Source organism: Hyperoodon ampullatus (genome assembly GCF_949752795.1).
Source record: "Hyperoodon ampullatus genome assembly, chromosome: 1".
Taxonomy (NCBI): domain Eukaryota; kingdom Metazoa; phylum Chordata; class Mammalia; order Artiodactyla; family Ziphiidae; genus Hyperoodon; species Hyperoodon ampullatus.
Window position 1 is genome coordinate 164,423,667 of NC_136914.1, and position 72,089 is coordinate 164,495,755.

Below are 72,089 nucleotides of genomic sequence, written 5' to 3' on the forward strand. Positions count from 1 at the left end.
TTGTTTTTAGTCACCAAGCAGGGAGTGATTTATTATGCAGCAAAGCTAACTGATACACTTGGCCTGCATTGGTGCTTACTCCTTACTTCTTCTATATATTGAAATCAATGTGTTCTTTTACAACTGCAAGTCTAGTTTTACTGCTGTACTCCTTATCATCCTTCAAAGGCTTCCCACTGTCCTCATAACAAAACGTAAACTTGTTAATATGAGTTCTAGGGTTCTTAATAATTCTTCCTTCCTTCAGCAGTCACATACTCTTTCCTTAATATTGAAGGCCATCTCAACCCCTATGACTTTCCATATCCTAATTTTAACTTACTTAACTACTACTTATTCTTCAAGTCTTAGCTTGAATCTGTTTATCTTTGGAAACTGTTGACTGACCACACCTTTCAGGCTGCAGAGTCCCCTCTTTCTGCTCTATGGAACCATTGAGTCACCCCTTTAGAAACTCTCATATTCTGCATTACAATCAATATTTTACTTGTCTTTCTCTCCCAGTATATTAATTACTTGAGGGAAAGACTGTGAGGGTAGTAATTCCTATTCTAGAAGAGTTTCTAAGATAGCAAGAGCATAACAAATTAGTTTTGAATAAATGAATTACCAAGTAAGTGTTAGAATTAGGGATGAAATTCTGGTAATTGGAATTTTGAGTTTAATATCCCTTCTAAATTGCAGTTATCTTGATCATGCCAAACTCAAGGCACGTTTGCAAGAAGACACACAGAGTTTTGAAACATTATATATTTTATAGCTGTTAGGCTACTTTTATTATTACTTGAATTGTACACACTGCATGGCATAGGTAAAGTTAACAGGGGTACAGAAAGAATTTAAGTTCTGGAATCAGCCAGTTAAGTGTCCTTGGCTACATTTTAAAATTAATTTGAAACTTGGCTTCTGCACCTGAAACAAGGACTCTTCATTTCTCTTTCAGAGCATCCATGTGAGGAAAAAGGAAAAATCACAAAATAAATTTCTTGGCTCTGTGCATGACAAACAACAGGTTACCAAGATATTTGTTTTTGCTGACTTTCTCCTTTTTGGCAGTGGTAAAATAAGATTTAATTTTCTTGTCTTTCTTATTTGTGTGCTCTGTTCCCAGAAATCACCAGTCTCTTGCCTGTTTCTGTTCAATATTACTTTTTCACTCAGAGCCAACTTTAAATATTTGGCCACAAATATTTAGACCTGTTAATAAATTAACACATAATATTTTTGGAAAAATGCAAAGTTCTGCAAAATGTTCCCCCAAGTTACCCTTAATGGTTTACAGTCCTATCTCTTCTCCCCTATTCACTACCATCATAGTGACACTCTTTTCATTCCTCTCTTTGTCCCACACAAGAATTCTCAAGTATAACACATGGTTTTGTCCTTTAGTACAAACATAATAATATAAATATTATTGTTTTTATTGTTTCAATTATAGGATATTTGTTGTCATTGTTAATCTTTAAGTAAAAATAGAATTTGGAGTCAATACACATGGGCATGATTTCTGGTTCTATGGTATGTTACCCCTTGGGTCAATTTTCAGTGCTTAGCATTTGAACTCCTGTTTTCTCATCTGCTACAGTGAAAATAATAATGTCTACCTTAGAGGTTTTTCTGATAGCCAAGTGAGAGGACATTCATGAAAATACTTAATATATTGCCAAGCACTTGGTAGACCATAAACATGAGTGGAATCTTGTTTATAGTGCGCTTACTGTGGACAGTGCACTGTGAACTAACTGCAGATATAATTCCATCCTTCACTCCATGCAAACACCTGAGCCTTGACATTTTGGAGAGATGTGAATCATTAGTGGACTCCATTACACATGTTCCAAGGAATCCAGAAATCTGGCTTAAATTTCACAACCTATGGGGATATGAATCGCCAACAAGAAATGACCAGAGGTGAAGTATTATCCCCCCATCATCTCCTAGTGTATGTGTGTTACATAATCATATGCTTATGCACTTATAGGTATAGATTAAAATACATGCATTAGACAACAACATCTTCTTTCCCACTCATGCACTGATACACTAGAGCAATGTATTTGAAAGTACATGGGCAGCTCTGGGGGTTCTTCTAAATTTTAACCCACAAGTTTATACTGTCTTTTCAATAAGCAGATTCTCTTTCAAATGGTAAGGAGCATTGAATTAGAAATGCAAACACTTGGGCTTAGCCTTGATTCTTCCCTTACCTAGCTGTTGGACTTGCATAAACCACATCAGCTTACTACCTGTTTGTAGGGAAACCCACCAGATTAAATTTACCCACTTCCTCCAGGTTCAACAGAAAGTGAGTGATATTCACTTTAGAGGAAAAACTGTACTCCTGTTTTCCTGTAAGTCATAATGCCTATTTCGTAGGCAACTCGCAACCCAGTCATTCATACTGAGGACTGCATCATCTACCCCTTGAAACAAATAAGCTTTTAGCCAGTAATAATCCAATGTCTGAAATCTATGACCTAGTAAGTGTTTGGAAAGCGTCAGGTATTATAATTTTGAGAAGATGGAGTCCAGATAGTTCCATGGCACCATACTGCAGCAGCACCTCTAAGATTGCTTAGATACTTATGGAGGAGGGTCAGGTTGTTCATCAGGACCACTGCTGTCTTTGTCTTTAGGGTTTTCTTTCTATCTTTCCAGTACAACCAGGCATTGTAGCCAATGCATCTTACTAACATTTGACTACCTTCCCTTTTGCTATCCTGTCTCCGGTTCTCCTGTCTCAAACCCAAAGAGTAGCAACAGGGAGTCTGACCCCATTGTATTTCTTACAATTCACTCCATAATCCAGAGTCAAACTCCCTTAAAGGAAGAGTTTGCCTTTGGAAACTTCTAATCTCTTGCTGTAGGAAGCAGTTTACTTTTAAACCATGGGGTGATCCTCAGCTAAAAGATACTTTATGCAGTAAATAGCATCCTTGATAGAGTCCTTTGTCTACACCATGAGAGTCAAGTTATTTTATTGTCCACTATGAACACTTAAGGTTTTATGCCATGTTTTTTTGTTGTTGTTGATTTTGTTCCTCCTGCTCAGAATGACCTTCTTCTCTTCTAACACCTTGATTCTAAAATAATATTTTTGTCTCTCTGCCCCAGTAGACTAAATTCCACAAGGAGCAGAAAAACATCTTAATTCTTTATTCCCAGTTCCTAGCATGCTGCTTAGCATATTCTAAATGTTCAATGAACAGAAGATATACTGAAATTAATGGAACTAAAGCATGTGTTTGCTTTGCTCACATATCAGCCTCCCTTCTTGGATTCTAAAAAAAACCTGAAGATGGTGATCCTATCACACTCATGGTACATCCTCTAGGCCTAACCTAATGCCTGTCATACATAGGGTTTCAATAAATATTTTTAAAAATATGAATAAAAGCACACATGAGAAAAATCTTATATCTACTCTAAAAGTTTAAAGAGCACAACAGTGGTATAATTTGAGTAACAGTTACCCTACAGGCCACTCCTCGATCATTATTTAAGTTCTGATGAAGATGGGACTGTAGGAAATCAGTTTAGTGTCAAAACACCTAATAAGTGTAAATTTTCCCAGGCAGCCATCTATTAAGAGTTCATCATCTTCCTCTTTACAGCCACTCTCTGTGAAGAGAACACTCTCTACTCTTCAAAGATATGAATATTTCCTTGTAACATGCAATCTCTAATCTCCACATAAAGGGAAAACTTTGTCTTTTTTAGGACAAATATTTGACAACTTGTTTGGATTGCAAATGAAGCTTGAGAAAGCTCTGAACAAAAATTTTACAGGGAACAGGGGGTCATTTTCCTAGTCAAGGAGTGAAGTAGGTCTATTATTTTCCTCAAATATATCCCTTAATGAGAAAAAAATAATCTTTGTTGGGTAAATTCCAGCCTGGAAAATAGTAGAGGATTTTTTTGGAGTTACTTAAAGACCTACAGCTCCTAGATCTTGGACATTCATGTCTAACCACTTTATTATCCACTTTTATTTTAATATATAATGTACTATGCTCTTCCTCAGACCTATCACACAACCTCTCATGAAATTATAAAATGAATTTTTGACTTTAAAATGTTTATACACATATATGTACATATACACGTACATATGTACTATATATATGCATATATATACATATATATATATACACATACACACACATACATACATACACATATACAAACATTTGGTGCCCAAATACTGTAGGATGTATGCAATCTTGAAACAAACAAGTTACTATCTCAGTTATTTCAGTGAGTTACCAGGATACTTCAAATATTATATTCAAGTGAATTTAGGTAAAGCAAGTTACTTTAAAAATAGCCAAAAGAAATTCAGATCGCCAACTCACTCTGATTTGTTTGGTTTAACAACATTTTCTCACACACCTTTACCTCAATAAACACGTAAATAAATAACTAAAATAAATAATGAAAAAGTAAAGGCATTTTAAAGGTTTGCTTGTATTGACAGACTATCTTCCTATGGACATATTGCCAACATGCTGAACAAATTATGTATTTGACCAAGGATAAGCAAAACAAGTAAAAATCAAAACACAAATTAAAGCAAACAACAATACCAAATGCATTATTGTGTACATAAGGTAGAATTTGTGGTAAATAAAAGATTAATTATTTTAAAATATTAACATTTCCTGTCCTCTTTACTTGTCATTCTTCAAATGATATAGTCTTGACACATAGGGCATTAGGCCAGAACAAATGGAGGAGATGGATTTGTTGCTGCAGAAATGACAGGATTAGACTTCTGTCCCTTAAGTGTCTCCCCAATTTCCCCTTCATCCCTCATACATCCACTGAGACACCTCCTGACAAACTCAGAGATGAACAGAGCACAACAAATAACCTATTTATGTATCCTACTTATAACTGGGTTGGCTTTTCTCTAACTTGTATGTTCATCACACAATGTCATCCAGTTTTATCCTGTACTATAGCTGTTTATATCTGAGTCTACCTCTGCCTGTGGAGAAGGGAGAATTCCTATGTGAATAATTTTCATATTCTAACCACACAACCCCAAACAAACAAAAATAATACATTATATAGAAGGTGAAACAATATTTACTTGCTAACTAAAGCTAGTGTGAATGAGAAACAGTCATACTGAATAAGGCATTTTTTGTTGGGATCCAATTGTAGAGGGTATTGTTAATGATATTAATATATCAAGGGTGAATTCCATAGGCAATGGAAATGGACTGGAGTGACATAAGATATCTATGCTTTAGGAAGGGATCTAAAAATAAGATCCTAAAAGAAGCAAAAGTAATTGAAAAGGAAAGACGAGTAAGATCACTAGATCTTCACTTTTAATCCATATACTAATAGCAGAGGTCATTAGGTTAAATATTCCCAAATCAAAATTGTATATGGTATATATTCAATACCATGAATTTCTTTATTCCTCAGTTTACCCATCTAGAATATAACAAATAAATTTTTCTACTACCTAGAGTAGTTCTGAGGTCAGTGTGATAATTCATGTGAAAGCTCTCTATAAATGGGAAAGCACTGTATGGTATAAGGCATTATTAATATTAGATTAAATATCTTTATTCTTACAGATTCATAAAACACTAATAAACATGAAGAGTTAAAATATTTTACAGACATGAAACATATCACAGGATCAGTTTTCTACAGATATCTTCTATAAAAATCACAGGCTATTTTGACTATTTGGGCAACAGGGTTAACTGCTCCCCAAAATGTACATTAGATCATGGAAGAAAATGTTACTTTAAGAAATCAAAATCAACCTATGATAAATATGACTAGCCAAGAGAAGTAAATATAATAATCAATAAAATATATACTAACTCGAATGAAGGGGTTTAATAAATCAAAATAAGAAGATTATTTTCAATCAAGGCAGGCGAGTATATCCCCAGAAAGATACAACTTGACTTTAACTTAATGAAAATAAAATGTTCTTTTTAATAGATTGAATTCTAACTTATTTGGTAGAAGGTCATGTCATTATTGAGGATAAATGCAGTTAGACTGTTAGAATTGGGCTCCATTTTGCCTGGCATATAGAAGAGGTGGTTTCACTTCAGATGACCTGCCTGGTTTCTTGGACAAAATTAACTAAAGTCTATATGAAGGGCAGACACTCAATCCATAAGACCTTAAATAAAATGCTTAAAATATACCCTCAATATTTGCATCTGTAAAATTAGGACAAGCAGTTCTTAATCCATTTCACAGAATTGCTGCTATAAATATGCAAAGATACAAATGACTATAAATAATTAATTATCTGAAATTCCTAACTCAATGTTTAACATATCAATGCAATCAGTGACTTTGATATTTTTATTATTGTTATTATTATTATCATTATCATTTTATTCAGTGTATGTCTTATCATGATCTGCCTTCGACATCTTCTTCCAGTTATTTCAACCTATGTGTTCAGATGTCAATAAAATGATATTGAACATACTTGATTCTTTAGAGTCTCAGGAGTTTTTCTCCTTATATTTGTCTGATGAAAATAATGCCCCACATGTCAAATATCCAAATTCTGCCCTTAATTTAAGGCTCAGTCAAATTCTAGGTCTTTCATGAAGTTATAATCTACTACTCCATCTGGAAATGATTACTTCCTACACTAGGCTCTTGCACACCTTTTCTAAACATCTCTTGCCATTTTTGCCTTGCATGAAGAAGAATTTTGGTGGTGTTAAAAGTAACACAGACCAACCTTTATAACTTGGCTCCATCACATGCCAATTATTTATTCCTGGACAAGCAACATAACCTCCTTGCACTTTTATTTCCCTATCTGTACAAACGTGGCCCAGGTATCTGTCTCACAGTTACATGGTATCACACATGCAAGGTGTCTGGAACATATTCTGATATTGATTTGGGGAAGTCCCCTGATAAAAGAGGCCAAATATTATGTCACTCATCCATGTGTGTTTCCCTGTGATATTTGTTAATTGCTCACTTTGTTCTTTTGCTCCAAACCAAAAACATACTAAAAATTCTAGTCTACATTGTGATTGGGGGAGCTCCTACTAAGGACCAAAGTTAACAAATTAGTTAAGTGCCCTCAATGTATTACTCTATAATTTATGTCAAATATAGTAATAATTTTAGTTATAATTAATATTTATTTAGTATTTATGGTATATCAGGCATTTTATTAAGTGCTTAGATATGTGGCATTATTTATCAGCAGTCTTATAAATGTATTGTTTTTCCATAATTAATAGGTAAAACAACTGAGGCTTGGAAGGATTCATGCCCTTGACCAAAGCTAATCTTAGTGCAGATATTTACACACAGGAGGTATGATTATGGAGAGCATGCCTTTGACTACTATAGTATGGAAAATTTATATATTATTTTTAAAAAATCTCTTGGTTTTACATTTTTGGAAACTGAGGGCATTTCTTTGTGCTTCTTTTTTTTTTTTTTTTAAATTTATTTATTTATTTTTTATTAGTTTCTGCTTTATAGCAAAGTGAATCAGTCATACATACACATCTGTTCCCACATCCCTTCCCTATTGCGTCTCCCTCCCTCCCACCCTCCCTATCCCACCCCTCCAGGCGGTCACAAAGCACCGAGCTGATCTCCCTGTGCTCTGCGGCTGCTTCCCACTATCTATCCACCTTACGTTTGGTAGTGTATATATGTCCATGCCTCTCTCTCACTTTGTCACAGCTTACCCTTCACCCTCCCCATATCCTCAAGTCCGTTCTCAAGTAGGTCTGTGTCTTTATTCCCGTTTTACCCCTAGGTTCTTTATGACATTTTTTTTTTTTAATTCCATATATATGTGTTAGCATACGGTATTTATCTTTCTCTTTCTGACTTACTTCACTCTGTATGACAGACTCTAGGTCTATCCACCTCATTACAAATAGCTCAGTTTCGTTCCTTTTTATGGCTGAGTAATATTCCATTGTATATATGTGCCACATCTTCTTTATCCATTCATCCGATGATGGACACTTAGGTTGTTTCCAGCTCCGGGCTATTGTGAATAGAGCTGCAATGAACATTTTGGTACATGTCTCTTTTTGAATTATGGTCTTCTCAGGGTATATGCCTAGTAGTGGGATTGCTGGGTCATATGGTAGTTCTATTTTTAGTTTTTTAAGGAACCTCCATACTGTTCTCCATAGTGGCTGTACCAATTCACATTCCCACCAGCAGTGCAAGAGTGTTCCCTTTTCTCCACACCCTCTCCAGCATTTATTGTTTGTAGATTTCTTGATGATGGCCATTCTGACTGGTGTGAGGTGATATCTCATTGTAGTTTTGATTTGCATTTCTCTAATGATTAATGATGTTGAGCATTCTTTCATGTGTTTGTTGGCAGTCTGTATATCTTCTTTGGAGAAATGCCTATTTAAGTCTTCTGCCCATTTTTGGATTGGGTTGTTTGTTTTTTTGCTATTGAGCCGCATGAGCTGTTTATAAATTTTAGAGATTAATCCTTTGTCAGTTGCTTCATTTGCAAATATTTTCTCCCATTCTGAGGGTTGTCTTTTGGTCTTGTTTATGGTTTCCTTTGCTGTGCAAAAGCTTTGAAGTTTCATTAGGTCCCATTTGTTTATCTTTGTTTTTAGTTCCATTTCTCTAGGAGGTGGGTCCAAAAGGATCTTGCTGTGATTTATGTCATAGAGTGTTCTACCTATGTTTTCCTCTAAGAGTTTGATAGTTTCTGGCCTTACATTTAGGTCTTTAATCCATTTTGAGCTTATTTTTGTGTATGGTGTTAGGGAATGATCTAATCTCAAACTTTTACATGTCCCTGTCCAGTTTTCCCAGCACCACTTATTGAAGAGGCTGTCCTTTCTCCACTGTACATTCCTGCCTCCTTTATCAAAGATAAGTTGGCCATATGTGCGTGGGTTTATCTCTGGGCTTTCTATCCTGATCCACTGATCTATCTTTCTGTTTTTATGCCAGTACCACACTGTCTTAATTACTGTAGCTTTGTAGTATAGTCTGAAGTCAGGGAGCCTGATTCCTCCAGCTCCATTTTTCGTTCTTAAGATTGCTTTGGCTATTCGGGGTCTTTTGTTTTTCCAAACAAATTTTGAAATTTTTTGTTCTAGTTCTGTGAAAAATGCCAGTGGTAGTTTGATAGGGATTGCATTGAATCTGTATATTGCTTTGGGTAGTAGAGTCATTTTCACAATATTGATTCTTCCAATCCAGGAGCATGGTATATCTCTCCATCTATTTGTATCCTCTTTAATTTCTTTCATCAGTGTCTTATAATTTTCTGCATAAAGGTCTTTTGTCTCCTTAGGTAGGTTTATTCCTAGATATTTTATTCTTTTTGTTGCAATGGTAAATGGGAGTGTTTTCTTGATTTCATTTTCAGATTTTTCATCATTAGTGTACAGGAATGCCAGAGATTTCTGTGCATTAATTTTGTATCCTGCTACTTTACCAAATTCATTGATTAGCTCTAGTAGTTTTCTGGTAGCATCTTTAGGATTCTCTATGTATAGTATCATGTCATCTGCAAACAGTGACAGCTTTACTTCTTCTTTTCCAATTTGGATTCCTTTTATTTCCTTTTCTTCTCTGATTGCTGTGGCTAAAACTTCCAAAACTAGGTTGAATAAGAGTGGTGAGAGTGGGCAGCCTTGTCTTGTTCCTGATCTTAGTGGAAATGGTTTCAGTTTTTCACCATTGAGGACAATGTTGGCTGTGGGTTTGTCATATATGGCCTTTATTATGTTGAGGAAAGTTCCCTCTATGCCTACTTTCTGCAGGGTTTTTATCATAAATGGGTGTTGAATTTTGTCGAAAGCTTTCTCTGCATCTATTGAGATGATCATATGGTTTTTCTCCTTCAACTTGTTAATATGGTGTATCACATTGATTGATTTGCGTATATTGAAGAATCCGTGCATTCCTGGAATAAACCCCACTTGATCATGGTGTATGATCCTTTTAATGTGCTGTTGGATTCTGTTTGCTAGTATTTTGTTGAGGATTTTTGCATCTATGTTCATCAGTGATATTGGCCTGTAGTTTTCTTTCTTTGTGACATCCTTGCCTGGTTTTGGTATCAAGGTGATGGTGGCCTCGTAGAATGAGTTTGGGAGTGTTCCTTCCTCTGATATTGTTTGGAAGAGTTTGAGAAGGATAGGTGTTAGCTCTTCTCTAAGTGTTTGATAGAATTCGCCTGTGAAGCCATCTGGTCCTGGGCTTTTGTTTGATGGAAGATTTTTAATCACAGTTTCAATTTCAGTGCTTGTGATTGGTCTATTCATATTTTCTATTTCTTCCTGTGTCAGTCTTGGTAGGTTGTGCATTTCTAAGAATTTGTCCATTTCTTCCAGGTTGTCCATTTTATTGGCATAGAGTTGCTTGTAGTAATCTCTCATGATCTTTTGTATTTCTGCAGTGTCAGTTGTTACTTCTCCTTTTTCATTTCTAATTCTGTTGATTTGAGTCTTCTCCCTTCTTTTCTTGATGAGTCTGGCTAATGGTTTGTCAATTTTGTTTATCTTCTCAAAGAACCAGCTTTTAGTTTGGTTGATCTTTGCTATTGTTTCCTTCATTTCTTTTTCATTTATTTCTGATCTGATCTTTATGATTTCTTTCCTTCTGCTAACTTTGGGGGTTTTTTGTTCTTCTTTCTCTAATTGCTTTAGGTGCAGGGTAAGGTTGTTTACTCGAAATGTTTCCTGTTTCTTAAGGTGGGATTGTATTGCTATAAACTTCCCCCTTAGAACTGCTTTTGCTGCGTCCCATAGGTTTTGGGTCGTCGTGTCTCCATTGTCATTTGTTTCTAGGTATTTTTTTAATTTCCTCTTTGATTTCTTCAGTGATCACTTCGTTATTGAGTAGTGTATTGTTTAGCCTCCATGTGTTTGTATTTTTTACAGATCTTTTCCTGTAATTGATGTCTAGTCTCATAGCATTGTGGTCGGAAAAGATACTTGATACAATTTCAATTTTCTCTAAATTTACCAAGGCTTGATTTGTGACCCAAGATATGATCTATCCTGGAGAATGTTCCATGAGCACTTGAGAAAAATGTGTATTCTGTTGTTTTTGGATGGAATGTCCTATAAATATCAACTAAATCCATCTTGTTTAATGTATCATTTAAAGCTTGTGTTTCCTTATTTATTTTCATTTTGGATGATCTGTCCATTGGTGTAAGTGGGGTGTTAAAGTCCCCTACTATGATTGTGTTACTGTCGATTTCCCCTTTTATGGCTGTTAGTATTTGCCTTATGTATTGAGGTGCTCCTATGTTGGGTGCATAAATATTTACAATTGTTATATCTTCTTCTTGGATCGATCCCTTTATCGTTATGTAGTGTCCTTCTTTGTCTCTTCTAATAGTCTTTATTTTAAAGTCTATTTTGTCTGATATAAGAATTGCTACTCCAGCTTTCTTTTGATTTCCATTTGCATGGAATATCTTTTTCCATCCCCTTACTTTCAATCTGTATGTGTCTCTAGGTCTGAAGTGGGTCTCTTGTAGACAGCATATATATGGGTCTTGTTTTTGTATCCATTCAGCCACTCTGTGTCTTTTGGTGGGAGCATTTAGTCCATTTACATTTAAGGTAATTATTGATATGTATGTTTCTATTCCCATTTCCTTAATTGCTTTGGGTTCGTTATTGTAGGTATATTCCTTCTGTTGTGTTTCTTGCCTAGAGAAGTTCCTTTAGCATTTGTTGTAAAGCTGGTTTGGTGGTGCTGAACTCTCTCAGCTTTTGCTTGTCTGTAAACGTTTTAATTTCTCCATCAAATCTGAATGAGATCCTTGCTGGGTAGAGTAATCTTGGTTGCAGGTTTCTCTCCTTCATCACTTTAATTATGTCCTGCCACTCCCTTCTGGCTTGTAGAGTTTCTGCTGAGAGATCAGCTGTTATCCTGATGGGGATTCCCTTGTGTGTTATTTGTTGTTTTTCCCTTGCTGCTTTTAATATGATTTCTTTGTGTTTAATTTTTGACAGTTTGATTAATATGTGTCTTGGCGTATTTCTCCTTGGATTTATTCTGTATGGGACTCTCTGTGCCTCCTGGACTTGATTAACTATTTCCTTTCCCATATTAGGGAAGTTTTCAACTATAATCTCTTCAAATATTTTCTCAGTCCCTTTCTTTTTCTCTTCTTCTTCTGGAACCCCTATAATTCGAATGTTGGTGCGTTTAATGTTGTCCCAGAGGTCTCTGAGACTGTCCTCTATTCTTTTCATTCTTTTTTCTTTATTTTGCTCTGCATCAGTTATTTCCACTATTTTATCTTCCACCTCACTTATCCGTTCTTCTGCCTCAGTTATTCTGCTATTGATCCCATCTAGAGTATTTTTCATTTCATTTATTGTGTTTTTAATCGATGCTTGATTCATCTTTAGTTCTTCTAGGTCCTTGTTAACTGTTTCTTGCATTTTGTCTATCCTATTTCCAATATTTTGGATCATCTTTACTATCATTATTCTGAATTCTTTTTCAGGTAGACTGCCTATTACCTCTTCATTTGTTAGGTCTGGTAGGTTTTTATCTTGCTCCTTCACCTGCTGTGTGTTTTTCTGCTTTCTCATTTTGCTTATGTTACTGTGTTTGGGGTCTCCTTTTTGCAGGCTGCAGATTCGTAGTTCCCGTTGTTTTTGGTATCTGTCCCCCGTGGCTAAGGTTGTTTCAGTAGGTTGTGTAGGCTTCCTGGTGGGGAGGACTAATGCCTGTGTTCTGGTGGTTGAGGCTCGATCTTGTCTTTCTGGTGGACAGGTCCACGTCTGGTGGTGTGTTTTGGGGTGCCTGTGGCCTTATTATGTTTTTAGGTAGCCTCTCTGCTAATGGGTGGGGTTGTGTTCCTGCCTTGCTAGTTGCTTGGCATAGGGTGACCAGCACTGTAGCTTGCTGGTCGTTGACTGAAGCTGGGTGCTGGTGTTGAGATGGAGATCCCTGGGAGATTTTCGCTGCTTGATATTATGTGGAGCTGGGACGTCTCTTGTGGACCCGTGTCCTGAGGTTGGCTCTCCCACTTCAGAGGCACAGCACTGACTCCTGGCTGCAGCACCAAGAGCCTTTCATCCAGCCGGCTCAGAATAACAGTGAGAAAAAGTAGAAAGAAAGAATTAGTAGAAGAAAGAAAGAGAGAGGGAAAGAAAGGAAGAAGGGAAGAAAGGGAGGAAGGAAGGACGAAAGAAAGAAAGGAGGGGGGGAGGGAGGAAGGATGGAAAGAAAGAAGGAAAGAAAGGAGGGAGGGAGGGAGGAATGAAAGCAAAAGGAAGAGTGAATGGAAGAAGGGAGGGAGGGAGGGAGGAAGGAAAGAAAGAAAGAAAGACAGGAGGGAGGGAGGGAGGAAGGAAAGAAAAAGAAAGTGGAAAGAAGAAGGGTGGGTGGGAGGGAGGGAGGAAAGAAAAAGAAGGAAAGGAGGAGCGGAGGGAGGGAGGGAGGAAGGGAAGGTAGGAAAAAAAGAAATAGCAGGTAAAGTAAAATAGAATAAAGTATGAAATATGGTAGCGTTATTAAAATTAAAAAGTAATTATTGAAAAAAAAAACACGGACCGATAGAACCCTGGGACATATGGTGGAAGCAAAGCTATACAGAGAGAATCTTACACAGAAGATTACACATACACATTCACAAAAAGAGAGCAGGGGGAAAAATCAAAAATCTTGCTCTCCAAGTCCACCTCCTCGATTTGGGATAATTCGTTGTAAAAAGAGGAAAAGGGCGAGAAGTCTGAAATCTTGCGAAGTCCACCTCCTTAATTTGGGATAATTCGTTGTAAAAAGGGGGGAAAGTCTTAAATCTTGTCCTCAAAGTCCACTTCCTCAATTTGGGATGATTCGCTGTCCATTCATACACTCCACAGACGCAGGGCACATCAAATGGACCGTGGAGCTTTAATCCACTGCCTCCGAGGCTGCCCAGAGAGATTTCCCTGTCTCTGCTCTCACAACTCCCGGGTCTCAGCCTTGGACCTGGCCCCGCCTCTCCGCATAGGTCGCCGGAGGGCGTCCGTTCTTCGCTCAGGCAGGACGGTTTTAAAGGAGCCGCTGATTCGGGGGCTCTGGCTCACTCAGGCAGAGGGGAGGGAGGGGAATGCCCTCTCCTCGCGCACCAGGCAACAAAAGGGAAAAAAGTCTCTTGCCTCTCCGGTAGCTCCAGACCCTTTCCTCGGACTCCCTCCGGGCTAGCACTAACCCCTTCAGGCTCTCTTCCTGCCGCCAGCCCCAGTCCTCTCCCTGCGCTCCGACTGAAAGCCGATACCCGAGCCTCAGCTCCCAGCCCCGCCCGCCCCGGCGGCGAGCAGACAAGCCTCTCGGGCTGGTGTGTGCCTGAGGGCACCGATCCTCTGTGCCAAAATCTCTCTGCTTTGCCCTCCGCACCCCTGTTGCTGTGCTCTCCTCCGCTACTCCGAAGCTTTCCCCCTCCGCCACCTGCAGTCTCCGCCCGCGAAGGGGCTTGTAGTGTGTAGAAACCTTCCCTCCTTCACGGCTCCCTCCCACTGGTGCAGGTCCCGTCCGTATCCTATTGTCTCTGTTTATTCTTTTTTTCTTTTGACCTACCCAGGTATGTGGGGAGTTTCTTGCCTTTTGGGGGGTCTGAGGTCTTCTGTCAGCGTTCAGTAGGTGTTCTGTTGGAGTTGTTCCACGTGTAGATGAATTTCTGATGTATCTGTGGGGAGGAAGGTGATCTCCGCGTCTTACTCTTCCGCCATCTTCCCTCCATACCTCCTTTGTGCTTCTTTATATATACAGTCCAATAAATATCTGATTGACCAATGGGTATTCTTTATTTACCTACTACCAAAAGTGTTGAGCCAAATCTATAAAATAGGCTCCAGTTCTGAATTAGATTGATTTACCAGTGTGGGAGGGTGAGTAACAATTGGAGCTAATCAGTGTCTTGTAAGTTTGTAGTTGTGTGAACTTCTCTGAGTCTAAATGATTAAGGGCTAGATCTTGAAGAATCATTAAGGTCTCCCAAAAAATTACCCTTTGTATTAACATGTACATATTACTATATAAAAAAATAGATAACCAACAGGGACTTACTGTATAGTACAGGGAACTATACTCAATATTTTGTAATAACCTATAAAGGAAAATAATCTGAAAAAATATATATATATACATATATACATTATATATATATAATATAGATATACGTATATACATTTTATATATATATATATAACTGGATCACTTTGCTGTACACATAAAAGTAACACAACATTGTAAATCAACTATACTTTAATAAAAAATAAAATAAAATTTAAAAAGATTAATTTGTGAAAATGTGACTACAGTACTGAGTCTTCCTAGCAAGGAACATGAACTATTCCAGTATTTTATTTTATATTATTTAATAAAGTTTTATTTTCTCCATGAAAAAAATGTTACCTTTAACTCCAAAATCAATTTGGAAGAAATTTCAGGATTTTAAATTTGGTTGTTACTAAAAGTTAATCAGAACTGAAACGTTTGAACATAAGTAGAAGCTCCATGGTCTTTGCTGTGTAGATTGGTAAAAAGAAAAAAATATATATAATTTATGGTTTTGATCTTCATTCTATGGTTGCCCTGCTATATCAGTGTGCTAACGTTTATTGGAAAGCTGCTATGCCAAAGGTGTTTTATGTATATTATCTTATTTAATTTCCTCACAAACCGTGTGAAGTAGTAATCATCATTTCACTTTGTACATGGGGAAAGAATCTCATCTATTGTTGAAGCAACCAACCATCTTTGTCCTGTCATCTTTGATCTACAGCTTACTGAATTGTTTCTGAGAATCTCTGGGCAAGGTAGAATCGGTTCTGCTATAAAGCTTGAAAAGTAAAATAAGTAAGGCATATTTCTTAAAATAGGTTTGGCCATCAGATCAGAGACTCCTCCTTCCCCGGCCAGGTACTCTATTACTTCAGCAACTAATGAAAATGTTTTCATGTGACTGTGACCTGACAGCCTTCAGTCCCAGTTCATTAGGTAGCAATGGTCTTCTTACTTACCTTAATGTTAACATATTCCCTTAGAGCAGGGGCACCTTGGAAAGAACACTGAATGTTGACTTCATGAATGAAAAGGGATTGAATGTAGGGAAGGTTCTGTTCTGACTCTATATGTTTGATTCTTAACAGATCTGCTTTGTTAAGAAAGAGTAATCACATTGACTGTTGATGTAAAGGCATTAATCTCAGGATCACATTTTTATGCATTAAGCATATGGACTATGACAGGGTAAATCTTCAAGCAGTAACTGTTCCAGCAAATTAGGCAGTTTGGTTAGGGAACAGGGCACTGGAGATTGGCCCTCGTCCTGGAATCACCATGGGCTATTTATGGGACCTTGAGAGAGTTATTCCATCCATTAGTTCTCTCATCTGCAAAATGAGGAGGGTGGATTTGATACTCGCTGAGGGTCCTTGTGACCATGTGTTAATGATTTATGTAGCAATAATTCTAAAGTAATGCATACACTACCACATACTCATCGTTCACTAAGATATTTACTATCATTGCATCACTTATTAAAATTACTGTTTTAAACTTACTAGAATGCTGAAAATTTGTTTTTATTTGATTAACAGGAACTGATTTTAAAAATATAGAGTCCTGTATATGTCCATTACTTTTTACAGATAAGCTTCTTTCGGAGAGTTTCAGGGTTTAACCGGGAATGTTACCAGACAGTAAGCTCCGATAGGGGAAGCCACTATTTTGTAAATATTTATACCCTAAATGACTGAATAATGCCTTGCTCATAATAGTTACACTGTTTTATATTTTAAAAATAGTATTAATAAAACTAAAACAATCATCTTAAGTAATGTGTTTAATTAAAAAAGAAAAGAAAAAGAAAAGAAAAGAAAAGAAAAGCAGTTTAACCTTTTTCATTTTGGCTTGGGGAATACTCCAGCTCTCTACTGTTTTCTATTTTTAGCCACCTCTTTTAGGATTTTTTTTTAAATCTCCAATTCCCTTTGGTATTGTATTAGCTATTTTTCAGTCTAACCCACTTTGTATATGGAAATAAATCTTAGACTGGACATCCTTGCTTTGACCTGGCACCCTCTTAGTTTAATGTTACTTCAGAGAATGGCTTCTGGATCACAGATCTCACATTCATGGGAGATAGTGGTTACCTTCTACTCTTTCCTGGGTCTCTAGGATCTCACTGAAATGGAATTTGAGTTATCTCAAAGAAAATCAAATAGGGTAGTAAGCTAGGGACTCACTAGGGATGAAGAATGTGGGAATGAAGTATGGAAAATAATCAATTGTAGTCAAATAAATACTATCTAGGGAGGTGAAATTTGAGCTAAGAACTCAATGAGAAGAAGAATCCATTCTTAGAAAATCTGTGGCAAGGACTACAGACAGAGGGAAGAGTAAACACTTAGGTACTGAGAAACGTTATGTGTTTGGAATGTATAAGAAATAGAAAGAAAGCCAGTGCAGCAGACAGTAGCAAGCAAGGGGAGCATAACTTAAACAAGGACCTATTGTATAGCACAGGGAACTATGCTCAATATCTTGTAATAACCTATACTGTCAAAGAATCTAAAAAGAATATATACATACTCATATATAACTGAATCACTTTGCTATACATCTGAAACTAACACAACAATGTAAATCAACTATACTTCAATAAAAATAAAAAGTCAAACAAAAAATAAACAAGTGAAAGGTGTAGGCAAAGGCCAGCCCACAGAGAGTTTTAAAGTTCCTAGAAAATGTTGTGTTTTATTATAATTGTAATGGGAAGTTAGGCATTACTGAATCTTAAGATAAAGACCAAGAATTGAAGGTTGCAAGTGACTTTGTTTTAACTATTTATTAAGGCCATAGGACATGGCTAATTGATACTTCACCCCTGCTATAGAATATATTGATCTTCAAGAATAAATTCAATTTATTGCTTTCCTTTAAAATAGTGAGGACTGCCACTCGTATGACTTGCATAAATATGACATTTGGCTCAGTGGGCTGTTTCTTCCTCCTTACCTGTGAGCTCTAGAATCAAAGGACAGGAAAAGATCAGGTGAGAACTTGGAAGGTTATGCTACCAATATTGTCTCTTTATCCCTGGCACATGGATACTCTGGTTATGAGTTTAAAGCTTGTAAACATGGAAGATGTGGGTCCATATATGTCAAGCTTAAATTGTGGAATAAATATGACCATGACCAGAAGTTAACTAAGTATTCATGTTTGGATAGTAATGCATGGTCATTGGGGAATGTTCCACCAACAGGTGTCTTTGAGAGGGAGTCTCAGACAGTACCATAGAGAATTTGCATCTTCTCCCCATATCAAACTCTCCTATTTTCTCTCCTTACAACTCCAAGAGAACATTGGCTAGGTTTTCATGAACATAATTTTGATTAACCATATGCCCAAACACACACACTTAAATTTCCTTCCCTAGTTGGATATTTCTTATATTATTTCTTGGTCTTAGTTCATGAGATCCTGTTTGTGGTAAACTAAATTCTAAGCCCCACAGAGTTCTGCATTCTAACCCCTAGATTGTGTGATTATACTACTTCACATAGTAAAAAGACTCTGTATATGTGATTAAATTAAGCATCTTGAGATGAAGAGATTAGCAATATGACTTCAATGTAGTCACAAGGCTACTAATAAGAGGGAGATGGAAGAGTCTGAAGGGATGTGACAATGGATTTGAAGGTCAGTGGATCAGAGAGAGATTTGTAGGTACCATGTTAATGGCTTTGAGATGGAGGAAGGGGCTGCAGGCTAAGGAATGAAGGTGGCCTCTAGAAGCTGGAAAAAGCAAGGGAATGGATGCTCCTCAAGAGTCTCTAAAAAGAACTAGCTTTTGTGAGACCTCACCTTTAGTCCAGTGAGACTAATTTTAATTTTCTTACTCTTGGAATTGTAAGATCATAGCTTTGTTGTTTAAACTGTCAAGTTTGTGTTAAATTGCTAGAGAAGCACTAGTAAATTAATACATTGTCATTCTTCTCCCATTCAGCCTTTTTACTCCATTCTTCTCTATGTGCTTTTGGGATCACTTAGTTGACAGAAGATCTTACACGACAGTAGTATCACATCACTTTTATTTATTTATGTTTTAACCATTTTATTGGCGTATAGTTGATCTATAATGTTGTGTTAGTTTCAATGTACAGCAAAGTGACTCAGTTATACATATACATATATTCATTCTTTTTCAGATTCTTTTCCCATTTAGGTTATTACAGAATACTGAGTAGAGTTCCTTGTGCTATACAGTAGGTCCTTGTTGGTTATCTATCTTATATATAGTAATGTGTGTATGTTACTCCCAAGCTTCTGATTTATCCCTCCCCCCACATTTCCCCTTTAGTAAATATAAATTTTTTTTTGATATCTGTAAGTCTGTTTCATCACTTTATTTTGTATTTATTTTATTATATTTTATAATCAGTTTTAATATATTAATATAATTTCTTTTTTCCAGTTTAGTTTATCACAGCATAAGGGATGAGATGCTGGCAAGAGGCTGTGAGACCCACTGGTCCTTTGATCTACAATAGATTGTTCCAGAAGCAATGTAAGGAGGAATTGAGATTAAATCTCAAACCCATTGTTACATAAAGCTGACTCTCACTAGTAGATGTAAATAATGTACCGATAACTAAAGAATCAATTTTTCTTTCTGAGGCCAATTCAATAATAGGAGATAGGATGCCAGAAATGAGCTGAGTTTCAAGGAACTGAATAGAGAGACCAAGAGAGCTTCCAGGAAGATAGTCTAGGGTGCAGGATGGTGGTAAGTAGCCCAGAGAGAAGGAAGACATAAGGCAAAAGACTGAGAATCAAGCAGCAAAAGAAAATTCAACCTAGAGGAATAATAAGAGATATAGTCTCTTTGTGCTGAGACCAAAAATAAAGAAATAATTAGCATATATGTCCTTTGTGCCTATATTTAAAAAATAAATTCAGGGAGACAAAGACTCTTAGGAGCATATGGGACAGTATTTTCTTTCACTCAAAACCCATGTTGTTTTCACTATTTTCCTGCTCTCTTACTGTTGTAACTTCATATGCACATATAGTCACTGGATAAAATTAAAAACACTTTCTTCTATATTTGCATTCAATAAAGTTTGAAGTTAATACTATTGAGTCATAGTGAACAATCCTATTATTATCCAAATGTCTAGTTATGACATTAACAAGCCATGCCTTAAACTGCTGACCTCCCAAACAAAAATGAGATATTAGCCTTAAAGTGCAGCTAACATAAGTTAAGCCATAGCTGGAATAATTTAGTGTCTGAACCATAATATTTAGATCAAAGAGTGGAATTTTCCAATTCAATCTAATTTTAGTGGAAATGTACAGGTTTGTGGTCAATACCAATTAAAAATAAACACCCTAGGGGTTTCCCTGGTGGCGCAGTGGTTGAGAGTCTGCCTGCCGATGCAGGGGACACGGGTTTGTGTCCCGGTCTGGGAGGCTCCCACATGAGCCATGGTCACCGAGCCTGCGCGTCCGGAGCCTGCAACGGGAGAGGCCACAATGGTGAGAGGTCCACGTACCACAAAAAAAAAAAAAAAAAAAAAAAAATACACCCTAGATAACTTAATCTCTTTCTTGATGGGTCAGCCATTCATTTCACTGAGTTGTTACTGCCAGCGATCCAATTAAAGGAAGGAAAAGAAAGAATTATGCAATAAACTTTAGTATTTGAAATAGCTTAATAAAATGAACATAATCTCAAAAGTGTTTTCCCTTCCAATGTGTAAGTTTTAATAACTCCATTTTGTATTAAAATAACTTGTTAAAATTGTCTAATTGCCACTTCCAACTGAATAATGTCCTAAGATTGCTGGGCCTTGCTCCTCTTTAAAACACCTTGGGTTTGTATTTATAGGTCTTACAGGAAAGAACTGCAGAAGATTAAGAGTGGCAATTAGTCCTGGATGCCTAGATGTCAGGAGAGGAGCAGAGCTCTGGAGGATGGTACAGAGGCAGGGAGTGGGAAACTGGTTAAGTCAATGTTGTAAAGTAGGAGACACTGGGTCAGTGACCCATAAATTATACATCTTCCTTTTATCTTTAACAAAGTCAGGTTTAATGAGCTAAGAGAGATGGAAATCATTCTGGTATATATGAACAAGCAAGGGAAGGGTGGGGTGATTTTTATAATTTTGTTTTCTTTTTCATGTTTTTATTTCATTTTCTTACTAATTAAAAAATAGGACAAGGGTAAATAAAAATAAATCACTCACAATCCCATGACTTTCATGTACCAATATAAGTATGTTTTCCTATTAAAAGAGTACGTATTCACTGCTGACAATTCAGAAAATTTGAAACCAAAAAGAGGTAAAGAGTAAATATATTACACAAAGATGAAAACCTGTTTGAGGAAGGGATTTAAGACTTTGAACTGCTTTCAGATGTTTTTTATGAGTTCCATGAGCACTGTGACATTGATTGAGGCAGCCACCACCCCAAGAAATGTTGGATGACAGGACAATTTGGGGACAAGTCTAAGGGAATAGCTATTACTCTTGAGGGTGGGTTCAAAAAACCATGCAGTGGTGAACCTCAGGCAGCAGCATTCTGAATTTCAAGGATCCATCCATGCCTCTGATGGATGGAGATGCAGGGAGCCAAGCTTCTTCAGAGAGGGATAATTATGCAGGAAAAATGCCTGAGTTCTTACAGAACTGACCAAGCATGTTGTGTTTCCTTACTAACAGGGACACTAAGAGTTTAAAACAGGAAACCAAGGACAAAGCCTAGCTGTTATGCTGGATGTGGGAAGCAAAGAGACAAGCAGATGGTCTCTTGACACAGTCCATTTTTCCCTTACTGTAGTATTCCAGGAAGGGGACTCTATCAACTGTTTCCACCATTTCATTTCTGTTACGATATCCCTCAGAATAAATCAAACTTAAGATCTGCTGAGTCTAGATGGTACCTGTAAAAATAAATATCTTGTTTTCAACCCTGAATTATTTTTTTAATAATAAAGGTCCATAGTAATGCCATTCATCTCAAAATTATTTGGAACTTTTTATTTCTTTAAACCACTTTAAGGCACCAGTGAATTTGTCCAAGGGTTTTGGTGGTTTGTATATTATATTAAAATTGGTAAAGGTAAAATCAGGGGCTCTTAATTCCTTTTTTGTTCTGAAGTGTTGTAGTTTTTCTGATTCCAGGACAGTGGTAATTCAGAATAATCCCTCAGCTCCTCTGTTTTCTGTACTTCAATAAGGTCTGTTTGTACCATTTTCAGTGACTACCTCTGTTTCCCCTTCCTTAGTCTCCTTTCTTAGAGCTTTATCCTTTAGAAGTATAGACAAATTAAGAGCTCCAAGCCCCTTTCACCTGTTTTATTTTTATTTTATTGTGTAGCATAGGTCTTCTCATACTATGTTGAATAGCAGTAGTGATAGCAGCCATTCTTGTCTTGTTCCTGATTTTAAATATAATATTTTAAATGTTTCACTATTGCATATGTGGTTTGTGGTTAATTTTGGTAGATTCTATTTTGTAGGTTAACGAATTCTCTTTTCTCCCTAGTTTGCTAACAGTTTCTTTATGAACAGTTGCTGAATTTTATTGAATGCTTGCTCTGCGTGTATTGAGATAATGCAGGTTTTCTCTTATTCTCTGGTAATGTGGGTAAACTACATTAATCAATTTTTAAACCAAAAAAGTAAAAAGAAAGAACAAACTCTAAAATGGAGGCATAAAGACTAAAAAGCCTGAGTTTCAGAAATGTTGAAAGATTAAATCTAAGCACCATTTGCCGGGTATTGTGTGACTAATGGACTAAAAGCATGGTGAATACTGTCCCAGGGCAGAGATGAGCTGGCATATTGAATGTTCTTAACTGTTTGTCTCTTTCCCCATTACAGATAAACTCCATGAGGGCAGGTTTGTTTATTTAGCTTTCTGCAGCATCCCTGATGATTAGAACAATGTCTGGAAATTAATACTACTCAATAATTATTTTCTTAATTAATTAGTCAATTAATTAATATGGCTGGTAAATGTGTCATGTCACTAGAAACCCAGTGAAGATTTAAAAAGCTAATGAGAGCAGAGTGTAAGGATGAGGCAACAGGACAAGCACAGGAGATGGAATGAGGTGGCCTGGCTTCTCAGATCCATTGTTCAGCATGTGTACATCATGGACACATTAGCTAATTTATCTCTACCTTGCCTTTCTTATTCATTAAAACAAGAGCACTGACTGCAGTCAGGCAGCTCTAATTCTGTGCCTGGTGCCATCCCTGAAGTTCTGTGGGTCATGAAACATTTTACTTAACCTTTGTGTCTTCATGCTCCAGTGTCTCCCTGTATAAAATGTGGACACTAATTACATGTCACACAAAGGTTTCCTATGAGTTGGTACAAATTGGGAAAATTTTAAACATGAATAATCTATTGCATATAGGCACTGAGCAGATCTCAGTTCTTAATTTTACTAGTAATGCTATTTATAATTAATTTTATTTATGATAAAAAAAAAGCTTAGAGAGAGACCTTTGAGATGGCAGAGGAGTAAGATGTGGACATCACCTTCCTCTACACAAATACATCAGAAATGCATCTACATGTGGAACAACTCCTACAGAACACCGACTGAATGCTGGCAGAAGACCTCAGACTTCCCAAAAGGAAAGAAACTCGCCACGTACCTGGGTACGGCAAAAGAAAAAACAGAGACAAAAGAATAGGGATGGGACCTGAACCTACTTTAACCCCGTCCTGTCTGAGCAAAGAACAGATACACTAAGGTGACCTACATTCAGAGGTGGGGCCAAATACAAAGCTGAACCCCAGGAGTTTTGTGAACAAAGAAGAGAAAGGGAAATCTCTCCCATCAGCCTCAGGAGTAGCGGATTAAACCTCCACAATCAGCTTGAAGTGCCCTGCATCTCTGGAATACCTGAATAGACAATGAATCATCCCAAAATTGAGGCGGTGGACTTTGGGAGCAACTGTAAACATAGGGTTTGCTTTCTGCATCTAATTTGTTTTATGTTTAACTTAGTTTAGTATTTAGAGTTCATTTTCATTGGTGGATTTGTTTATTGATTTGGGAGCTCTGTTCCTTTTTCTTTTTAATATATAGATATATAAATTTTTTTCCTTTCTCTCTTTGTGTACGTGTATGCTTCTTTGTGTGATTTTGTCTGTATAGATTTGCTTTAAACATTTGTTCTAGGGCTCTGACTGTCTGGTTTTTTTTTTTTTTTTTTTTTCTTTTTGGTATAGCTTTTAGCGCTTGTTATCATTGGTGGATTTGTTTTTTAGTTTGGTTGCTCTCTTCTTTCTTTTTTTATTACTTTTAAATCTCTATATTTTTAATAATATTTTTTAGTTTTTATTTTAATAACTTTATTTCATGTTAGTTTTTTCTTTCTTTCTTTTTTTCTCCCTGTTTTTCTGAGCCATTTGCCTGACAGGGCCTTGGTGCTCAAGCCAGGTGTCAGGCGTGTGCCTCTGGGGTGGGAGAGCCAAGTCCAGGACATTGGTCCACCAAGGCCTTCCAGATCCATGTAATATCAAATGGCAAAAGTGTTCTGAGAGATCTCCATCTCAACACTGAGACCCAGTTTCACTCAATAACCAGCAAGCTACACTGCTGGACACCCTATGCCAAACAACTAGCAAGACAGTAGCACAACCAGAACCATTAACAGAGAGGCTGCCTAAAATCATAATAAGGTCAGAGACACCCAAAAACACACCACTGGACACGGTCCTGCTCACCAAAATGATAAGAACCAGCCTCATTCACCAGAGCACGGGAACCAGTACCATCCACAAAGGAGCCTACTTAACAAACTGAACACACCTTAGCCACTGGGGGCAGACACCAAAAACAATGAGAACTATGAACCTGCAGGCTGTGAAAAGGAAACCCCATACAAAGAAAGTTAAGCAAAATGGGAAGACAGAGAAACACACAGCAGATGAAGGAGAAAGGTAAAAACCCACCAGACTGGGCTTCTGTGGTCATGCAGTGGTTGTGAGTCCGCCTGCTGATGCAGGGGATGTGGATTTGTACCCCGGTCTTTTAAGATCCCACATGTCATGGAGCGGCTAGGCCCATGAGCCATGGCCGCTGAGCCTGTGCATCTGGAGCCTGTGCTCCACAACTGGAGAGGCCACAACAGTGAGAGGCCCGTGTATCACAAAACAAACAAACAACAACAAAAAACCCACCAGACCAAACAAATGAATAGGAAATAAGCAGTCTACCTGAAAAAGAATTCAGAGTAATGATAGTAAAGATGATCCAACACCTGGGAAATAGAATGGAGAAAATACAAGAAATGTTTAACAAGAACCTTGAAGAATTAAAGAGGAAACAAACAATGATGAACAACACAATAAATGAAATTAAAAATTCTCTAGATGGAACAAATAGCAGAATAACTGAGGCAGAAGAACAGATAAGTGATCTGGAAAATAAAATATTGGAAATAACTAGTGCAAAGCACACTAAAGAAAAAAGAGTGAAAAGAATTGAGGACAGTCTCAGAGAACTCTGGAACAACATTAAATGCACCAACATTTGAATTACAGGGGTCCCAGAAGAAGAAGAGAAAAAGAAAGGGACTGAGAAAATATTTAAGGAGATTATTGATGAAAATTTCCTTAATATGGGAAAGGAAATAGCTAATCAAGTCCAGGAAGCACAGAGAGTCCCATACAGGATAAATCAAAGGAGAAACATGACAAGACACATATTAATCAAACTATCAAAAATTAAATAAAAAATTATCAAAAGCAGGAAGGAAAAAACAACAAATAATATACAAGGAAATCCCCAAAAGGTTAAGAGCTGATCTTTCAGCAGAAACTCCACAAGCCAGAAGGGAGTATGAGGACATATTTAAAGTGATGAAAGGGAAAAACCTACAACGAAGATTACTCTACCCAGCAAGGATCTCATTCAGATTCGATGGAGAAATTAAAAACTTTACAGACAAGCAAAAGCTAAGTGAATTCAGCACCACAAAACCAGCTTCACAACAAATGCTAAAGGAAATTCTCTAGTCAGGAAACACAAGAGAAGGAAAAGACCTACAATAACAAACCCAAAACAATTAAGAAAATGATAATAGGAACATATGTATCAATAATTACTTTAAATGTAAATGGATTAAATGCTCCAACCAAATGACATAGACAGGCTGAATGGATACAAAAAGAAGACACATATAAATGCTGTCTATAAGACCCACTTCAGACCTAGGGACACATACAGACTGAAAGTGAGGAAATGGAAAAAGATATTCCATGAAAATGGAAAGCAGAAGAAAGCTGGAATAGCAATTCCTATATCAGAAAAAAAAAATATTTTAAAGTAAAGACTATTACAAGAGACAAAGAAGTACACTACATAATGATCAAGGGATAAATCCCAGAAGAAGTTATAACAATTTTAAATATTTATGCACCTAACATAGGAGCATCTCAATACATAAGGCAAATGCTAACAGCCATAAAAAAGGAAATACAGTAGCACAACCAATGGACAGATCATACAAAATGAAAATAAATAAGGAAACACAAGCATTAAATGATACATTAACCAAGGTAGACTTAATTGATATTAATAGGACATTCCATCCAAAAACAACAGAATACCCTTTCTTATCAAGTGCTCATGGAACATTCTCCAGGATAGATTATATCTTGGTTGATAAATCTAGCCTTGGTAAATTTAAGAAAATTGAAATAGTATCAGGTATCTTTTCTGACCACAAGCTTTCAGACTAGATATCAATTATAGGAAAAAAAGTGTAAAAAATACAGACACATGGAGGCTAAACAATACACTATGTAATAACCAAGAGATCACTGAAGAAATCAGAGGAATCAAAAAATACCTAAAAACAAATGAGAGTGAGAACATGATGACCCAAAACCTATGGGATGCAGCAAAGCAGTTCTAAGAGGGAAATTTATAGCAATACAACCATACCTTAAGAAACAAGAAACATCTCAAATAAACAACCTAAACTTACACCTAAAGCAATTAGAGAAAAAGAACAAAACCCCCCCAAAGTTAGCAGAAGGAAAGAAATCATAAAAATCAGATCAGAAATAAATGAAAAAAAATGAAGAAAACAATAGAAAAGATCAATAAAACTAAAAGCTTGTCCTTTGAGAAGATAAAAAAAAATGACGAACCATTAGCCAGCCTCATCAAGAAAAAAGGAAAAAGACTCAAATCAACAGAATTAGAAATGAAAAAGAAGTAACAACTGACACTGCAGAAATACAAAGGATCATGAGAGTTTATTACAAGCAACTATATGCCAAAAAAAAAAAAAAATGGACAAATTCTTAGAAAAGCACAACCTTCTGAGACTGAATCAGGAAGAAATAGAAAATATAAATAGACTAATCACAGGCACTGAAATTGAGATTGTGATTAAAAATCTTCCAACAAACAAAAGCCCAGGACCAGGTGGCTTCACAGGAGAATTCAGTTGAACATTTAGAGAGGAGCTACCACCTATACTTCTCAAACTTTTCCAAAATATAACAGAGGGAGGAACACTCCTAAACTATTTCTATGAGGCCACCATCACCTTGATACCAAAACCAGACAAAGATGTCACAAAGAAAGAAAACTGCAGGCCAGTATCACTGATAAACATTGATGCAAAAATCCTGAACAAAATACTAGCAACCAGAATCCAACAGCACATTAAAAGGATCATACACCATGATCAAGTGGGGATAATCCCAGGAATGCAAGGAATCTTTAACATACGCATATCAATCAATGTGATACACCATATTAACAAATTTAAGGAGAAAACCCATATGATCATCTCAATAGATGAAGAAAAACCTTTTGACCAAATTCAACACCATTTATGATAAAAAACCCTCCAGAAAGTAAGCATAGAGGGAACTTACCTCAATAAAGTAAAGGCCATAATATGAAAAACCCACAGCCAACATCGTTCTCAATGGTGAAAAACTGAAACCATTTACTGTAAGATCAGGAATCAGACAAGGCTGTCCACTCTCACCACTATTATTCAACATAGTTTTGGAAGATTTAGCCACAGCAATCATAGAAGAAAAAGAAATAAATGGAATCCAAATCAGAAAAGAAGAAGTAAATTTGTCACTATTTACAGATGACATGATACTATATGGAGAGAATCCGAAAGATGCTACCAGAAAACTACTAGAGTTAATTAATGAATTTGGTAAAATAGCAGGATACAAAATTAATGCACTTAAATCTCTTGCATTCCTATACACTAATGATGAAAAATCTGAAAGAGAAATTAAGGAAACACTCCCATTTACAATTGCAACAAAAAGAATAAAATACCTAGGAGTATACCTACCTAAGGAGACAAAAGACCTGTATGCAGAAAACTATGACACTGCTGTAAGAAGTTAAAGATGATACAGGGGCTTCCCTAGTGGTGCAGGGGTTGAGAGTCCGCCTGCCGATGCAGGGGACGTGGGTTCGTGCCCCGGTCCGGGAAGATCCCACATGCTGCAGAGAGGCTGGGCCCGTGAGCCATGGCCACTGAACCTGCGTGTCTGGAGTCTGTGCTCTGCAATGGGAGAGGCCACAACAGTGAGAGACCTGTGTACACACACACACACACAAAAAAAGATGATACAAACAGATGGAGAAATATATCACGTCCTTGGAAGAATCAACATTGTGAAAAAGACTATACTACTCAAAGCAATCTACAGATTCAGTACAATCCCTAACAAACTGCCGATGGCATTTTTCACAGAACTAGAGCAAAATTTTTCACAATTTGTATGGAAACACAAAAGACCCCTAATAGCAAAAGCAGTCTTGAGAAATTAAAATGGAGCTGGAGGAATCAGGTTCCCTGACTTCAGACTATACTACAAAGCTACAGTAATCAAGACAGTATAATATGATACTAGCACAAAAACCGAAATACAGATGAATGGAAAAGGATAGAAATCCCAGAGACAAACCCACGCACATACGGTCACCTTATTTTTGATAAAGGAGGCAAGAATATACAATAGAGAAAATACAGCTTCTTCAATAAGTGGTGCTGGGAAAACTGGACAGCTACATGTAAAGGAATGAAATTAGAACACTCCCTAACACCATACACAAAAATAAACTCAAAATGGATTAAAGACCTAAATGTAAGGCCAGACACTATAAAACTCTTAGAGAAAAACATAGGCAGAACACTCTATGACATAAATCACAGCAAGATCCTTTTTGACCCAGCTCCTAGAAAAATGGAAAGAAAAACAAAAATAAACAAATGGAACCTAATAAAACTTAAAAGCTTTTACATAGCAAAGGAAAACATAAACAAGATGAAAAGATAACCATCAGAATGGGAGAAAACATTTGCAAATGAAGCAACTGACAAAGGATTAATCTCCAAAATTTACAAGCAGGTGGTGCAGCTCAATATTAAAAAAAAAAAAACACCCTAATCCAAAAATGGCAGAAGACCTAAATAGCCATTTCTCCAAAGAAGATATACAGCTTGCCAACAGACACATGAAAGGATGCTCAACATCACTAATCATTAGAGAAATGCAAATCAAAACTACAGTGAGCTATCACCTCACACCAGTCAGAATGGCCATCATTAAAAAATCTACAAACAATAAATGCTGTAGAGGTTGTGGAGGAAAGGGAACCCTATTGCACTGTTTGACGGAATGTAAATTGATACAGCCACTATGGAGAACAATATGGAGCTTCCTTAAAAATCTAAAAATAGACCTATCATATGACCCAACAATCCCACTACTGAGAATATACCCTGAGAAAACCATAATTCAATAAGAAATATGTACCACTATATTTATTGCAGCTCTATTTACAATAGCCAGGACATGGAAGCAACCTAAGTGTCCATCGACAGATGAATGGATAAAGAAGATATGGCACATATATACAATGGAATATTATGTAACCATAAAAAGAAACAAAATTGAGTTAATTGTAGTGAGGTGGATTGGCCTAGAATCTGTCATGCAGAGTGAAGTCAGAAAGAGAAAAACAAATACCGTATGCTAACACATATGTATGGAATCTAAAAAACAAAAGGAATAAAATGGTTTTGAAGAACTTAGGGGCAGGACGGGAATAAAAATTCAGAAGTAGAGAATGGACTTGAGGACATGGTGAATGGGAATGGTCAGCTGGTACAAAGTGAGAGAGTGGCATGTACTTATATACACTACCAAATGTAAAATAGGTAGCTAATGGGAAGCAGCCACATAGCACAGGGAGATCAGCTCTGCGCTTTGTGAACACCTAGATTGGTGGGATAGGGAGGATGGGAGGGAGACACAAGAGGGATGAAGTATGGGGATATATGTATATGTATAGCTGATTCACTTTGTTATAAAGCAGAAACTAACACACCATTGTAAAGCAATTATGCTCCAATAAAGATGTTATAAAAATAAATAAAAAATTAAAAACAATAACAACAACAAAAACTTTATGCCAATAGACTCCTGTAGATTTCTGTACCTCCTTTTTAAGCTCCTTTTTTTGCATGACTATCTTATTTTTGTTTTTTTAAATGGAATAGAAGTTTCCATGTAGACAGCAGACTTATTTTTCCCCTCATTATTTTACCCTCCATAACCATCATGATGCCTTGCATATAGGAGGCACTTAGTAGATTTTTTCTAACGATTTAATAAAATGGTAATAGCAGTTTTAAAATGATTTTTTAAATGAAGCCGTATAATAATAGAAGTGGTTTTATTTTCATTTCTGGGACCAGGTACTTAGTGTTTGGAGTCTTCTAGACTAACAGGATTGTTTTTTCCATCACAATTTTGTTAGCTGTGGTGATAGTAATAAATGCATTCATTGATGTCTTCAAGAAGTCTTTTTAAAAAAGGAAAAATAACATCTTTATGTGACATAGAATAGACAATAAAGTTTTACCATTAACATATGGAGTCAATCTAAAACAAACAAGAGGAGAATGACACAGATAGTGAGGAGGTACCATGGTGCACTTTATTATTTAGTCATTCATTCATGTACTTAACAGATATTTAAGGATGCATATTATTCACCAGCTTCTAGCTATAAAAATAAAATGATAGGCTCTAAAATTTTAAAGAAATCATAAAGTAGTGTAATGACAAACATAAACAATTACATAATAAAGTAAATGATGTCACAGAGATGGGAAAGAAAAGAAAGTACGTTTTGTTTTGTCTAAACTAGATATTAGGAAAAATTTCATGCAAGAAGTGATGATTAAGATTAAAAAAAGGGTATGAAATTTCTAGGTGTTAAAATTGGGTCAGATACCCCTGCCAGAGTAAACAGCAACTGTAAAAATTACAAATGTGTGGACCTTGGTGGTCCAGTGGTAAAGAATCCTCCTTTCAATGCAGGGGACATGGGTTCAATCCATAGTTGGGGAACTAAGATCCCTAATGCCAGGGGGAAACTAAGCCCATGTGCCACAACTAGTGAGCTCTTGTGCCTCAACTAGAGAGCCCACGTGCCACAAACTACAGGGCTCATGTACCCTGGAGCCTGCACACCACAACTAAAGAAGAGAAAAACCTGCACGCCACCAATAAGAGAATACCATGAACTACAATTAAGATCCCAGATGCTTCAACAAAGACCCAAAAATAAATTAAATAAATAAATAAATAAATAATAAAGTTTTAAAAAGTTACAAATATGTGAAATCATGTCATGAGTGTGGAGCCATGCATAGTTCAAGATCATTGGTGTGTAAATAAGAGGTGAGGCTATGTAGGGTAAATAATATCTATTCAGTAATAGAGAAAAAATTCTGAAATGTTTTTGGCTAGAGAGAACTGTGTATGCCTATGAGAAGTGTAATTATGGTGTGAGTATGAAGGATTAACTTATTTTGATTTGTAGATAGTTGATGGTAGAAGCATAAGAACTAACAAAGAAGGTATTGTTGAAGATTAGATATTTCAGGAGCAGTGGAGATGGAAAAGAGAAAGTGCAGTTAGCAGAACTGAGAAGACTTGGTAACTAGTTAGATATAGGAAATAGAGCTTAGAACATCATCTATGTTATATGAGAGATCATCTCTGGTAAAGATAACATGGGTCCTCCTGAGGGACTGGACTTCTACCTGACTGTTCTAGTACAGGTCACTGATCCCATACTGTGGACTTCACTCTCCCAATCTCATCTAAACCTAACTCCCAATCTCATCTAAACCTAGACCCCACCTCCAAATACTACCATCACATTTTGGGGCAGGGGAATGAGTTTCAATATATGAATTTTAAGGGCACACAAACATTCAGTCCATAACAAAGACTCACTCTTACCAATACATATAGTTTTTTTGTTTGTTTTTTGTTTTACGCCTCCATGACCCTTGGGAAAACTCTTTGTATGTAGATTTCATAGGAAACAATTACTGACACTATCTCTCCATTAATGTCTCTCATTGTGGAAGCCTGGGAACTAGGTTCTTTTTCTACCCCTCCATAATCACAGCTAACTGTTTGGATTGTGAATCCTGAGAAAAGTATGAAGAGGACAGGGGCAGTGTTCAGGAGGTGAGACCTAGTGCAGTGCCTGTGTAGCAATATTGGTATGACCCAAACTGTTCCCATGGTATAGCCTTGGCTGTGGTTTCTGGTGCTCCAGTATGGAGATACCTTGATCATTGTCCACATTTTCCAAGTCTTATTCTCCAGTCTCCCAACAGGTCTTTGAGTTCCGATTTCCTCCCAATAGATTCTCTTCTTGCTTAAGATAGCCTGAGTTGATTTTTCTTTCTTACAACCAAACCCCTAACATATCCATTCCTCATTTCTTTCAGATACCTGAATGTGCTCCAATTGGTTGAAAACTCTAATTGATTTCAAGAATGTAAGAGCTTTTCTATCATATTCTTATCAGAAAGACTGAAAGAATGAAAGAAAACGAATATTCTCCTTCTATTAATGATTAAATTTAATAACATAACAACATTGATTCCAAATCAGTGCACTCTTACTTCCTTTTCCTGCCATTAATCTGTTTCCCCTTTATGATGATTTGTATAGGACCTCAGTAACACTCAAATTCTCAATTTCTTACCTTTATCCTCCTCCTTCCTTTACTACATATCATGCCTTTCTGGATGACCTCTTTGGATCTTTTTCTACAGCCATACTGCTTATGATCATGTGATACAAAAAAAATCTAACCCATAAGACTTTCAGATTTAGGCTGCTGCCAATAGAAATAATATATACTTAAGACTGGAACAATACACAAATCTATTTCTTCACCCCTTCTTGAGCTATCCCAGAGTCAGGAAACTAATTTGAAAGCTGATCAAAATAGTGAAATCCATAGACATGGCTAAGCCTCAAGAAGACTGAAGTTCCTAGCTGAACATGGACCTCATTGAATTTTTAGCCATGAGGTCCCAGGATGGGTATGATATATCCTCCCATAATTATGAAATTTGGCAGACCAATATTTATTGAAGATGGGTTATGTGCCAGGCACCATCCTGTGTGATGTTGTAACAGGGAAGAGCCAATCCTGACTCTATGTTGGATCTGTTTCTTTACTTTAACCTTTGCTTCCCATTGTTTTTGTTCACTAAAAGGATACTAGTTATACATAATGGCCTGCGGAGGGGAACACTGCCTGTCTGCCTGAATGTTAAACCAAAGTGCCTTTGTTCAGGGAAACATCCTGACCCTGTCCACCTGTGAATGGCTGCAAGAAAGAAGAAATTAACACTTACCCACCCTGAGGCTAGCGATTCCAGGAGATATTTGCAAGACTTATGGCTTTTTTATTTTACTTTCTCACTTCCTCCCCCTCTCTATTCTATAAAAGAAACTGGCATCCAGACCCCGATAATATAGGTTTTTGGAGACATTAGTCTGCCATCTTTTCGGTCTGCTGGATTTCTGAATAAAGTCATGTTCCTTACCTGAACACCTCATCTCCTGATTTATTGGCCTGTCGTTCAGCAAGCAGAGCAAGCTTGGACTCAGTAACAATGGGATTTAGTCATGAGAAAAAAAAGACCAGTCCTTACACTTAAAGGCCATGCACTCTAATAAAGAAGGAGGTAATCAATAGTCTAATAAATGAATAATATAATTGCAGTTAGTGACAAGCAATAGGAGAAAAAAAAAAAACGTGGGAATATAATAAAATGAGATACTTAGGAGAGAGTATATGCCCTTTCGATGTGATGAGGTAAATCCACTCTGAAAGGTGATATTTAAGCAAAAATCTGAATGATAAAGAGAAATCAAACCAAATATCCCCAAACAGAAAAATATTTCATGCACAAGCATGGACTGTAAAAAGGAGTAGTAGCTTATTTTTTTCAAAGATAGAATGCTTGTTGCTAGAGAATTAAGATTGAGGTGTCTCTTAGGAAAAACAGGAAAAAACCAGGAACTTTGGCATGCTCTTCTCCAGCAAGGCAGAGTTAGTTCTCCCATCCAGGCTTCTGCAAGGTCCTAGGCATTTTTATGAGGGATGTGTAACATTTCTGGATGACTCTGCACAATTCGCAGAGCACCAAAGTGGAAATCTACCACCTCTTCAAAAGGGGAAGTGAGAGTGGGTAACTTAATTATTATGTTTTAGAATTCTAATTCCTATCTCAGATCTTAACTTAGATATGCTCACAGCCACTGTGGAAAATCCCAGAAAGGACTTGTTGGATCCATCTACTATGAACTAATCCCAAGAGCAAAGGCCAAAGTTCTGGCCTTACTATAAATTAGTGTGTGTGTGTGTGTGTGTGTGTGTGTGTGTGTGTGTGTGGTTGTTTGTGTGTGGTGATAAGGTACTTCTTTGCAACATTTAGCTATCTCAGCTCAGCTGTCATCAAAGTCTGAGGCTGAAGGAGAGCATCTCAGAATAAATACATTCAGACTTAGCTTCCTAGAAATAACCTAAGGCCTTTGACCACAACCTTCATGTATGACTACATTATCGTCCTTGACATTACTTTTTATTGTAGTAGGCATCACATTGAATATTTTGTTGGTATCCCCTGTATTTTCTCATTTAATTTTCATAACTATAGGGAAGTTATTAACTTACATTTGGTAGATGAGTAAACTGAGGTCAGACGTTTTGGCTTTTTCTCTAAATCACACAACTTGTAAATTAAAAAATTTCAGTTCAGATCTAACTCTGAAGTGTATGTTCTTGTCAATATACTCTTAAGCTTTATTTCAAAAGGAGGACTGTTTGTCAGATAAGAGAAAAAGATTACATAAGCATTCATGAGGGGTATAAAGATATAAACTCTGGTTCTTTTTTCATACACATTTATTTGCATTTTCCAAACGTGGCTTGTTATTTATATTTAAGTTCTGCCACTGGAGAAAATCACATTTTATCTTTTGTGCCAAGCTGCAGAGTCGGCTCATTTCATTACATTTCTGACTTCTCAGAAAGACACTACGCAACTGGAATTTCATCTGTATCAATAGTCTGCTGCCAACTGTCGGATATTGCTGACAGTGGATCAATTTTAATTTACAGCCGATCTTGAAAGGCCATTTAAATAGTGGTAATTAAGAAGCAAAATGTGGATCTGGAAATGTAGAAAAATGTGGATAGATTTAAACAAATGAAGTATTTGAAGCACTTTCTCTACAAAGCCAAGATGTTCAACGTAAAGCTTCTCTGCACTATACATCATTATTTTGGCAGAGTTGAGGAAAATCACAAGGTTCCCAGTGTCAGACTAGATTATACCCATCTACACTGCTATTCCTGAGCCTATGAGAGACAGCCCTTCTCTCACACCTGACTGGGCCTCTGGGCCAAGGATGTGTTGCATGAAAGGAAATCTGAGGCACAGAGAAGTTAATTCCCTGGTCCAGAATCACAGAAGTACCATGTGGCTGACAGGGTCTTGGTGCTCCGACTGGGTGTCAGACCTGAGCCTCTGAGGGGGAGAGCCAAGTTCAGGACATCAGTCTACCAGAGACCTCCTGGTTCCATGTAATATCAAACAGTGAGAACTCTCCGAGAGACCTCCATCTCAATGCTAAGATCCAGCTCCACTCAACAACCAGAGACCTACAGTTCTGGACACCCTATGCCAAACAACTAGCAAGACAGTTCAAAACCCCACCCTTTAGGAGAGAGGATGCATAAAATCATAATAAACTAACAGATACCCCAAAACACACTACTGGACGTGGCTTTACCCACCAGAAAGAAAAGATCCAGCCTCATCCAACAGAACACAGAAACCAGTCCCCTCAACCAGAAAGCCTATACAACCCCACTGAACACACCTTACCCACTGGGGGCAGACACCAAAAACAAAGGGAACTACGAAACTGCAGCCTGTGAAAAGGAGACCAAAAACACAGTAAGTTAAGCAAAATGAGAAGACAGAGAAACACACAGCAGATGAAGGAGCAAGGTAAAAGCCCACTAGACCAAATGAATGAAGAGGAAATAGGCAGACTACCTGAAAAAGAATTCAGGGTAATGACAGTAAAGATGATACAAAATCTTGGAAAGAGAACTGAGAAAATAGAAGAAATGTTAAGCAAGGACTTAGAAGAACTAAAGAGCAAACAAACAGTGATGAACAACATAATAAATGAAAGTAAAAATTCTCTAGAAGGAATCAGTAGCAGAATAAATGTGGCAGAATAATGAATAAGTGATCTGGATGATAAAATAGTGGATATAATTACCACAGAGCTGAATAAAGAAAAAAGAATGAAAAGAATAGAGAACAGTCTCAGCGACCTCTGGGACAACACTAAATGCACCAACATTCGAATTATATGGGTCCCAGAAGAAGAAGAGAAAAAGAAAGGGACTGAGAAAATATTTGAACAGAATATAGTTGAAAACTTGCCTAATATGGGAAAGGAAATAGTTAATCAAGTTCAGGAAACACAGAGAGTCCCCTACAGGATAAATCCAAGGAGAAACACAAAAAGACACATATTAATCAAACTATCAAAAATTAAATACAAAGAAAAAACATTAAAAAGAGCAAGGGAAAAGCAACAAATAACGTACAAGGGAATCCCCATAAGGTAAAGAGCTGATCTTTCAGCAGAAACTCTGCAATCCATAAAGGAGTGGCAAGACATATTTAAAGTGATGAAACGGAAAAACCTACAAACAAGACTACACTACCCAGCAAAGATCTCATTCAGATTCGATGGAAAAATTAAAAACTTTACAGAAAAACAAAAGCTAAGAGAATTCAGCATCACCATATCAGCTTTTCAACAAATGCTAAAGGAACTTCTCTAGGAAAGAAACACAGAGAAGGAAAAGACCTACAATAAGACAAGGAAAAGACCTACAATAACAACTCCAAAACAATTAAGAAAATAGTAATAAGAACATACCTATCAATAACTACCTTAAATGTAAATGAATTAAATGCTCCAACCAAAAAACACAGACTGCCTAAATGGAAACAAAAACAAGACCCATATGTATGTTGTCTACAAGAGACCCAATTCAGACCTAGGGACACATACAGACAGAAAGTGAGGGGATGGAAAAAGATATTCCATGCAAATGGAAATCAAAAGAAACCTGGAATAGGGAATCTCATATCATACAAAATAGACTTTAAAATAGTCTATTACAAGAGACAAGGAAGGACACTACATAACGCTCAAGGGATCAATCCAAGAAGATGATATAAGAATTGTAAATATGGATGAACCCAACATAGGAGCACTTCAATACTTAAAGAAAATGCTAAAAGCTATAAAAGGGGAAATTTACAGTAACACAATCATAATAGGGGACTTAACATCCCACTTTCACCAATAGACAGATAACCCAAAATGAGAATAAATAAGGAAACACAAGCGTTAATTGATACATTAAACAAGATGGACTTAATTGATATTTATATGATACTCCAACCAAAAACAGAATATACTCTCTTCTTAAGTGTTCATGGAATATTCTCCAGGAATGATTATATATTGTGTCTCAAGTCAAGCCTTGGTAAATTTAAGAAAATTGGAATCATATCAAGTATCTTTTCTGACCATAGTGTATGAGACTAGATATCAATTACAGGAAATAATCTGTGAACCATACAAACACATGGAGGTTAAACAATACAGTAATAAATAACCAAGAGATCACTGAAGAAATGAAAGAGGAAATAAAAAAAAAAAACCTAGAAACAAATGACAATGAAAACACAATGACCCAAAACCTATGGGAACAGTTCTAAAAGGGAAGTTTATAGCAATACAGTCTTCCTAAAGAAACAAGAATCATCTCAAATAAACAACCTAACTTCCACCTAAAGCAATTAGAGAAAGAAGAACAAAAAATCCACAAAGTTAGTAGAAGGAAAGAAATCATAAAGCTTAGATCGGAAATAAATGAAAAAGAAATGAAGGAAACAATAGCAAAAATCAATAAAACTAAAAGATGGTTCTTTGGGAAGATAAACAAAATTGATAAACAATTTGCCATACTCATCAAGAAAAAAAGGAAGAAGACTCATATCAACAGAATTAAGAATGAAAAAGGAGAAGTCAAAACTGACACGGCAAAAGTACAAAGGATCATGAGAGATTACTACAAGCAACTGTATGCCATTAAAAAGGACAGCCTGGAAGAAATGCACAAATTCTTACAAAAGCACAATCTTCCGAGACTGAACCAGGAAGAAATAGAAAATATGAACAGAACAATCACAAGCACTGAAATTGAAACTCTGATTAAAAATCTTCCACCAAACAAAAGCCAAGGACCAGATGGCTTCAGAGGCGAATTCTATCAAACATTTAGAGAAAAGCTAACATCTATGCTTCTCAAACTCTTCTGAAATAGAGCAGAGGGAGGAACACTCCCAACTCATTCAATGAGGCCACCATCACCCTGATACCAAAACCAAACAAAGATGTCACAAAAAAAGAGGACTGCAGGCCAATATCACTGATGAATATAGATATGAATATTCTCAACAAAATACTAGCAAACAGAATCCAACAGCACGTTAAAAGGATTATACACCATGATCAAGTGGGTTTTATCCCAGGAAGGCAAGGAGTCTTCAATATATAGAAGTCAATCAATGTGATACACCATATTAACAAATTGAAGGAGAAAAACCATATGATCATCTGAATAGATGCAGAAAATGCTTTCAACAAAATTCAACACCCATTTATGATAAAAACTCTACAGAAATTAGGCATAGAGGGAACTTACCACAACATAATAAAGGCCATATATGACAAACTCACAGCCAACATTATTCTCAGTGGTGAAAAATTAAAACCATTTCCTCTAAAATCAGAAATAATACAAGGTTACCCACCTTCACCAATATTATTCAATGTAGTTTTGAAACTTTTAGCCACAGCAATCAGAGAAGAAAAAGAAATAAAAGGAATCCAAATTGGAAAAGAATAAATAAAGCTGTCACTGTTTGCAGATGGCATGATACTATACATAGAAAATCCTAAAAATGCTACCAGAAAACTGCTAGAGCTAATCAATAAATTGGGTAAAGTAGCAGGATACAAAATTAATGCACATAAATCTCTTGCATTCCCATACATTAATGATGAAAAATCTGAAAGGGAAATTAAGGAAACACTCTCATTTATGATTGCAACAAAAAGAATACAATATCTAGAATAAACCTACCTAAGGAGACAAAAGACCTGTATGCAGAAAACCATGACAGTGATGAAAGAAATTAAAGATGATACAAACAGATGGAGGGATATACCATGTTCTTGGATTGGAAGAATCAACATTGTGAAAAGGACTATACTACTCAAAGCAATCTACAGATTCAATGCAATCTCTATCAGACTACCAATGGCATTTTTCTCAGAACTAGAACAAAAATTTTGCAATTTGTATTGAAACACAAAAGACCCTGAATAGCCAAAGCAGTCTTGAGAAAGAAAAATGGAGCTGGAGGAATCTGTCTCCCTGACTTCAAACTATACTACAAAGCTACAGTAATCAAGACAGTATGGTACTGGCACAAAAACAGAAATATAGATCAGTGGAACAGGATAGAAACCCCAGACATTAATCCACACATGTATGGTCACCTTATCTTTGGTAAAGGAGGCAGGAATATACAATGGAGAAAAGACAGCCTCTTCAATAAGTGATGCTGGGAAAACTGGACAGCTACTTGTAAAAGGATGAAATTAGAACACTCCCTAACACCATACACAAAAATAAGCTCAAAATGGATTAAAGACCTAAATTTAAGGCCAGACATTATAAAACACTTAGAAGAAAACATAGGCACAACACTCTATGATGTAAATCACAGCAAGATCCTTTTTGACCCACCTCCTAGAGAAATGGAGGAAAAACAAAAATAAACAAATGAGACCTAATGAAACTTAAAAGCTTTTGCATAGCAAAGGAAACCATAAACAAGTTGAAAAGTCAACCTTCAGAATGGGAAAAAAATATTTGCAAATGAATCAATTGACAAAGGACTAATGTCCAAATTATACAAGCAGCTCATGCAGCTCAATATCAAAAAGCAAACAACCCAATCCAAAAATGGGCAGAAGACGGAAATAGACATTTCTCCAAAGAAGATATGCAGATTGCCAGCAAACACATGAAAGGATGTTCAACATCAATAATCATTAGAGAAATGAAAATCAAAACTACAATGAGGTATCACCTCACAACAGTCAGAATGGACATCATAAAAAAATCTACAAACAATAAATGCTGGAGAGGGTGTGGAGAAAAGGGAACCATCTTGCACTGTTGGTGGGAATATAAATTGATCCAGCTACTGTGGAGAACAGTATGGAGGTTCCTTTATAAACTAAAAATAGAACTACCATATGACCCAGCAATCCCACTACTGGGCATATACATTGAGAAAAACCATAATTCAAAAAGAGTCATGTACCACATTGCTCATTGCAGCTCTATTTACAATAGCCAAGACATGGTAGCAACCTAAGTGTCCATCAACATATGAATGGATAAAGAAGGTGTGGCACATATATACAATGGAATATTACTCAGCCATAAAAAGAAACAAAATTGAGTTATTTATAGTGAGGTGGATGGACCTAGAGACTGTCATACAGAGTGAAGTAAGACAGAAAGAGAAAAACAAATACTGTATGCTAATATATGTATATATATATATATATATATGTATAATCTAAAAAAATAATAAAAAGTAGTTTTTAAGAACCTAGGGCCAGGACTGGAATAAAGATACAGACGTAGGGAATTGACTTGAGGACATGGGGAGGAGGAAGTGTAAGCTGGGACGAAGTGTGAGAATGGCATGGACATATATACACTACCCAATGTAAAATAGCTAGCTAGTGGGAAGCAGCCACATAGCACAGGGATATCAGCTCAGTGCTTTGTGTCCACCTAGAGTGGTGGGATAGGGAGTTTGGGAGGGAGATGCAAGAGGGAGGAGATATGAGGATATATGTATATGTAGCTGATTCACTTTGTTTTACAGTAGAAACTAGCACACAATTGTAATGCAATTATACTCCAATAACAATGCTAAAAATAAAATAAAATAAAATGCTATTCCTTTCTATACTGCATTTCCTTTTCATAATGAACATCTCACTGGTACCCCTTTTTCAGTATTTGTATTCTCCACAATCATAATTCCATAGAGTAGAACCTATCTCCACTGTATTACCCATACACATAGAACCCATTCGGGCTTATGGATGATGCTTTGTAATTGTTTGCTTGAATCATTGATGACAATATAACTCTATGAATAAAAGAAGAGAGCTCCACTTACATATGCAAAGGTATCCATCGATGCATCCCTGAATCTTTAAATGAGACAGCAATAAAAAAATATGTGTGAAAATATGTCAGACCATACATGTCTCAGCATTGCAACTCCAGGTTTTGTCTCTAGTATGTTAGTTCTTATGAATTCTGAACCTTGATGAAATCTTTTCTTCTCATCTATGTCTTTGTTTACCCTTTTCTCTTCATTTTCTTGGGAGTCAATCCCTGCAGAGTCTTTGTGATGAGCTTCCAGGAGGACAAAGACCATCAGATTTCACAATCTTAATGTAACCATCCCTTTATATATCAACTAATAGGTACTTGGTCAACATTTGTTTTAACTGATTTCAGCCTTTCTCATGACAGGCAGTGAATTGTTCTAAGGTGAGAATCATAGTGTTCAAATTCCAACTGCTTTTACCTTCCTTCTTCTTCTTTTATTTTCCAGTTGTACTTCTCAACAATGGATGAAGAAAGCTGGTTTGAAGTCATTCTTGCAGAAGAATACAGTGGTGAAAGGTAAGGGGTTGCAATAACTTCAAGGGTTTCATTTTGGTAAATGTAAATGTCAACAGGGAACTGTCATGCACATAAAGAAAGGAGATGCAGTGTGTACACACACCTATCACAGTACTAAGTGCATTACTGGAAATTAATTAATTTATTTATATTTGGCTATGTCGGGTCTTTGTTGCTGTGCATGGGCTTTCTCAATTTGTGGCTAGTGGGGGCTACTCTTCATTGCAGTGTGTGGGTTTCTCATTTCGGTGGCTTCTCTTGTTGCAGAGCACGGGCTCTAGGAGTTGTGGTGTGCAGGCTTAGTTTCCTGGCAGCACCTTTGATCTTCCTGGACCTGGGATCGAACCCGTGTCCCCTTCATTGGCAGGCAGATTCTTAACCACTGTGCCACCAGGGAAGTTCCGGGAAATTAATTTGAATGTTTTGCATTTCTAAAGTATTATCTACCCTATGCAAATTAAGTAAGACCATCCTACTAAGTCATTTCACAGCTAGCAAGCAATAAGCAGAAACTTTGGGTATCTCAGCTACGTTAATGACAAAACATCTTTGCTCTTAGATTCTTTATCTAAATATTGCAAAGTCCACTTTTGCCTTCCTCCAAAGTCCATTTGTGAGCACGTTTCTTAGACCTGACAATGTTTATACCTTTTCAAGCTAACTTGGCATGACTTAAATACAGTGCAGTTACTTTCCCTAACATTTGCAATCTTGGTGAATACACTCACCAAGCACAGCTCACAACCTTGACATTGGCATACCAACCTGGTGATGCTCCAAGGAATGATCAGAAACATCTGTCTCCTCGGTGCATATGTCTTCATTCTTTCACACTGTGCTACAATGACTTCTTCCCCAGGAAACTTTCCCTACTACCTTTAATGAGATGATCTCTTTCTTGTTTTTTTTTTTTTTGTTTTGTTTTGTTTTAATTTCGTAGAGTCATTTATTTACATCTCCCTTACAATCCTTACCCAGTTCTATTATTTGTACACAAATTACTCTAATGATTAATAGTAAAGTCTTTAGGGGCAGGAATCATGTTCTATTATTCTGAATTCTGAATGCTAACATGTTACTTGACGTAGATTCACATTCCATAAATATTTTACATGAATGAATTAATGAGTGAATGATTTACAAAAAAATGCAATGTTGGATTTATTGTGTACTATACAATATTTTTATTTTTGACTCCTGACTTTAAAAACAATATTGGTTTGATCTAACTATTATAATGGATTTATTTCCTGTCATATTTAATTCTTTTATATAGTGTTATTTAATTAATTTGGTTCTATGTCTCCTTGTAACTCTCTTGTGGGGCCTATTGTATTTTCCTTTTTGTTCTTATGACTTTATTTTTAACATGTAAATAGGAAAAAAAAAGTATTATCATGTGGATAAAATCTTACTAATTTAAAAGCTAACTCTTCCCTCTTGGATGACCCACCTATGTGACCTAAAGAGCAAGTAAAATGGAAAGGGGCACCACTTTCTTTTTCCCCAATATGCCTAACTGGTATTGAGATGTTTTGAATGATTTATGATGTTTACTGAAATGGAAAAAAAAAGACAGAGGATTTCAGTTCTTTTTTTTTTTTTTTTTTTTTTCTTTTTTTTTTTTTTATTTATTTTTTTTTTTATTTTTATTTTTTGCTTTATCACAAATTTAATCAGTTATATGTATACATATGTTCCCATATCCCCTCCCTTTTGCGTCTCCCTCCCACCCTCCCTATCCCACCCCTCCAGGCGGTCACAGAGTAGAACAAAGTGCAAAGATCAAATAAAGTCAAAGAAAAAATCCAATAAATAATAAAAGACTCATGTAAATTAGCATTTGTTTTTGGAATGCCTTGCATTGTAAAGTCATAGATCATGTTTATAGAAGCTTTAGAAATGAATAAAAATTCTCTCATTTCCTGTGCATTGCTTCACTTTTCTTTATTATAGATACATGGGCCAGTCAATGTTGCAAAGTTTCCAGAAGTTCACTTTCACCAAGGTGGGCTTTGGGATATAGTTCCAGAAATTAGACCCTACTCACATAAGCAACAGAATAAGTATGTTTAGGCAAAATACCAAAGGTCACTTTTACCCAAATGTGAGATATGCCTAGAACAAATAGCAGAAAACACAATTATAAACCAGGTTTGGGGCAAAAGTTGTGAGAAAGGAAGCTATTGTGCCAGATATCTAGAAAAAAAAATCTGGCAAAAATGGTCACCCTTTCCTATTGTCCAATGTTATGGTAGGAAATAATATGGCTTCTAGTGCCAACCTGCTTTGCAGAATGTGCTAACACATCCAGAAAATGGCCAGCCATTGCATGAACACCAAAGAGCAAGAAATGCCTTACCTCTACGCAGTAGATAACATTGTCTTACCCCTTTATTTAAAAAGAGACTTCTTTATGCAGAAGTAAAACAACAATATGTGGTAGAAATATTACACAATCCGAAACCACAAAGATATGAGTGAAGTTTTGGCTTGGCAATTTCCTATCTGTCCAATTTCAGGCATAGCATTTACATGCTTTCTATCCCATCTTTTCACATAATTTGAATGCTTCATTTATAATACATTAAATCTCTTAACTTATAAAACACCATCTGTTCTTCCTACCTTAACAGAAGTCAATAATATATATGAGTTAAGTGATAATATATATGAAAGTATAAATTGCTTTTGATAAGTGATGATTATACTTGAATATCATCACCTTTATAAATCTTCCAACCATTAAGCCTGTGACTAATATTTGGGCTTATGGAAGAAAATTATATTTCTCTAACACTTCAGTACCAACTGGATGTGAATTCTATTATTAGGTTTTTCAAGAAAATTAACAAAATAAATTAGGAAAAACTTAAGACAATAAAGAAGCACTAAAAGAAAACCAGCCACACCATGTATACATGAAGAAAGAACACTATACATGATTGTTATACCCCGTGTGAAGAAAACAGAAGAAAATTTTAGGGTAATCAGAGAAAGAAGAAAAACACAGCAATATAGAAACAGTTGGATGAAAAGAATACATTTCATCTCTAGTTAGATTTATCTGGAGTGAATATGATTTGATGTAATTGGCATCCTGTAAATGAATGGTAGTGGTATCTCCACAAAATATAAATGTTTAATCACCACCAGGAGGAAAGTGCAGATAGGATTTAGCTGATTCATAACCCTGATGTTTCTTTTTAAATTTACTGATGAAAAATATTGAAAGAAATATTTAATGATGTAGTGCACATTGAGATGAATACATGCAATTTGGCCTGAAGCCAGTCCTTTGAACATAACATCATTTCCAAACTTTAATCCACTGGGAACTTCTAAGATATTTATGGAGGAATTTCTTACCTTGAAAGATAATATCATTCTGGACTAAAAAAAAAAGTTAGATTGCACATAAAGAAAACTTATTGGAGTTGGATCTTCTCTCCCAGCTGAGGAATGCATAGTGATTTTAATAACTGAGTATTATGGTTCCAAGTGTCAAACTCAAGACAAAATTTTGGATGTAGTGGTCTCTGCATATTATCAGTGTTCTATATGTATCACAGAAACATTTCACTGCACACCTAAGTAGAAAAAAATCATTCTTCTCACAGAAACCCTCATCTTACTCATACAAGTTTTAGTAACTGTGACAATTATAGGTGCATAGATGACAATCAACTAGGTGGTTCACAAATTAAGATGAATGAAAAAATAGCCAAAAAGTCTCCCTTTCTCATACTATCTCTATGATTTACCAATTTAAAAATCCAGATTTCTTTTCTCTTGACTTAAGGCATTGCCTATTCTGTTAAAACTCATTTACTATGAGAAGAATGAAACCCTTTTCAGACTGAATATATATATATTGCACTTTCCAATTAAGCATCTCCCCTGGAGAACAGAGAATAAGATGCCTGACATAGAGAATAACAATGGATAGCTGACTGGTTCAGTAGATATTACAAGTGAGTCTGAATATCCAGCATCTATCCCAGCTCAATCATTTATTAGCCTGTGACTCTGAGAACCTTAAGTAAATTCTGTGAATCTCAGAAATGAGAATGCTAATTCCTATGTTGCTCATTGGACAATTATCAGGAGAAAAAAACATCACATAAAGAAGCAATATGTCAATTGCCGGTCATTGCTTTTATGATTACTATGGAATTCCCAAATGCCGGTCATTGCTTTTATGATTACTATGGAATTCTTGACCAGGGAGCAAGACAGAGCTGTAGATTGTGACTTCCTTCAGGGAATGCTGCTGTATAACATTTGTCTTGTTGTCATGGTCATCCATGGGAACCTTGAGAGTGGGAAGCATATCCAATTCCTCTCATTTCTTCCACTGCTGTTGCCAGAGCTCTCATCACAAAGTATGTTCTATGTAAGGAGCTATTTAGAACATTTCTGGGTAAAAATAACAAGAAGCTTCTAAAGGGCATGCTTCTTTTCTAGCTTGAAAAGTCTATAAAAATGAGACCACAGTAGAATTAGATTATTCTACCCCTAGAGCCAGATTTTGTCCTCATGCAGGACACTTAGGAAAGTATAAAAAACTTAATTCACCCTCTTAAACCATAAGAATTTGACTTGGATACATGTGAGTTTAAAATAAATATATTTAATTCTATTTAGTTTTTTAACAACTTTATTGAGGTGTAATAGGTATACAAAGGACTGCACATATTTAATGTGTACAATTTTATGAATTTGGACATATACAAGCACTTATGATACTATCAGTACTATTCAGGAAATATATATATATATATATATATATATATATATATATATATATATATATATATACATACATACAGAGAGAGAGAGAGAGAGAGAGAGAGAGAGAGAGAGAGATCTTTGGAGATATATATATGTCTCCTAAACCTCCCAAAATTTCCTTGTATACCTTTGTTTTTGTTTTTGTTTTGTGTAGTAAGAACCCTTAATATGAGATCTATCCTGTTCAATTCTGAAGTGCAAAATACTATATTTTTAACTCTAGGCAATATGTTGTACACAAAATTGCTAGAACTTCTTTATCTAGCAAAGATGAAACTTTGCATCCATTAAACAACTCCCCATTTTCCCCACCTCCTAGCCCTAAGCAACAACTATTGTATTCTCTTCTTCTATGGGTTTAACTATTTTAGATACCTCGTATAAGTGGAATCATGCAGTATTTGTCCGTCTGTGACTGGCTTATTTCACTTAGCATAATGTCCTCAAGGTTCATCTCTGTTGTTACAAACAGCAGGATTTCCTTCTTTCTCATGATTGAAAAATATTCCATTGTATCTATATATCACATTATCTTTATCCATTCATCCGTCAATGGACACTTGAGTTGTTTCTATATGTTGGTTATTGTAAATAATGCTGCAATGAATGTGACAGTGCAGATAATGCTTCACTATCCTGACCTCAATTCTTTTGGATATATACTCAGAAGTGGTGTTGCTGATCATATGGTAGTTTTATTTTTATTTTCTTAAGGTACCCCCATACTGTTTCCCATAGTTGCTGCACCAAATTACATTCCCATCAACAGTATACAAGGATTTCAGTTTCTCCACAATCTAGGGAACATGTGTGTGCTATCTTTTATTTTTTTAATAACAGTCATCCTAACAGATTTGAGGTGGTATCTCACTATGGTTTTGATTTGCATTTTCCTGATAATTAATGATGTTAAACATCTTTTTATATACATCTTTTTATATATATACCTGTTAGCCATTAGTATATCTTCTTTGGAAAAATAGCTGCTCAAGTCCTTTTCCCATTTTTAATTGTTATTTTTATTGTGTTTTGTTTTATTTTGTTGCCATTAAGCTGTAGGAGTTCCTTATACACTTTGGAAATCAACCCTTTATCTGGTATATAGTTTGCAAATGCTTTCTCTCATTCTTTAGGTTGCCTTTTAATTCTGATTGTTTCCTTTGTTGTGCAGAAGTTTTTAATTTGATATAATCCCACTTGCCTAATTTTGCTCTTGTTGCTTGTGTTTTGGTATCATATACAAGGAATCATTGCCAAGACCAATGTTAAGAAGGTTTCACTCTAATGTTTTCTTTTAAGAACTTTACAGTTTCAGGTCTAATCTTTATGTCTTTAATCCATTTATAGTTTATTTTTGTGTATGGTAAGGTAGAGCCCCAATTTCATTCTTTTTCAAGTGGATATCCAATTCTCCCACACTATTTGTTGAAAAGACTATCTTTTCCCCACTGTGCATTCTAGGGAGGCTTGTAAAAGTTAAGCTTATTGTAATGTTATATATGTGGGTTTAATTCTGGGTTCTCTATACTTTTCCATTGGTCTACAGTTTGGTCTTTATTCTAGTACCATATTGTTTTAGTTACTGTAGCTTTGTAATATAATTTGAAATTGGACTGTGCAATACCTCCAGCTTTACTCTGCTTTCTCAGGATTGCTTTGGCTATTCTGAGTCTTTTGTGTTTCCATATGAATTTTAGAATTGGTTTTTCTATTTCCTTAAAAAATTTTTTCCTTTAATGGGGTTAGAATTGAGTCTTTAGATCTCTTTTGGTAGTATGAAAATTTTAACAGTACTGTCATCTAATACATGAACACAGGATTTCTTTCCATTTATTTGTGTATTCTTTCATTTCTTTCATCAATGTTTTATAGTTTTATAAAAGCTATAAGGTTCCTGTTTATAGCAGGAACTTTACCTGCTTGGTTACATTAATCCGTAAGTATTTTAGTCTTTATTATGCTGTTGTAAGTGGAATTGTTTCCTTAAACTCCATGTAGGTTTAATCTTCATAGATGAGAAGTGAAATCGATGCAACACTAAACAAGAGATTAAAAATAAAAATTTAATCTAACATGGTAACATAACACAATAAAAGTATAAAACAGGGTAAGTATTCAAAGTAAATCAGTGAACACGTGTTGGGATGGACTAAGGAAATAAACATAAGAGCCACTTATTGAGCCCCTGCTCTATGGCAGACACTACATCTAAATATTCTTTATAATAATAAAATTATGAATTAGGTATTTCTCTTCCCAAATTGCAGGTTTTGAAGGTGAAACTCAAAGAGGTTGAATGAATTACCCAAATTCATATATATTAAAATTTAGGATTTTAAATTCCCATCTGGGCTATGCCAAATTTCTTAGTATTACATTATGGTAGGATGAATGGGCCACATTCACTTGGATTCAAACCATTTTCCAATCTATGTTCATATACTTCCTACAGAGAGTTAGTACATTTTGATGCCTTATAACACAAACCCCAAAATCATCAGACTGCCTGGTTTCCAACATAACTCTACCACTTAATATCTGCCAGGACTTAATACATACATACATCTCACACACACAAACACACTCACTCACAAACAGAGGAAAGCATTAGGTGGCTCAAATAGATGAAGTTTTAACTAGGTTGGAATGAAAAGATCAGCTGAACTTCTGATTTGCATATATCAAAAAAGTGAAAATTGAACATTATTTTAATTTTTAAATTTTATTTTATTTATTTTTTATACAGCTTGTTCTTATTAGTCAACAATTTTATACACATCAGTGTATACATGTCAATCCCAATCACCCAATTCAGCACACCACCACCCCCATCCTCCACCGCTTACCCCCTTGGTGTCCATATGTTTGTTCTCTACATCTGTGTCTCAATTTCTGCCCTGCAAACTGGTTCATCTGTACCATTTTTCTAGGTTCCACATATATGCGTTAATATACGATATTTGTTTTACTCTTTCTGACTTATTTAACTCTGTATGACAGTCTCTAGATCCATCCACGTCTCAACAAATGACAAAATTTTGTTCATTTTTATGGCTGAGTAATAGTCCATTGTATATATGTACCACATCTTCTATATCCATTCGTCTGTCGATGAGCATTTAGGTTGCTTCCATGACCTGCCTATTGTAAATAGTGCTGCAATGAACATTGGGGTGCATGTGTCTTTTTGGATTAGGGTTTTCTCTGGGTATATGTCCAGTAGTGGGATTTCTGGGTCATATGGTAATTCTATTTTTAGATCTTTAAGGAACATCCATACGGTTCTCCATAGTGGCTGCATCAATTTACATTCTACCAACAGTACAAGAGGGTTCCCTTTTCTCCACACCCACTACAGCATTTGTTGTTTGTAGATTTTCTGATGATGCCCATTCTAACTGATGTGAGGTGATAGTTCATTGTAGTTTTGATTTGCATTTCTCTAATAATTAGTGATGTTGAGCAGCTTTTCATGTGCTTCTTGACCATCTGTATGTCTTCTTTGGAGAAATGTCTATTTAGGTCTTCTGCCCATTTTTGGATTGAGTTCTTTTTTTAATAATAAGCTGCATGAGCTGTTTATATATTTTGGAGATAAATTCTTTGTCCATTGATTGGTTTGCAAATATTTTCTCCCATTCTGAGGGTTGTCTTTTCGTCTTGTTTATGGTTTCTTTTGTTGTACAAAAGATTTTAAGTTTCATTAGGTCCCATTTGTTTATCTTTGCTTTTATTTCCATTACTCTAGGAGGTGGATCAAAAAAAGATCTTGCTGTGATTTAAGTCAAAGAGTGTTCTTCCTACGTTTTCTTTTAAGAGTTTTATAGTGTCAACTCTTACATTTAGATCTCTAATCCATTTTGAGAATATTTTTTGTGTATAGTGTTAGGGAATGTTCTAATTTCATTATTTTACATATAGCTGTCCAGTTTTCCCAGCACCACTTATTGAAGAGACTGTTTTTTCTCCATTGTATATCCTTGCCTCCTTTGATATAGATTCATTGACCATAGGTGCATGGGCTTATCCCTGGGTTTTTATCTTCTTCCATTGATCTATGTTTCTGTTTTTCTGCCAGTACCATATTGTCTTGATTACTGTAGCTTTAAAGTATAGTCTGAAGTCAGGGAGTCTGATTCCCCCAGCTCCGTTTTTTTCCCTCAAGACTGCTTTGGCTATTTGGGGTCTTTTGTGCCTCCATACAAATTTTAAGAGTTTTTGTTCTAGTTCTATAAAATATGCCATTGGTAATTTGATAGGGATTGCATTGAAACTGTAGATTGCTTTTGGTAGTATAGTCATTTTCACAATGTTGATTCTTCTAATCCAAGAACATAGTATATCTCTCCATCTGTTGGTATCATCTTTAATTTCTTTCATCAGTGTCTTATAGTTTTCTGCATACAGGTCTTTGGTTTCCCTAGTTAAGTTTAATCCTAGGTATTTTATTCTTTATGTTGCAATGGTAAATGGGAGTGTTAATTTGATTTCTTAATTCTTAATTTCTCTTTCAGATTTTTCATCATTAGTGTATAGGAATGCAAGAGATTTTTGTGCATTAATTTTGTATCCTGCAACTTTACCAAATTCATTGATTTGCTCTAGTAGTTTTCTGGTGACATCTTTAGGATTCTCTTTGTATAGTTTCATGTCATCTGCAAACACTGACAGTTTTACTTCTTTTCCAGTTTGTATCCTTTTATTTCATTTTCTTCTCTCATTGCCATAGCTAGGACTTCCAAAACAATGTTGAATAATAGTGGTGAGAGTGGACATCCTTGTCTTGTTCCTGTTCTTAGAGAAAATGCTTTCAGTTTTTCATTATTGAGAATGATGTTTGCTGTAGGTCTTTCATACATGGCTTTTATTTTGTACACATAGGTTCCCTCTATGCCTACTTTCTGTAGAGTTTTTTTTATCATAAATGGGTGTTGAATTTTGTCAAAAGCTTTTTCTGTATCTATTGAGATGATCATATGGTTTTTATTCTTCAATTTGTTAGTGTGGTGTATCACATTGATTGATTTGTGTATATTGAAGAATCCTTGCATCCCTGGGATAAATCCCACTAATTATGGTGTATGATCCTTTTAATGTGTTGTTGGATTCTGTTTGCTAGTAATTTGTTGAGAATTTTTGCATCTATATTCATCAGTGATATTGGTCTGTAATTTTCTTTTTTTGTAGTATCTTTGTCTGGTTTTGGTATCAGGGTGATGGTGCATTCATAGAATGAGTTTGGGAGTGTTCTTTCCTCTACAATTTTTTGGAAGAGTTTGAGAATGGGTTTTAGCTCTTCTCTAAATGTTTGATAGAATTCACCTGTGAAGCCATCTAGTGCTGGACTTCTGTTTGTTGGAAGACTTAATCACAGTTTCAAATTCATTACTTGTGATTGGTCTGTTCATATTTCCTATTTTTTCCTGGTTCAGTTATGGAAAGTTATACCTTTCTAAGAGTTTTTCCATTTCTTCCAGGTTGTCCAATATATTGGCATAGAGTTGCTTGTAGCAATCTCTTAGGATGCTTTGTATTTCTGCAGTGTCTTTTGTAACTTTTAAATTTTCATTTCTAATTTCATTGATTTGAGTCCTCTCCCTCTTTTTCTTGATGAGTCTGGCTAACAGTTTATCAATTTTGTTTAACTTCTCAAAGAACTAGTTTTTAGTTTTATTGATCTTTGTTATTGTTTTCTTTGTTTCTATTTCATTTATTTCTGCTCTGATCTTTATGACTTGTTTCCTTCTGCTAACTTTGGGTTTTTCTTGTTCTTTTCTCTAGTTCCTTTAGGTGTAAGATTAGTTTGTTTATTTGAGATTTTTCTTGTTTGTTGAGGTAGGCTTGTATAGCTATAGAACTGCTTTTGCTTCGTCCTATAGGTTTTGGATCATCATGTTTTCATTGTCATTTTTCTCTAGGTTTTTTTGATTTTATCTTTGATTTCTTCAGTGACCTCTTGGTTATTTAGTAACGTTTTGTTTAGCCTCCATGTGTTTGTGTTTTCTAGGTTTTTTTTTCCCTGTAATTGATTTCTAGTCTCATAGTGTTGTGGTCAGACAAGGTGCTTGACATGATTTCAACTTTCTTAAACTTACTGAGGCTTGATTTGTGACCCAAGATGTGATGTATCCTGGAGAATGTTCCCTGCACACTTGAGAAGAAAGTGTAATCTGCTCTTTATGGATGGAATGTCCTATAATCATCAATTAAATTTATCTGGCCTAATTGTGTCATTTCAAGCTTCTGTTTCTCTATTTATTTTTATTTTCGATGATCTGTCCATTGGTGTAAGTGAGGTGTTAAAGTCCCCTACTATTTTTGTGTTACTGTCAATTTCCTCTTTTATAGCTGTTAGCAGTTGCCTGATGTATTGAGATGCTCCTATGTTGGGTGTATATATATTTATAATTGTTATATCTTCTTCTTGGATTGATCCCTTGATCATTATGTAGTGTCCTTCCTTGTGTCTTGTAACAGTCTTTATTTTAAAGTCGATTTTATCTGATATGAGTATTGCTACTCTAGCTTTCTTTTGATTTTCCTTTGTATGGAATATCTTTTTCTTTCCTCTCACTTTCAGTCTGAATGTGTCCCTAGGTCTGAAGTGGGTCTTTTGTAGACAGCATATATATGGGTCTTGTTTTTGTATCCATTCAGCAAGCCTGTGTCTTTTGGTTGGAACATTTAATCCATTCACATTTAAGGTAATTATTGATATGTATGTTCCTATGACATTTTTCTTAATTGTTTTGGGTTTTTTGTTTTGTTTTGTTTTTTGTTTTGTAGTTCCTTTTCTTCTCTTGTGTTTCCCACTTAGAGAAGTTCCTTTAGCATTTGTTGTAGAGCTGGTTTGTGGTGCTGAATTCTCTTAACTTTTGCTTGTCTGTAAAACTTTTGATTTCTCCATCATATCTGAATGAAATCCTTGCCAGGTAGAGTAATCTTTGTTGTAGGTACTTCCCTTTCATCACTTTAAATATATCATGCCACTCCCTTCTGGCTTGTACAGTTTCTGCTGAGAAATCAGCTGTTAACCTTATAGGAGTTCCCTTGTATGTTATTTGTCATTTTTCCCTTGCTGCTTTTAATACGTTTTCTTTGTCTTTAATTTTTGCCAACTTGATTCCTATGTGTCTTGGCATGTTTCTCCTTGGGTTTATCCAGTATGGCACTCTCTGCACTTCCTGGACTTGGGTGGCTGTTTCCTTTCTCATGTTAGGTAAGTTTTTGACTATAATCTCTTTACATATTCTCTTGGGTCCTTTCTCTCTCTCTTCTCCTTCTGGGACCCCTATAATGTTAATATTGTTGCTTTTAATATTGTCCCAGAGGTCTCTTAGGCTGTCTTCATTTCTTTTCATTCTTTTTTCTTTATTCTATTCCACAGCAGTGAATTCCACCATTCTGCTTTCCAGGTCACTTATCCTTTCTTCTGCCTTAGTTATTCTGCTATTGATTCCTTCTAGTGTAATTTTCATTTCAGTTATTGTATTGTTCATCTGTGATTGTTTGTTCTTTAATTCTCCTATGTCTTTGTTAAACATTTCTTGAATTTTCTCAATCTTTGTCTACATTCTTTTCTGAGGTCATGGATCATCTTCACTATCATTATTCTGAATTCTTTATCTGGAAGGTTGCCTATTTCCACTTGATTTACTTGTTTTTCTGGGATTTTATCTTGTCCCTTCATCTGGTACATAGCCCTCTGCCTTTTCATCTTGTCTCCCTTTCTGTGAATGTGACTTTTGTTCCACAGGGTGCAGGATTGTAGTTCTTTTTGCTTCTGCTTTCTGCCCTCTGGTCGAAAATTGAACTTTTGAAATTGAAGACATATGTAGCTCACCTTTGATTATACAGTACTACTGTTAGACCTCACATCTATAGAATTTCTATTCCATGAGACTTCATTTCCTATCTTATTTCTAAAAACCTATCTCTGAGAGATTGTCTCATCTCAACAAATATTTTAATAGGAAAGTAATTATGAATTATTGGAGAACAGAAAGATAGCATTACTCAATTTATATCATTTATAGAAGATTTCTGATATAAACTGCAACAATGTGGTAAAAAAAAAAAAAAGAGTGCAGACTTTGAGGGTCAACGACCTGAAACTGAGTTTCAGACTTTTCCAGAATTTTATGATACATATGGAGAAAATCATATCTAGGCTTCCTCAACTCATCTCTATGAACAACTATTACTTTAGTAATTGTGGTAAAACCATCATTACTATGTATCTGCAAAAAGTTCCCATCACCCAAACAGAAAATTTGTATACATTAAGCAGTGTCACCATTCCACTTCCCCAACTTATGGTAACCTTAAATATATTTTCCATCTGTATGAATTTGCCCATTCTAGATATTTCTTTTAAATGCAATCATACAATATTTTTCCTTTTGTGTCTGACCTACTTCACTTAGTTTCAAGTTTGGGTTGTTTTCAAGGTTCATCTATACTGTGTATCAGAATGTCATTTTTTTTTTATATAGTTGAATAATATTCCATTGCACAAATATATAGAGCCACATTTAATCACCCTACTAAGGTGTGCTGAATCATGTTAAGAGGTAATGATGGTTCTCATCTTCTAAGAAGGTTATAAAATTTAAATATGATAATGTAATTAAAAATATTTTGTAAAGAACTATACAAATTTTAAATATTATTTTCTCTGAAGCTTTATTTATTAGCTAAACCTCATTTCTTTCATCATAATATGTAAAAAACACATCTGCCACTAATGGGAGGTTTGACCTGGAAACACAAGTTTTTAGGTCACTGTTTCTTCATCTTTAATAATAGGGAACAGCATGGTATTTGTAGAGGGTGGTGTTGCCCCTGTTTTCAGGAAGTATCCTAGTTTAAGTCCTGATTCTACTGCTAAATAATTATTTCACTTAGGCCATTTATTTAGTCTCCCTGAGTCTCAGTTCCTGGCTGTGTAGAGAAGGGGTAGTTGCTCTCAAACACCATCAGCTCTAACATTGTGTTGATCCACCTAAAGAGCGACTGAGGTGAACTATAAGACATATTAATGACTAGAGTCAAACATTTATTTATTTATTTATTTTTGAGACAAGGAATACAAATTCATTCAGAAAGCTGATGGACTGCGAAGATGGCAGACTAGTGTCTCCTGAAAAAACATCTTATTACGGTTTGGATGCCAGTTTCTTTGATAGCACAGGGAAGGGGAGGGGATGAGGAAATAAAGTAAAAAGGCCATAAGCTTTGCAAATGTCCCCTGGAATGGCCAGCCTTGGGGTCGTGATGTGCTAATTTCTTCTTTCTTGCATCCATCCACAGGTGGACAGGGTCAGGATGTACAAAGGCACTTTGGTTTAATATTCAGGCAGAGGGGCAGAGTTCCCTGAGGCAGGCCATTCTGTATGATTATAATAACAAAAACAATGAAAAGCATAGGTGAAAGTCGAAGAAACAAATAGAACTTGAAGTCCGATTTGGCTCTTCCCTGTCAATGTCCATTCCACAATCTTGTGGAAAAAGGTGTGACAACATTCTAACTGCCCTGTCAGATGGATCTTTCCAGGAGTGTCCACTATCGGTGTCAGTGTTCCAAGTGTTGAGATTTGTCTTTTGTTGTGCTTTGGAAGTGTCTACTTTACACCTGTAGATTTAAAAATATTCAAAACCTAAAAGTTGAGAGTTATCAGGAATTTTGAGGGCTTCAAGCCCAGAAGGCTTCATCGCAAGTTAAGGAATTTAGCATTTTTCTATGTACGGGAAGATGCAAGAGTCTGGGCTCACCGAAATAATTTTTTTGATATGTACCACAGCTATCTGGGGCCTGTATCCTGTATTTGCTTCCTCAGGGCACAGCAGCTCATGTTGGAGGGCTGCCATCGCTGATGACTGATCCTCTCCTCTTGATCAGGAATTTGTCCAATATGTGGGAGACATTTCATTATCAAATTCTGTCCCACATTGCTGGGAGGCTTATCCCAGGTCAGGCAAAAATTATTGATATGCCACTGCAGGTGCTAATTTTCGGATTAGGCCTACAGATAATTAAAGATTCTCTAGATGCTCTGTCTAATTATGATCCAGTTGAGATTTTCCCTTGTTGCTTCTTCCCATACCTAGAATCACATTATTACAATTCTTCTACATTATAAAAGTGATCTATTTCCTTAAGATGTTTAGCCATAGAAATTTTGTTGGAGGCCTGGTTACACACTGGGTACTTCAAGAGACAGCAATCTTATAAAATAGACAGGATATAAGTAATACAGCTAGTAACATTGACAAAGACATAGTGCAGCAGGGAGACACAAAACATAAACGATTTGTTAAAACATTTGTTGAGATGAGGCTTAATCTCTCAGAGATAGATTTTTAGAAATAAGATAGGAAATCAAGTCTTGTGGAATAGAAATTCTATAGATGTGATGTCTAATAGTAGTTCTGTATAACCACGGGTGAGCTACCATGGAATATTACTCAGCCATAAAAAGGGACAAAATTGGGTCATTTGTAAAGATGTGGATGGACCTAGAGGCTGTCATACAGAGTGAAAGCCAGAAAGAGAAAAATATCATATATTAATGCATATATGTGTAATATAGAGTCAAACTTTTAGAAAGATAAAATTATTATTTTGGAAGTGTGTTCTATGATATAGGATGATTTTCTGGAGAACATTTGAGTCATCAAGAATGTCTTAAGGAAAAAGTGATTTTGGATTATTCCCAAATTAATGAACTAATGAGACTATCCCCAGCTAATATCAATTACTTTAATTAGTCTACTACATTTAGACTAATTAATTAATCTTCAAATTCCCTCTATAGAGAAAAACATTAATAAGGATATCAATTTATTAACAGATATTAAATACAGATATGATATGATTAGCTCAAGGATATGGACTAAGTCATAGTCCAGTTTTGACTGTGGAAGCAGCGCCCCCAGCCAGGCCTGGGCCATTACGACCCTGTATAAAATATTATTTAATGAATATCCCTAAAGGGGTTTCAGTCAACTCACTGAGGGTCTTGAGGCCTGTATCCCTCAGTTCTTGAAGTTATACCTCCTGCAAAGTTCAGTCTTTCCTTCTTTTTTCTCTCTTACTGAGTCACTGGTTTCCACTGGCTATGATATTAGATGGTATGTCGATGGTGATGAATAAGTCATAAGTATTTCTAAAATAGGAAATCAAAAGTAACATAATAATAGTGGGGGACTTTAGAACCTCACACCAATGGACAGATCATCCACAAAGAAAATTAATAAATAAACACAATCTTTAAATGACACAATAGGCCAGATAGATTTAGTTGATATTTATAGTACATTCCATCCAAAAGCAGCAGATTACACTTTCTTCTCAAGTGCACATGGAACATTCTGCAGGATAGATCACATCTTGGGTCACAAATCAAGCCTCAGTAAATTTAAGAAAATTGAAATCATATTAAGCATCTTTTCTGAACTTAACGCTATGGGATTAGAAATCAATTACAGAGAAAAAAACGTAGAAAACACAAACACATGGAGGTTGAAAAAATATGTTACTAAATAACCAAGAGATCACTGAAGAAATCAAAAAATACCTAGAGACAAATGACAATGAAAACACGATGATCCAAAACCTGTGGGATGCAGCAAAAGCAGTTCTAAGAGGGAAGTTTATAGCTATACAAGCCTACCTCAAGAAACAAGAAAAATATTAAATAAACAATCTAATTTTACACCTAAAGGAACTAGAGAAAAGAGCAAGAAAAACCCAAAGTTAGAAGAAGTAAACAAATCATAAAGATCAGAGCAGAAATAAATGAAATAGAAACAAAGAAAACAATAGCAAAGATCAATAAAATTAAAAGCTGGTTCTTTGAGAAGATAAACAAAATTGATAAACCATTAGCCAGACTCATCAAGAAAAAGAGGGAGAGGACTCAAATCAATAAATTTAGAAATGAAAACAGAGAAGTTACAACACACACCGCAGAAATACAAAGCATCCTAAGAGACTACTATAAGCAGCTCTATCACAATAAAATGGACAACCTGGAAGAACTGGACAAAATCTTAGAAAGGTATAACTTTCCGAAACTGAACCAGGAAGAAATAGAAAATATGAACAGACCAATCACAAGTAATGAAATTGAAACTGTGATTAAAAATCTTCTGGCAAACAAAAGTGCAGGACCAGATGGCTTCACAAGTAAATTCCATCAAACATTTAGAGAAGAGCTAAAACCCATTCTTCTCAAACTCTTCCAAAAATTTGTGGAGGAAGGAACACTCCCAAACTCATTCTATGAGGCCACCATCACCCTGATACCAAAGCAGACAAAGATACTACAAAAAAAGAAAATTACAGACCAATATCACTGATGAATATAGATACAAGCATCCTCAACAAACTACTAGCAAACAGAATCCAACAACACATTAAAAGGACCATACATCATAATCAGTGGGATTTATCCCAGAGATGCAAGGATTCTTCAATATACACAAATCAATCAATGTGGCACACTATATTAACAAATTGAAGAATAAAAACCATATGATCATCTCAATAGATGCAGAAAAAAAAGTTTGGCAAAATTCAACACCCATTTATGATAAAAACTCTCCAGAAAGTGGGTATAGAGGGAACCTACTTCAACATAATAAAGCCCATATACAACAAACCAACAGCTAATATCATTGTCAGTGGTGAAAAACTGAAAACCATTCCTCTAAGATCAGGAACAAGACAAGGCTGTCCACTCTTGCCACTATTATTCAACATAGTTTTGGAAGTCTTAGCCATGACAATGACAGAAGAAAAAGAAATTAAAGGATACAAACTGGAAAAGAAGAAGTAAAACTGTCACTGTTTGCAGATGGCATGATACTATACATAGAGAATACTAAAAATGCCACCAGAAAGAAAACTACCAGAGCTGCTGAATGAATCTGGTAAAGTTGCAGGATACAAAATTAATGCACAAAAATCTCTTGCATTCCTACACACTAATGATGAAAAATCTGAAAGAGAAATTAAGGAAATGCTCCCATTTACCATTGCAACAAAAAGAATAAAATACATAGGAATAAACCTACCTAGGGAGAAAAAGACCTGCATGCAGAAAACTATAAGACACTAGTGAAAGAAATTAAAGATGATACAAACAGATGGAGAGATATACCATGTTCTTGGATTGGAAGAATCAATATTGTGAAAATGACAATACTACCCAAAGCAATCTACAGATTCAGTGCAAATCCTATCAAGTTACCAATGGCTTTTTTTACAGAACTGGAACAAACAACCTTAAAATTTTTATGGAAACACAAAAGACCCTGAATAGCCAAAGCAGTCTTGAGGGGAAAAAAAGGAGCTGGAGGAATCAGACTCCCTGACTTCAGACTATATTACAAAGCTTCAGTAATCAAGACAATATGGTACTGACACAAAATGAGAAATATAGATCAATGGAACAGGATAGAAAGCCCAGAGCTAAACCCACCCACCTATGGCCAAATAATCTATGACAAAAGAGGCAAGGATATACAATGGAGAAAAAACAGTCTCTTCAATAAGTGGTGCTGGGAAAACTGGACAGCTACATGTAAAATAATGAAATTAGAACACATCCTAACACTATACACACACAAAAATACTCAAAATGGATTAGAGATCTAAATGTAAGACTGAGCACTATAAAACTCTTAGAGGAAAACAAAGGAAGAACACTCTTTGACATTAATCACAGCAAGATTTTTTTTTGATCCACCTCCTAGAGTAATGGAAATAAAAACAAAGATGAACAAACGGGACCTAATGAAACTTAAAAGCTTTTGTACAGCAAAGGAAACCATAAACAAAGGAAAAGACAACCCTCAGAATGGGAGAAATTATTTGCAAATGAATCATTGGACAAAGGATTAATCTCCAAAATATGTAAACAGCTCATGCAGCTCAATATTAAAAAAACAAAGAACCCAATCCAAAAATGGGTTGAAGACCTAAATAGACATTTCTCCAAAAAAGACATACAGATGGTCAAGAAGCACATGAAAATCTGCTCAACATCACTAATCATGAGAGAAATGCAAATCAAACCTACAATGAGGTATCATGTCACACCAGTCAGAATGGCCATTATCAGAAAATCTACAAACAATAAATGCTGTAGAGGGTGTGGAGGAAAGGGAACCCTCTTGCACTGTTGGTGGGAATGTAAATTGATTCAGCCACTATGGGGAACAGTGTGGTTGTTACTTATAGAACTAAAAATAGAATTGCCATATGACCCAGCAATCCCACTACTGGGCATATACCCAGAGAAAACCATAATTAAAGGAGGCATATGCACCCCAATGTTCATTGCAGCACTATTTACAGTAGCCAGGTCATGGAAGCAACCTAAATGCCTATTGACAGAGGAATAGATAAAGAACATGTGTTACATATATACAATGGAATATTACTCAACCATATGAAGGAACGAAATTGGGTCATTTGTAGAGATGTGGATGCATCTAGAGACTGTCATACAGAGTGAAGTAAGTCAGAAAGAGAAGAACAAATATCATATTTTCACACATATATGTGGAACCTAGAAAATGGTACAGATGAATTGGTTTGCAGAGCAGAAATTGAGACACAGAAGTAGAGAAAAAACGTATTGACACCAAAGGGGGAAAGCGGCGGGGGGTGGTGGTGGTGGTGTGATAAATTGTGAGTTTGGGATTGCCATGTTTACACTGATGTGTACAAAATGGATGACTAATAAAAATAAATAAATAAATAAACAAAAAAAAATCCAAGTGACAAAAGCGTGTTGTGATTGTGCAGTGCATGTCAAACCTGGAGGAGTGTAATGCAGTAAATATGAGTGCTGCCCCTGAAGACTTTGTAACCTAAAAGGAAAAACAGTGACAAAGACCGAGACAGTCGCTGTATCCTTCATAAATTGAAAATGGATAAATTGCAGGACACTCCAGTTATTAAGAAACAATCTATCATAATGGAAGATAAACAAACAGATTAAAGCTTACTCAAGAGAAAATGTAGGATCCACGGTGGACCACAGGTTGAACAACTATCAGGATCTCAGGCATCCTGCTGTCGAGTGGGAGTGTGAGCTGTGAAGTCACGCAGACCGAAGTCTGAAATTCTCCATCACTCATTAGCTCTGTGACTCTGCAAAACCTCACTGAATCTCAGAAGGAAAAAAAAAAGAAAAAAAATGTGTTTCATTTAAGTGCACAATTTGTTACTCAGTAGGACCTTAGTACATACTTCTTTGCTTCTTATCTCCCTCTATTATTCACAAAAGTAAACACATACCATATAACCATAATACATTTGAAAACTGGCAGTAACTCCTTCAACATCATCATCTAGCAGAATATAAGGGAACTGCAGTTATGAAATTTGGAAGCTCGTTTAAGAGAAATGACTTGTCTCCTTTTTTAATATGAGCATTTAAAGCTATAATTTCCCTCTAAGCATGTCTTCACTACATCCCACAAATTGTGATGTTGCATTTTCATTTTCATTCAGTTCAAAATACTTTATTTCCCTTATCACTACTTTTATGACTTTAGGGTTATTTACACATATGTTGTTTAATGTAATACAATTTTTCAGAATCTTGTGGATATCTTGGTTACTATTTTTAATTTAGTTTATTTGTGGTCAGAGAACATGTCTTATATAAATTCAGTCCTTTTAACTGTATTGAGACTTGTTCTATGGTCCCACATACAGTCTGTTTTGATTGATGTTCTGTGTGTACTTGTAAAGAATGTGAGTGCTGCTGTTGTTTGGTGGAGTGCTCTATAAATATGAATGAAACCAATTTGGTTCAGACTATTGTACAAAAACAAAACAAAACACAAGAAAACAAAACAAAACAAAACAAAAATAAGCCCTGATCAATGATCACTGTTGAGTAGCCACTCATATGTGGCAAACTCAGATTTAAGGAACTACATGCCAGTACCAAATGAATATTATTAATATTTCTAGACTAAGTGTGCTCGGCTATCTTGCCTGATCTGCTTCATATGACTATCCAACTTTTAGCTGATCATGGAACTTTCTGGGCGTTTCCATAAAATCAAAACAATATATTGCAGCATGACTCAGTAAAGGCACTTCAAATTGGATATGGCTGTTTGAGGAGCCAGAATGCCAAGATCTATATGCTATGATGATGATCATCACCATTGTCAGGATCTTAAATTCTTTTTTCAGGGCCCATAATGTTCTTGGTGCTATATGTCCTATGCATGCCATTTCTGATAATTATTTCAGATGCTTCAAAGGAAACTATCTAAAAAATACCAAGGTGAAAGGACTTGCCACTGAGCTTCTGTTAGGACTTTTTTTTTTTTTTTACATTGTTTCCTATACACTGACTGCTGTGCACACGTTTCCCTCGGTTCATGAGGATGAGTAAATTAACTCTGTTTAACATCCCAGCCAGAATATCAGAGAATTTAGGTTATAAGGAGCATCCCAACTCAAGGATGCCATTTGCCATTACACTTATTTTTGATGACACCACAATTTCACTTTTATTTGGTAGGATGGGAGATGTTCTGATATCTGAGAAGGTCTACTTATTGCCAGATGCATCTTTCTCAGTGATTCTAATGGATGCTATAAATGCTAAAAAGAGGACTTGGAGCTTGAGTTAAGGTCTATAGGAATATTGACTAGAGTGGCCAGAAGTAGGACATACTAGGATAGATGCAAACTGAACATAAATATGGAAAAACATGGAGAAAGCCAGACTGTGTTTACACCTAAAGGGACAATTTCAGATAAAACAATAGAGGAACAGGACAGCAGGATCCCAGTGAACACAGAGATGAGGCCTTTGATGATGAGACCCTTTGATCAAAGCTTGGTGAGCGTTAAAGTGCATACCTGGCCAGGAGAATCTACTGTGAAAGGCTAGAGGCTCATTGGGCTCTTTGGAGAAATGAGAAATGGTGAGGAGGAAATTCTGGATCTCTGCAGACGGACAGTGGGCATGGAACTGTGTGCCTGTGGAGAATCTGGGAAAATAAGAGTTGATGAGAGCTGACCTATGGGGTTCTGCCTCCAGAAGTGTCCAGGGGAGTGAATAGGGAGCCCAGTAATTCAACAGATGCTGTCTTGGGTAAGCCTCACAACATCACAAAGAGCAGCACATGGTGGGTATACAAACTCCTTTTCACCAACAAAAAAATAAATAAGGTTCACAAGAGCTGAAAGGACTGTAGCTAAGTAAACCAGGCAGGCAACTGCAGACTCAGGACTCAAATTCGATCAGCTTACTCTCAACCCAGGGCACTTTTCACCCTAAGAATAAGCCTTCTCTCAAGCTTCTTTCCCTATCTTTTGGTCAGAATTATACCTGCTTATTGTATCTGTTATAACTAACCTAATTCATCCTGTGTAGTAGTTAGTAATTTCCATGTCTCATACCATATTAAAACCTCTAATAATAATAACAATAACAGTAATAAAATGGTAATGATGATGATGACAATGGCTAAAATCTATTATGGATAATGCACTAGGTGCTAAGCATTTTACACATATAGGTATTATCCAATTTAATCACAGTAAGCTAAAATATAGATACTGTAATTATCTCCATTTTATAGAATGCGAAGCTGAGACTCATGGTGCTTGAGCTACTTTCACATAGCTGGTAAGTGGTAGACATGAAATATTGAACCCAGATCTTCTGACCCCAGAGGTATCCTTCTTTACCCCTCAGGATAATGTGTCCTTTCATTGAAAGCAGGGACCAAGCTGCTCTTATTTTTATGTCTACAGCATCGTGCAGCACAGTTTGTAACTATCTACTGCACTACATTTGTTTAACATAATATTTGCCCAAAAAAAAGCTTGTTGAAGTGAATCATAGCTTGATACTTCAGGAGCATTGAGTCAATTATGAAGGAGAACACCATTGTCAGTTGAGAAACAGTGGTTTGATATAAACCAGAAGTACATTGTCTGCCTGTACCCAGATGTGGAAAGTGTGAAGCAGAGATGACAATGAGAAAGAACATATAGTGAACCCCTTCTATGACTCAGCCAAATTCTTCTAGAGGCAAGTTTTGGAGAAGTAAAGTGAACCAAGAGAAGATGCAGCTTTGAAGTTCAGACCTGGGTTTCAATCTTGACTAGCTATTTGGCTTAGTTCTGTGTTATTAGACAAAATAGAGTAGCTTCTCTGAGTCTCAGCTTTTACCATTTCTACAATGAATATAGCAATCAGCATTTTGGAATCATGTGGAAATTAAATCAGATAATGTATACATCAGCCTTCTGAAGGTTCCTATATCTCTCTGTCCTGAGTCATGTCACTACCAGATTTACATGTGTCTTGTTTATCTGCTTTTTACTGATTAATTTTCATAGAATCTTGAAAGGCAGTTATGATTATCCCTATTTCACTGATAAAAAAGTGAGTCATGGTAGTTAAGTATGTATATTGAGGAGAAGAAAAGGGCCCAGATGGGGTTGATTGAAAACCCCATAGTTTTCCCATACTATATGTAAAATATTCCCTCATCAGAGATCTCCAGGACTATTTTAAGACCCTCTTAAATAGTTTAGAGGCTATGGTCACCCAGTTTTAGTTTGAATTCCATTTTGCTACATGGTCAACCTGTGTTGAAAGCCATTCAATAGATAGCTTCAAAATTCCACATGAAAGATTAAAAGGCCCTTTGTTGACAATCCTCTTCTTATATTTTTGTGCCTCAGTCTTGGACTTTTCTGCATTTTCATATTAATTTCATTAATATCTAGTTGCTTATTTTTCTCAAATGTACTGGCTACGATTTTGCCTCTGTAATTTGGAACACGATGTTCACTCGGCTTGAAAAAGACTCACCTTCACCTGGTTTGCTTGGTGAACTCCTATACACCCTGAAAACTCCCATTCATATTGTTCCTCACTTTTTGCCATTCCCTGGATCCAGGGTATCCCTCATCATTCCCATAACACCTGGTGCTAACCTTCAATACAATATTGCCAAAACCTGCCAATCTTAAAACACACACACACACACACACACACACACATACACATACACACACACACTTAGGAACCTTTGAAAAACAGATTCCCAGAGCAGATCCAAGTCAGTGCAATTAAAACTTCCAATGGAGGCTCCTATAAACCTTAATGTTTATAAGCTCTTCAATCAGTTTTATGGTCTGACAAGTTCGGTACTACTTAAATGAACCAAATAGTAAGTTGCATTAAAATTATCTATGTGTGGGCTTCCCTGGTGGCGCAGTGGTTGAGAGTCCGCCTGCTGATGCAGGGGACATGGTTTCATGCCCCGGTCTGGGAAGATCCCACATGCCACGGAGCGGCTAGGCCCATGAGCCATGGCCGCTGAGCCTGTGCGTCCAGAGCCTGTGCTCCACAACAGGAGAGGCCACAACAGTGAGAGGCCCGTGTACTACAAAAAAAAAAAAAAAAAAAAAATTGGCTGTGTGTGTCTGTCTGTCTCTACCTAGCTTGTGGTGTCCTTTAAGAGTATAAAAAACTGTACCTTTTTCAGGATTAATTTTCTAGTTTATTGCCTGGAAATACAGTCTTCAGAAATTATTTGCTGAATGAATGAGCTAACAAAAGAATAGAATGAAAACAAGCCTCTCATATTATCTATAGAAACCTTTCCAAGTGATCATGAATAAGAATTATAGATGTCCTGCTGCAGAATTCTATCTGGCACTATGTGTTTTGTTTTCATTAAAAAATGTTTGGTGTTAGATCAGCAGAGAATCTTTTACCTGAAGACTTGACATGAGTTCTGAAGCAGCTGATCATCAGAGTCAAATTAGGTTGGTGAAATTTTGACTGTAGACAAGTATACATCCAAAAGTCATTCAACATGCATATAGAAAGGTCCTTCCTGTAAAAATTCTAAATGATGATAGAGAAGAAAAGTAGTGATAAATAAGAATATCAGAGAAAAGGTAGGATGGCAGACAAAAGATTAAAATATATCCCTGAGTTCTAGGACTTCTATAATCACTAAGGACCTCTTCAGTTTATAACTTGTATCTCTCTTCTTTGCATTATAAAGTCCACACTCCTCCTCATGGCATATAAGGCCCTCCAAGTCTTGACCAATAAACTCTGAAAATTTCATTTTATTTTGTTTCACCACTCATCCATAGAACCACTTATAAGAAACACCTCTTTTTTCCCTTTCCCTCTTCTTTTTCTCTCTCCCTCATGAACTGTTGCATCAAAGAGAAACAAGCTAGATACTAAAGAAGAATTTACCTTGTACACTTTCTACAACAGGGAAGAAGGTCCAGTGTAAACGGAGCTCGACTTTGCCTAAATAAAAAGCAGGAAACTTTTTAAATGCTTGGGTGTATTAAAGGAAAGGTGCTCAAGGGCATTGAAGGCGGTTTGGTTCATGTGACCACATCATCTGTGTTTGCTAATCAGAGCTTATCTGGAGGGAGGGGAAACAAACTTCTTGATGACAGGAGGCAGTTGTCCAATTTGGAGCAAGGTTCCCATCAAGCTAGGCCCTTACCCTCCCAGAGGACTGGGAGGTTAGAGTTATCTCCTAAATTGTCTGTATTTCAGAGAGTATGCTCCCAGGTCCTTGAGGAGACAGTTCAGGTTGATAGAAGATTCATATCCCAAAGGGCAGATAAATGATTTATCACTGTCACCTTAGCTGCTCTAAAGGAGGTTCAGGGATTTACAATCCTATCATCAAATTTTGACTGGAATAAACAGTTAGTTCTCCTGGCACTGCTGAGCTTTCTTAGGCAGGCATTTTAAGGAGTCTGGGGGCATCCTGGGGACACAGTTTTAAGCTGCCAGAATCCATGTTAGTGTTTGATCAAGTCTCTTAGTGAAGTGGTTCAGACTGAGTCATTAAATGCAGAGAGAGTTTGCATTTCTCACTTGATCCTAGGATATACCTAATTTCATTTTTCCCTAGAAAGCAAATTCAAAAATAAAACCATAATGATATAATAATAAAGCTAATATTCAGGATGGACTGTGAGGGGAGAAAAGAAATTCTACTTCCCAGGTAGTGAAAATAGCATGTACCAAGAAAGAATAGTGATAAAGAGTCTGGAAAATTCCAGAAAAGCAAGAAGATGGTCATTGTTGTTAACAAGTTAACATTTCCATTTTTCAGCATGACAGGCAAATAGTCATTTACTTGTCTTGAACAAGGGAGGCAAAGGGAATCCCTGGGGGAAGCAGGTGCCTGAGGAGACAGACATTTTAGTTATCTATTGCTGTACAGCAAGCTATCCAAAGCTTAGTGACCTAAAAGAACAAACTTTTTCTTATATCTCATGCTTTTGTGGGTCAAGAACTCAAGCAGGATTCAGCTGGGCAATTTTCTGCTTCATGTGGTATCAGTTGGGTCATTCTGTGATTTTTAAGTGGTGGCTTCACTCTCATGCCTGTGCCTTAGAAGGGGAGTTGGAGGTTGGACTTTGCTGTGTCATCTCCACCTCCCTTTAGAGCTCTTCCACATGCTTTCTCTAGCATGGGAGTTGGAGGACTCAGGGCTTCCAGAGGCAAGGCAGAAGCTTCCAATCCTCCCAAAGGCTAGATTTAGAATATGGAACATGCAAAGCATCACTTTCCCTGTGCTCTATTGGTCAAAACAGCCACAGGTCAACCCAGGTTCAAGGAGAGGGAAGTAGGCCTTAACTTTTGGTTAAAGGAGTGGGGAAAAATGTGTGGTCATCTTTAATCAACCACCGCAGACTTATACAGACATTACTTATTCACCCAGAATCCATGTCATAAGAAGAGAGAATGTTTGGTCTTTTTATGGTTGTGTTTATATTATCAAATAAAGTATCTAAAGATACCAATGTGACAAGTAAAAATAAATAAGATGGCCCCTAATGTCTACTGAGTATACAAAATATCTTTGTGTTCATTAGTAATGGTGTTAATTGCTATTATTAAACACCTCCTACGTGTCGAAATTTATACTTGCATCACTTCATACGATTCTCACAACCATTTTGAAAGAGGCATTTTATCTTCATTTTGCAAGTTAGTAAACTGATATTCAGAAACACAAATTTTGTTGTCCCAGGGCACATAGTTAGAATTCTGGTGTTGAAATTCATGGACATCAAAGTTCAGGGTCTTTCAATGGAGTCACATCACCATCCCACAAGCCACATAAAGACACTTGTGCTGCCAGAACAGTGGTCATTATTTCCGTTTCACATATAATATGACACAGGCTTAAGGTAAGCAGTTTACCCAACATTGTAAAGCTGAAAAGTAAAGTGCAGGGACTCACCATACCATTCAATTTTTTTTTTTAACATTTTTACCGGAGTATAATTGCTTTACAATGTTGTGTTAGTTGGGGCTGTATAACAAAGTGAATCAGCTTTCTGTATACATATATCCCCATATCTCCTCCCTCTTGCACCTTCCTCCCACCCTCCATATCCCACCCTTCTAGGTGGACACAAAGCACTGAGCCGATCTCCCTGTACTATGTGCTGCTTCCCATTAGCTATCTATTTTACATTTGGTAGTGTATATATGTCAATGCCACTCTCTCACTTTTTCCTAACATATACTTCCCTCTCCCCATGTCCTCAAGTCCATTCTCTACATCTGCATCTTTATTCCTTTATCCCTAGGCTCTGCAGAATAATTTTTTTTTAGGTTCCATAAATATGTGCTCACATATGGTATTTTTTTTCTCTTTCTGACTTACTTCACTCTGCATAAGAGTCTCTAGGTCCATCCTCACTGCAAATAACTCAATTTTGTTTCTTTTTATGGCTGAGTAATATTCCATTGTATATGTGTGCAACATCTTCTTTATCCATTCATCTGTTGATGGACACAGGTTGCTTCCATGTCCTGGCTATTGTAAATAGAGCTGCAAGGAACATTGTAGTACATGACTCTTTTTGAAATATGGTTTTCTCAGAGTATATGCCCAGTAGTGGGATTGCTGGGCCATATGGTAGTTCTATTTTTAGTTTTTTAAGGAACCTCCATACTCGTCTCCATAGTGGCTTTTTCAATTTATATTCTCACCAACAGTGCAAGAGGGTTCCCTTTCTCCACACCCTTTCCAGCATCTATTGTTTATAGATTTTTTGATGATGGCCATTCTGACCAGTGTGAGGTGATATCTCATTGTAGTTTTGATTTGCATTTCTCTAATGATTAGTGACATTGAACATCCTTTCATGTGTTTGTTGGCAATCTGCATAACTTCTTTGGAGAAATGTCTATTTAGGTCTTCTGCCCATTTTTGGATTGGGTTATTGTTTTTTTGATATTGAGCTGCATGAGCTGCTTGTATATGTTGGAGATTAATCCTTTGTCAGTTTCTTCCTTTGCAAATATTTTCTCCCATTCTGAAGGTTGTCTTTTCACCTTGTTTATGGTTTCCTTTGCTGTGAAAAAGCTTTTAAGTTTCATTAGGTCCCATTTGTTTATGTTTGTTTTTCTTTCCATTTCTCTAGGAGGTGGGTCAAAAAGGATCTTGCTGTGATGTATGTCATAGAGTGTTCTGCCTATGTTTTCCTCTAAGAGTTTTATAGTGTCTGCTTTACATTTAAGTCTTTAATCCATCTTGAGTTTATTTTTGTGTATGGTGTTAGGGAGTGTTCTAATTTCATTCTTTTACATGTAGCTGGCCAATTTTCTTGCACCACTTATTGAAGAGGCTGGCTTTCCTTCATTGTGTATTCTTTTCTCCTTTATCAAAGATAAGGTGACAATATGTGCATGGGTTTATCTCTGGGCTTTCTATCCTGTTCCATTGATCTATATTTCGGTTTTTGTGCAAGTACCATACTGTCTTGATTACTGTAGCTTTGTAGTATAGTCTGAAGTCCAGGAGCCTGATTCCTCCAGCTCCATTTTTCTTTCTCAAGATTGCTTTGTCAATTCAGGGTCTTTTTCGTTTCCATACAAATTGTGAATTTTTTTGTTCTAGTTCTGTGAAAATGCCAGCGGTAGTTTGATAGGGATTGCATTGAATCTGTAGATTGCTTTGGGTAGTATAGTCATCTTTGCAATGTTGATTCTCCCAATCCAATAACATGGTATATCTCTCCATCTGTTTGTATTATCTTTAATTTCTTTCATCAGTGTCTTATAGTTTTCTGCATACAGGTCTTTTGTCTCCTTAGGTAGTTTTATTCCTAGATATTTTATTCTTTCTGTTGCACTGGTAAGTGGGAGTGTTTCCTTAATTTCTCTTTCAGATTCTTCACCATGAGTGTATAGGAATGCAAGAGATTTCTGTGCATTAATTTTATATCTTGCTACTTTACCAAATTCATTGATTAGCTCTAGTAGTTTTCTGGTAGCATCTTTAGGATTCTCTATGTATAGTATCATGCCATCTGCAAACAGTGACAGCTTTACTTCTTTTCTGATTTTGATTCCTCTTAATTCTTTCTCTTCTCCAATTCCTGTGGCTAAAACTTCCAAAACTATGTTGAATAATATTGGTGAGAGTGGACAACCTTGTCTGATTCCTGATCTTAGAGGAAATGGTTTCAGTTTTTCACCATTGAGAACAATGTTGGCTGTGAGTTTGTCATATATGACCTTTATTATTTGAGGTAAGCTCCCTCTATGCATACTTTCTGCAGAGCTTTTATCATAAATGGGTGTTAAATTTTGTCAAAAGCTTTTTCTTAACCTATTGAGATGATCATATGGTTTGCCTCCTTCAATTTTTTAATATGGCATATGACATCGAATGATTTGCGCATACTGAAGAACGCTTGCATTCCTGGGATAAACCCCAGTTGATCATGGTGTATGATCCTTTTAATATGCTGTTGGATTCTTTTTGCTAGTATTTTGTTGAGGATTTTTATGTCCATGTTCATCAGTGATATTGGCCTGTAATTTTCTCTTTTGCACCATCTTTGTCTGGTTTTGATATCAAGGTAATGGTAGCCTTGTAGAATGAGTTTGGGAGTTTTCCTCCCTCTGTTATATTTTGGAAG